This window comes from Chelonia mydas, chromosome 9 (assembly GCF_015237465.2).
Source record: "Chelonia mydas isolate rCheMyd1 chromosome 9, rCheMyd1.pri.v2, whole genome shotgun sequence".
Classification (NCBI taxonomy): Eukaryota; Metazoa; Chordata; order Testudines; family Cheloniidae; genus Chelonia; species Chelonia mydas.
Window position 1 is genome coordinate 74759002 of NC_057855.1, and position 72089 is coordinate 74831090.

At 41.8% G+C, this 72089-nt stretch overlaps 1 long non-coding RNA gene across 1 annotated transcript; it reads left to right on the forward strand.

Moving 5' to 3' along the window:
* The first annotated feature begins 12520 nt into the window (after positions 1-12520).
* LOC122461696 lies at positions 12521-57318 on the forward strand. Its single transcript, XR_006283800.1, has 4 exons — positions 12521-12722; positions 38835-38954; positions 55167-55227; positions 57259-57318. It is a non-coding gene; the product is annotated as an uncharacterized LOC122461696 (long non-coding RNA).
* The last annotated feature ends 14771 nt before the right edge of the window (positions 57319-72089 follow it).

A 72089-nucleotide genomic window follows, 5' to 3' on the forward strand; every position in this document is an offset into this window, starting at 1 on the left:
TGGGCATAACACAGAGAGATAAAGAACGGATGTTGTTTGAATGCCAGCAAACATACACTGAAATGCTTCATTCTACAATGATTCCCAACTACATGCTACTGGCCTGGAGTGGTAAAGTGTCCTACCATGGTGGATGGAATAAAGCTGCCCTCCCCAGAAACCTTTTGCAAAGGCTTTGGGAGTACATCCAGGAGATCCACGAATGCCAGGGCAAATTAATCATTAAACACGCTTGCTTTTAAACCATGTATACTATTTAAAAAGGTACACTCACCAGAGGTCCCTTCTCCGCCTGGCAGGTTCGGGAGGCAGCCTTGGGTGGGTTCGGGGGGTACTGGCTCCAGGTCCAGGGTGAGAAACAGTTCCTGGCTGTTGGGAAAATCGGTTTCTCCGCTTGCTTGCTGTGAGCTATCTACAACCTCATCATCATCATCTTCCTCATCCCCAAAACCTGCTTCCATGTTGCCTCCCTCTCCATTGACGGAGTCAAAGCACACGGTTGGGGTAATGGTGGCTGAACCCCCTAAAATGGCATACAGCTCATCATAGAGACGGCATGTTTGGGGCTCTGACCTGGAGGGGCCATTTGCCTCTCTGGTTTTCTGGTAGGCTTGCCTCAGCTCCTTAAGTTTCATGTGGCACCGCTTCGGGTCCCTGTTATGGCCTCTGTCTTCATGCCCTGGGAGATTTTGACAAAGGTTTCGGCATTTTGAAAACTGGAACGGAGTTCTGATAGCACGGATTCCTCTCCCCATACAGCGATCAGATCCCATACCTCCTGTTCGGTCCATGCTGGAGCTCTTTTGCGATTCTGGGACTCCATCATGGTCACCTCTGCTGACGAGCTCTGCACGGTCACCTCTGCTGATGAGCTCTGCACTCACCTGCAGCTTTCCACGCTGGCCAAACAGGAAATGAGATTCAAAAGTTCTTTTCCTGTCTACTTGGCCAGTGCATCTGAGTTGAGAGTGCTGTCCAGAGCGGTCACAATGGAGCACTCTGGGATAGCTCCCGGAGGCCAATACTGTGTAATTGCGTCCACGATACCCCAAATTCGACCTGTCAAGGCCGATTTCAGCGCTAATCCCCTTGTCGGGGGTGGAGTAAAGAAATCGATTTTAAGAGCGCTTTAAGTCGAAAAAAAGGGCTTTGTCGTGTGGACGGGTGCAGGGTTAAATCAATTTAATGCTGCTAAATTCGACCTCAACTCCTAGTGTAGACCAGGGCTGAGAATACTATACTCAGGGTAGACTGCAAGGAATAGGGCAGATAATCCCCCAAACAGCTGGTTTATTCTTTAATTAGATTCACCAAGCCAGTAACAACAAAACTTCTGTAATAGCATACTGGTTGCCAAGAAGCCAAATACAGTCCCCTTTAAGCATTCCAGCCCTTGACTCTAATCTAGACAGCCAAGTCTAATAGAGGAGCAGCTATACGTACAGATGGAGAGTGAGACTTAAGAAATAATATGTAAATAAAATGTGTATAATAACAGCAACGGGCCCAATGCAACACAGCTTTCTAAACCTTGGAACCTCCAGAAGTCGCTAGACACTAGCTGTGCATGCAGCAGGCCCCTTGTGGGCAGGGGGCGGTGGATTGTTGGCGTGCTGTGCAAGCCTATTAGGCAACGAAAAACTCTCTGCAGCAGGGGGTGACAGACAGACAGCACCTTGTGAGGGAGGAGGACTGAAGGAAATGAGCTTTCCATACCCTATAACTCACTACTAGACCTGTCTGTCTCACCTTCTGGGACCATGCAACAGGCAGGAATTTACTACATACCTAGCTCTGCAGCAGCTCCCTTCTTTGCTCTAAGACAAGAGCGGCACCTGCTTTTCTGGTGCACAGCGGGATGCGATTTACTTTTGCGTGTATAGATGTTCACTCTGACTGGAATTTTTTTTAAAAAATCACCTGGAAGTAATGGAAGGCAGTAACTTTCCCATTGGTGGTATGAATCCAGTGGACTCTCCCCCATCACTGTCATATGGGGACCTTTATCAGGGCCATCAGAGTGAATGGCCTCTCTCCTTCCCTCCATACTCCCATTTAGTTTTGGGAGGGTGAGGAGGGAATTGCTGGCCCTAATTTTTTGCTAGCTGACCTCTGGTACAGAGGTGTCAACAAAAAATATCTTAGGGCTCCATGGCCCTTTTACAATTCTTCACTTGCTGATTAAATGTTACGCAGCCAAGGCGGAGCCCCCTTTTCATGATAGGACACTGGCACTCAGCACATCCTTCACATCATTCTCTAAGCCTTATTGCCATGGCATTACACTGGGGGGAACCTGAAGCTGTTCCCATGAAAGCAGAATTATTGACTAGTCACTGAATGCCTGAATTGGTTTGCTGTAGATACAACCAACGAGAAATACCTCTTCACAAAATAGACCACCTCCATGGATGCTAGCACTCTTGCTGTTTTAGCCTTTGCCCTTTATGGACCAAATTCCTATCAGGTGTACCTCTAGTGGCCTCAGTGAAGTTACACCAGAGATGAATTTGATCCTATTTGTTTTTCTATTCTATAAATTGGGGATTTTATCTGTAATTCAATGCAGCCATGATCTACTCGTAGTTGTTTTGTGCTCTGATAAAGATAAAAAGCGTAGCTTATGCTGAAATATAATTTCTGGAAGGCTGTGTTATCACTCACTTCATTACCCTCACATTTTTAGGAGGTGATAAGGCAGATATACAGTAATGTTCATTGATTCTCTTATCATAATCTGAGTGGCCCAAGTACAGAAAGATAGGTAATCTGTATTTGTAGAGAAGCTACGTTCTCCTAAAATGACTTTTAGTGATGAAGTAGATAACTGTATGCAGTACATGAAGACTATTTCTGGCAGCAATAGAAACAAGTAGCATTGCTAAGTTACAAATGAAGCAGGTAGGTACTTATGAGAGGAGGGATGTTAAGATTTATAAATACTCTATGCTGGGTCAGATTTGATGGTTTCCCAAGATGCTTTTCTGACCCTGATTTCCTACTTACAGATCTTTGAAATGTTCATTCTGTATAGATTTAGAAGAACGTACAGCATGCCGTGAGAGTCTGTCACTGTGGAAATGCTGGCACACACCACAGTCCTGCATCTCTAATGGAGATGGCAGGCTCTGCCTAATCTCGGTTATCTGCCATCTGTAACCTTGCTGATCCACAACATTGCTCACTTTTTTGTATGCATTGTAATCCTAATGCAGCAATACTTGCATAAATTATTTTAGAATCCCTGCCTGTGTCCTGCCAGACTCTCCTTTAACAATACAAAACATCTTATTCTGGCAGAGAGAACTGGCTGTAAGAAATGTCATGGTCAATACAGGAAGTACCTGGTAGCCTTAGATTAAGCCCATTTTGAAGAAAATGCTAAATATTAAGGAGTGCATGTGTGAAAAAGGTTTGAGGGAAAACAATACGGAAGGTCTGGGATCAGACAGGGATCGGGCCCAAGCTGAGACCCATGCCCAGGGTGGAGAACAACCACCTCCAAGAAGCCCTGCAATGGGGAGAAAAAAGCAGACTGCCATATGTGGCTGGCAGGGTCACTTTGCTGGGGAATGCCCACATTGCCCACTGGGGCCCAGTGCCATGCTAGAAAGGCACCCCAGCCTCATAGTTAACTGGGGGACCAAAGAGTTATATTAACACTATTAAACTTCAAAAGGATCTTAAAGACCTTACAGTAGTACACTTCTCCCTAGTCTTATATCCAAAAAAACAGTTCAGACCTTGTTAATGTTGTTATCCTTTTTACAGTTCCAGGAACAAGATTTTCAGAACTGGATACCTAAAGTTAGACTCTTATGTCTGTATTTATCCATATAAATAAATGGCCTGACTTTCAAAACTACTGCACCCACATAGCTCCCATTGACTTCAACGGGAGGTGCAAGGGCTCAAAACTTTAGTCTTCCAAGTATAGACTTAAAAGCCTAACTTTCAGCACCCAGTTCTCAATCTCTTGGCCCCCAGTAGTGGAAATTATGCTAAATTTAATTATTTCTTCTGATTACGGATAATGTGCTTATAATGAGTATGTCTTCTTGGAACCTCATTGTACTTAAAATATATATTCTTAGAAGGCCAGAGCTTAAAAAATAATCTTGAAAGATCTTCCTAAAACTCTGGCCTTTTAAGAATACATTTCTAAGTGATACTTTTAGTGTTAACTAACTTTATTTTTTTTGAACAATAAAATTCTAAGGACTATTGTCAGCAATTAAGATGATGGCACTGTACTTGCAATTGAATAATGGAAAATCTTCAGTGCAGTACATTTTTCGAAACTGTTTTTTGTTAGGTCAGTTCCTTGTTCAAGTTGTCGCTCATTGCCAGTAAAATTTGATTAATTCTGACTCATTGCTCTCTGTTTAATACCTGCATGTCCTATTTGTGAAGAGGAATATGATATCAACACCAATGTAGGCAGCATGTACTTTTCTCATGAAGGTACAGTCTCTGCTTTTTGAATTAAGCATACTGGACCAAATTCATCCCTGGTGTTATTCCATTGAGGTCAATGTGGGACTTTCAGCCAGCCACAATTTAGTCCCAAATATATGGATTTTTTAAAAGAGTCTTCAGAGAATGTCAAATAAATGTTTGCATGTGTAAAATACTCTTTTGTGCTCTAAATACTTAGTGTAGTTAAGTGGCGACATCAGAGCTGCTGAAGTTTCATGCGCAGAACAAAAAGCTCATCACCAGTTTTTCAAAAAGGTAAGAGCAATTCACTTTGCAATATTGAGTCTTTCTAGACTTCATTCATTATTCAAAGAGTTTTTATTGATGACAAAAGCAGTAGGATGAGCAGGTTTCACCATAAACTTGGAACAGAGAACATCCCTGTGTAATGTATCAGCACTCACTTCACCCCCATGTGGGGAAGGGTGTATATGTACAAAATCTGACCTCTTTAGGGTGGGGACTATCTTTTTGTTCAGTTTGTACAACACCTAGCACAATGGCATCTTGGTCCATGATAAGGGCTCATAGGCACTACCACAATACAAATAATAAATTATTTTGCAGTTCAGTCCTGTCTCTAGAAATAACTAGCTTTTCCTCAAAATGAGGAATGCAGCCATCTGAAAATCCCAACTCCTAGGCCAAGTAACCTAGTCCCAATAGCTGAGGCATCTGTCACATTCTCTCTCCAGTCTCCTTGCAAATAGCGCATTTATGCACTAATAGTGAGTTGACACTAGGTCATCCAGCCCTCATAGTTCATTTTCTTCCTGAAATCTGTATCTTCTTTTAGAGCCCGATTCCTTTTCTCACGTACAGTTTCTTCAGTGGATTAACTCTGTTGCCTTCAGTGGAGTTGCTCCTGATTTACACCACTGTGCGAGGCCCTTAATCTTGATTTCCTTCTTCTTGTTTTAGTCATTTATTTCTTTGAAGTGTTTCAAGACTTTCCTCCAAGTTATTACAATCACATTGGCCTCCAGATGGGGAACGTCTCAGGAAAACTTCCCATCATGACTACTATTTGATTTCAGTCACCTGAAGTAGATGCTTTACATGATGTATTCATACAACTGTCAAACCCTGTTATTGTGATCTTTTCTTCTGAAAAACCCCAGGATATCTTTTTCTGCCCCCTCCCCACTCTTTAAATATATTTTTGCATTAATCAAAAAAGTTAATGGGCCAAGTTGATATCTAGTGTAACTCTATGGACTTCAAGGGTAAGTTTGACCCCCCATGTGTTGGAATTACACAAAAATTACTCAGCAGGTTTCTGTGATTATTTCACAGTTCAGAGAAGTGCTACCACGGATGGATCAGTCTCTGTCCCCCTGAAAGCTACAGCGCTATCTGCATATTGTACAATGGAGCATCAGGCCTTTATGTTCTTTATACTAAATCTAGAGACTAATTTTTTTTCCTCTGCACAAAGGTGCAGCAAATGGTCTTACCGCAAAAGATTTCTGTGGAGTGCAGAATACAGAATCTTCTCTCCAAAGCTTTTGGGCAGTAGCAAATCTGTGCTGGGTGCTAATGCAACCTATGGACTCTAGTAACGTCTAAATCCCCTGCACAAAAGTTTGTCCAATGAATGTGTATCTGCCTTTAGGATGAAATAATGGGTAGTATGTTACATACAGAACTCTAGGAACTTATTAAAACATTCATAATACATTTCATTATTTGTAGATCATAAGGCACATTATTCTTAATTTTTGTAGGGTTTTTTACACGCACATTTTAAGGCTAAGATTTTATTCATGCAAGCTGGAAAATTCAAACACCGATTTCCTGCAGTGATCTTAATCCTGCTGTCCCGTGCTCTTGTATTATAAATGATAATGACATCATGCCTTGGACTTTTAAGCAGCAGGTCCCATTGATATGAATGGCAGGTTCTGCTTAAAAATCAATAGCATTGTGTGGCCTCATTTATGGTTTTCATTACATGATCATGCAGTCTTTCCCCAGTAACACACAATCCTGTATATGTTCCTCTAAGGCTGTAGACAAAGGTTCACTTTAAAAATAAACTGTACGCAACTGAGCTGATCTACACAATCTTATGAGCTGCAATATTAAAATTCAGCATAATAATGCAACTATTTTATATGTGAACGTTTATAGTGATTGAAAATGAAAGCTCAGAATAGAAACAGCTGATCCTTCACGATAGCATTTCTACTGTGGACTTATGATGAAGACACATGTCTGTTGCTAAACAGGCAGGTTGTAGTAAGTCATTAACACACAATTCTTCATTAGTGCACTGCTTTTAGCCACCTGAGGAATAAGAGAACCAAAACACACATCCTTTCACCATCATAATGCTGCTATAATGGGGATTCTTTATTTGATATCTAGCTCTTTTCATGGTCATGGTGGCTGAAGCAAACTACTTTTAGGGGTAAATGATGCCCCTTCTGTGGCTCTGGGAGTCTCCAGATGCAGCCAAACTGGCACAGTTTTACCACATAACTAGAGGGCAGGATTTGGGGATCCCAAACATGAGGTCGGCACTATAAGACCCAGTTCTACAAGGTTCCCTGTATGTTCCCACTGCAGGTGTAATCTTGGGAGGAGCAAAGATGAGGCTAGCATATCTCTCCCATCCTGGATTCACTGTCCATTTCCTCCTGCAGAATGGAGGCTCAGTAGAGGCAGAGGCTGCATCAGTCTCAGGGCCAAATATAGGGGCCACTGAAAGGCTCCATTGCTAAACTGTAGCCTAGGATTGAGCGATTCTTATTCCTCCAGCCACGCTACTGGGTTTTGTTGCATTCTGCCTCGAGTTCTTAGAACACTAGACCCATTTCAGCTCGGAAGCATGTTCTTTAAAAGGTGGGTATTTCTGTGTTGGAAGAGGAAAGAGAGGACAATGTCAGCCATGTCTGTTATGGATGAAAAAGATAACTCCTAAGCTTAGACTGACAGAAATAGACCAAGCCCTCCATCAATGACTATAACAGTAAGTTGAGGGTTTTCAGTGACTTTTTTCACACTGGACTGGAGTAATTGTACAGTCAGAGAGCTACTTTGCTTGTTATTTTACTTTCACTTATAGTGCAACCCTAAAGAGGACACCTTTTAAATCATTTGATCAATTTTCTATATGGGGACTGCCAGGCAGAATAACCAATATGGAGAACATTAAGAAATGACGAGCATGAAAGATAAACGTTTCTGATAGCACAGAACAAGCAGCATGTGTACTGAGCTGAAATGGGAATGTTCAGGCACTCTCATAAAGGAGCCATTAGCATTTTGTGACTGTATAATAGATGTATATTTAAAAAAAATAACCTTTAACTCTCTTTACTGCCGTTAGAAATGTATTTAGTTTATTCACTATAACCAAATGGATTTTGTTGAACACAAAGAGCAGATAAAGAGAATCCAGAAACAAAATTTTGCTGAATTTTAATGAACCTAAAAGGAAGTAAGATGACTTGGACAACCGTTACTAGCAAAAATATTACATAAATACCAGATCTTTGTAATTCCCCTTAATTGATTGGATCAAATAAAATATACAATGAAAAGTGATCTGTAACTTTAAACACAAGAGGCCTAGTTCTCATTTACATTAAGGCCCTTTTGCACTGCTCAGGTTAGGCTACAGGGGCTTTAACATAACGGGGAATCAGAACTTAAAGGAATCAGTTATTTACTTCTTCATGCTTCTTGCATTTATGTACAGTTAGTTTCAAAGAATCTGCCATGTGCCATCTTTTTTATTGTCTGGGTTTTCATTCTCTGTTGTGAAGGGTAAGTGTATACTGCCTTAGGTGGTTTTTTGTTTGGTCGTTTTTACATTGGCATATGTGTCTAAGTCACTTGATAAGATAAATATCTACTGAATTCAACAGAATACATTATCTGTCCACTCCTGTGAAAGATGACCTTAAACAAAGTGAAATAAGATAACAAGTAATCTACTTACCTAGAATCAATATTAAGAAATTATTTTTAAAATGCAGAAAAGATCCAAAGAAATTATTACCCTACAGCTAGAGAACTTGCAAAGCACAGGTTGGTCCATATCTCAGAATACTGTATGCAGTGTATGTCTTCCAGCTGAAAATATAATATTTTAGGAATTGGGCTCACATATCTGTGGGTAAAATCTGGCTCTGTATTTCTAAATTGAACCTAACTTTCTTCTAATCACATAAATTATCCACATACAGGTAATTCCCCCCCCCCCCTTCTTAATTTTCTTTTATTGCTCAACCTTAAATTTTTGTAACTTTTGCAAATTGGAGCTGTTAGGCCAGATCCTCAGCTGGAGCAAACTGGCAGAGCTCCACAGACTTCACCTGATGTAAATCAGTATAAGTCCATTGAAGATCTGGCCCCTGGTTTTTAGTATTTGTATTTCCATATAATTTATAAACAATGGAAGTCTTCACTTCTAACCCCTTGTAGTCTAAAGTTCTCATCTCTGTGTACTCTTCTTTGCTTTCTATATTCTACATTCCTTAAATTATAACTCCTCACCTTATCTATTAATCTTTGCAGCATTCCAATCTTAAATACACTATACTGTTTTCACTGGGAATCTCTATTGTTGACTAAGTCTCTTCTGCCACATTCTGAAAGATTTTTTCCTCACAAAATCCATTAGTCTGTAATTCTTTGATTTGTCTATTGACTCTGTTTTAATGGCATCATAACAGCTATTTTCTCATCAAGATTCTCTCCCAAATCTAATGACCTTAAATTGTTTAAGATACATTTAATTTCCTTCACTTAACATTCATAGATTTCTAGTATGATATCTGAACCTGATGATTTAACTTCATTAAGTGCATCTAATCCATTCTGCACATGGTTTCTTTTCCCAGATTCTTGCCTGTCACATCAGGAAAAGTTCTGGTACCAGATCTCCATTGTCATCTTCTATGAAGATGAAACAAAGCTATTTGCCTACTTTACTCTCTATTTTCCATTATAAACCTGATTTCATTTTAAGTGATCTAATTCTTTCTTTTCCTCAGCCAATTGCATATATAATTGAAAAACCCTTGTTATCATTAACACGTTTCTTGTAACTTCATAACAAATCAATGTGGTCTGCAAGCCAGGAGGATTAAAGAAGGAAGTGTGGATGCTGCTCATACAAAGCCCAATTCTTGCAAAGCGCTAAGTACTTCCGGGGGGTACTGAGCATCCTTAATTTCTATTAGAATAAATGCTCAGCATTTTGGAAGTGTTCAGCATTTTGTAGGATTGGAACCATACTGTACATCTCCTTTCTGCTTGGTAGGTACTTTACAGCTATTTATTGATTGTAGATGGCCTCACGCTGGCAATTATTCAAGACCATTTGCATTAAAAGTGTAGCTGATCTTAGGAGAAGGGAAGGTGGGAAGATGAGAAAGTACAAAGGGGCATGATTCTTTGAAAATCTGCTGGCTGAAATTACTGGGTTTTACATCTAATTGTTGGTGGGGTTGGTGCTAATAAAAATCTTAAACCATCTATCCCCAGGATGAAGGCTTCCATAATGCTTATCCTGTTCTTTCACTCTGGTGAACAGGGGTTTCCAGAAGTACTATTTCAGAATATTGCATGAATCCTTATTGCAGGGATAATGGACAGGCTGTAGATATCCTGCCAGATTTAAATAAGGGAAGCCCAATAGGTGTAGCACACAGTACTTAAGATGTCAAACAGCCTTTGAGAAAGTTCCCCATCAGCAATTAATTAATAAACAGGAAGATATTAATAGCTAAGATTAAGGTGCAGATATTTAAAGGGTCCTTACATATGAATGGAGGCACTGTAATTGGGTGCCCTGCCTCCTTAAGGGCCAGAGGCCGGGCCTGGAGCTGGCTGTCTTGGTAGAATTAGCCCTGCCTGCCATACCTGGGATGGGGTGTGGGGTTTAAGAAGTAGAACCAGCTGTGTATGGAGGAGCTGATGCTTCTACAAAGAGAAGCAGGCAGCTGCGGGAGCTCAGGGAGAGAGACTGCAGAGTCAAGTAGACTCCAGCAGGAACCCTGAGTTTTCAGGGAAAAGGCTCCCAGCAGGGAATAGTCTTCCCAGTAGGAAGACTGGGAGCCTGGACTGGATGGGGCTCTGAGAACTCTTATCTGAAGTATTTTGTTGTGTTAATAACTCCAGCCCCAAGGAGGGGCACAGATGAACTTGGGAAGAGTTTGTTCTGCTGATTTGATTGAGAGCCATAGGCCACAAGAGGTGTTCAGGAGGTGGCTGGCCCTTTTACAGGCACCTGTACTTGAAGTTTGATTTACAGGGGAAACATTGTTCAGTGGGGTGAGGAAGGAGGCAAACACAATCCAGGAAAAGTGGCTTCTCTCATGTGTGGAGGTATTTGGAATTTTTCCCCAGAAAGGTATTTAGAGGTATTTGCTGCTTCATATAATTTTGTGAGATGGCTTCTGTGCGATAAGAGAACATAAGAAGCCTAACTAGCTGAGGTACTTGTAGTAGATGGGTAATTAGGAACTGTAACTCTGAGCTTTCTTTTCACTAAACGGTGTTCTATGAATGAACGCTGAATTTATAGAAATGAATTTTAAAATTCCCCATGCTTAATTATAAAGCTCTGCTTTCAGAACTGAAAATGTGGTATTGGTAATGAGACATGGAGCCTTTCCCTTGCAAGTCCGTTAAAATCTAGCCTAGGTGACCAGTGATCCAGAGGGACTGGACCCGGGCAGTATACTCAGATGTCTACAGTTTCTCCTTCAACAAGGGGAACAACAAGAGGGGCCTGTTGGAGACAAACTATGGGAGTCCCCAGATACTTAGGGCTCCTTCCCCAAAACAGTCAACATCATCTAAAACAATGTTCAGGGAGCAAGCTAGGGCCTTTGTGTCCCATCTATGCTGCTGCCTCCCCATATGGGCCAAAGGGGCCTTGGTAGCCTCATGGCATCCTCCTTCACCCAGTTCTGTAACTTGGATTTTGTTCATTTGTTGCATCAGTAGCGGTTGTGGGTTCCCTTCTGTCCTGCTCCTCACCCCATGGCAGTGCTGTAACCCCTCAGCCACACTCCTGCAGTGTGTGCTGCTCACCCTCCTTCCCATCTCACCTTCCTTGTTTGGATCTCCATCCCCCTCAAATTTACTCTGCCTCTGCCCACACCCTGCCTGACTCCAACAATCTTCCCCTCTTCCAGCCCAGGCTCTCCTAAATGTACTTAGCTTTTGTATTGTGAAGTAAATATAAATAAATATAAAACATTATATATAAACCAATACATGAAAAGGGGAGATCTAGAATTACCCTGCCCAACGCCTATTTTCACCCTGTTTGCTTTGTCTGAATGGTGGATCCCTTCCCTCACCCTTGGTCTGTTTTTTGTCATTTTAGATTGTAAACTCTCTGGGACAAACTCCTATGTGTTAGGCCAGTGCCTCACACAATGGGCTCCCAGTTTTAATGAGGCTTTTGGCTATCACTACAACATAAATAACAACTGTGACAATCATCATGTGGGTCATCACCAGGACTTGAACCCAGGATCTCCTAAGTGTGGTGTTTGGGAGATAGAAGACCAAAGGTTGAGTGACTTAAATCATCCTAGAAGTGCAATACTTCCCCGTCAATACACTTTATACACTGATCTAAAAAATGGAAATTATTTTAAAAAGGTCAGGAAATAGTTCAGAACTGTGCACTTACTGAATGTGGCTGATATGATACAAGTGACTTGCCATACAATATGCTGCATATGATTTCTGCTGAAGAACAGTCATAGGGTATAATGTATATAATGAAATACCTAGGGCCTGATCCAAAGCCCTTTGAAGTCAATGGAAAGGCTCCAGCTGACTTCAGTGAGCTTTGAATCTGGCCCAAAAAGCACTGTTTGATTTGCCACATGAAATTACATGTTGTGTTGAAGGTTAACATTATAAAGATTATTGGACTACAAAGAAGCAGCATATACTGCGGGGTTGAACTAGCAATCTAATCTGTCCTAGCTATGTAATCAGTCTGTCTAGGTTTCTACAGCCTGCCCATCACTATGGCATCTGAATGTTTTACAGCAAACTGGTGAGCAGGCATCATTGTGCAGAGTTACTGATGTCCTCTTCCCTACAGCAACAAGAAAACCTGGGGGAAGCTCCTCAGAATCCAGATCCTGCCTGAACCCCCAGGAGCCTGTATCTTCCTTGGGATAACTGTTCCGCAATCACCAGAGATTGGAACCTATGGGGCAGAAACCAATCACAGATCACTCTTCCACTGGAGGAGAGAGGTGAGTTGACTGCTCATGACTTATTCCTCGACAATAGAGCAGCCTTCCCCTCTACTACAGCTGAGGTCACCCTTCTGATTCTTTGAGCTTAAAGGGACAGACCAGGTCTGATTTCTTCAGATAGATTATAGGTTCCTAATCCATGGTCTCTGAACCACTGCTCTTTTCTGTGGACCACCACTCCATGCAAATGACTGATTATTCCTTCTGTTTCCAGTTGCTAAATTGCTTTAAAAGAAAGCAAACCTATTCAACTTCCCTACCACCATTTTTATGGATAACATTGTTGTAATGCAACAGAGACGCTATGCAATTCTGAATGGGATGGGGGGTGAAAAATTGGGGAACCCTGATCTAGGCAAATTGGGAACTGAAATTAACACACAAAATTTTGAGAAGAAATGTCTTCATACATTTTCTGTTTCCATATTTGAATATTAAGTTACTGTTCTAAAAATATCGAATGTGCTAGACCTGCATCTTTCTCGTGAGAATGGATGTGGAGGAAATACATAGATTATTTTTAGTTTTGTTTTGCTTCAGAGATGTTGGAAGAACAAAGCAGGACTTTGAAATATATATAAATATAAAATAAAGGTAAAAAGAAAACATAATGAGTGGCTCTCTTGCGCTATTGCATAATAGGGCCAAATAGAAATAAATCTTATTTGTATACTATATCATTGCTCTGTTTGTTTAGCAATTGTTGAATCCAAATTTCATTTTAGCTGGTTGTAAAGCAATCACAGGTGCAGAATAGTTGCTTTTTGTTTTCATGGCAGATTCAAACAAACAGCAGGGAGAGCAATATCTCTCTAGTCTTTAAAATATCAATAGAGTGAAATTAAATTAAACTGAACACGTTTTTAATACATAAAAGTGGACAGCAAAAATTTCTTCCAAGCCAAACTGAAGTTTTCAGACTTGTAGAAATACTGATTGGTTATAACCAGCTATTTGTAGTTTATTATATTCTTGAAATGTGTGTAGCAATTGGCCAATGTTATAGATACTGCAGAAGGCTGGATTAATGATTTTTCCGATATTAGGAAATTTAGAAATTTTTATCAATTGTTTTGTCATTAAGTGTTCAGCTAAATACAGTCAACATTTCGTATTTACAGGGAATACTTTTTCTAAAATGGATAAACTGAAGCTGCATATAATCTTTATATCATGGATGGGATCCTCACACAGAGGGAACTTGGGTACAGGACAAAAATGGCCTTATGACAAAAACAATCAGTAGCAACATTTCCTTATTCTGATATGACATTGAGTTGTTCTGTGAGGTCCAGTGCAACAACCTTGGAAGTCAGTGGAAAGATTCCCATTGACTTCCAGTAGAATTGGATTAGGCCTTGAAAAGGGGGAAGGACTGACATTTTACTTCCACATTGCACAGCCAGATTTCCAAAACCCAAACACTGATTTCTATGGGTAGTTTTGATTTAAGAATATTAAAAGATGGTTTGAGTACTTTTCAGTTCTTAAAATCCAGGCCTCCTCCTCCCATGTGTGCAGAAACTGGTCAGAAGCTGAGTGAATTGGAAATTGGTATGTGTGCACCTGGCTGTGATTTTCAGAAAACAGCTTACATAAGGGCAACATGCTTTATGGGAAAATGATGGAGTAAATTTGTGGCACCTTGATTCTTTGTGTGTTTGCAGTTTACTTTCCTGTAAAAAGGAGACTAACCAGGGTGAGACACAAGGGCAATTATAAGAATGTGTCTCAGATGCAAGCTCAAAATACATGCCAGGTTCCTTCTTCCAACAGTGACATGAGCCACCAATTTGAAATGGTCCACACCCCATGCCTTTAGCACCACATGCTAAGGCCTCTAGCACTGGAGCTGTAAGAGTAACTGCTTCTCTATATGGTGCATCCACTAGAGGGGGAACATGACACACTGCATGTTACATGATCTTTTACATCACAGAAGTGCTGCCCATTTACACCAGTAGAGAATTTGGCTCAACGTTTTATCAGTCATGGGAGTTCTTCCTAAGTTATTAACCTGAGACGCTTTAGACTTACCTTGTCATTGCAGTGTTCTGCTTTATCTGTTGTGCTAACTAATAAACAGTGAAGAAAATAATTTTAAAACTTAAATTCCAGTGATACCAATATGGTGTTAACATTTTTCCCCATAGGCTACACAGAAACCAACCAAGCAGATGGCTAACATTGCTATCTTTTACAGTACCTCTCAAGCAGTTTTCCACAATAGCTTCATTCTGACGTACACAGCTGGCTTTACAAAATAATTCAGCATGATGTGTGGTTATCATGAGAAATGCAATCCGAGCGTCAGAGTTTTCCCAAATTAAAGGCCATACTCTGATGATGCGTCACAGGTAGCTTCATCTCTCTAGTCCCCATGCACTGGAAACTTAGAGGTATTGCATATATTTGCATAATAATTAGTACAGAACAAAGAAAAGCTAGCATTGCATCCTCCTCCCCCTTCCATCCAACCCAACAAAATACTTTCCACTGACCCCCAAGTCTGCTGATTCCCAAACATGGCTCACTACCATCTGTGCTCTTACAAAGGGAAGAGGGGGGCTCAGTATTGGCACACACTGCTGGGCTCTAGCTGGCTCTTTTATTCAGATCTCATACTTTGGGATTTGGCCACATCAGATGCTACTTATAGGAAGTCCCAGCTGTAGTTATAATGCCTATAATATAGTACATGAGAGAAAGCATGACCACACTTAAGGTTCAAATTCCAGATCCCCATGATTGTGACAAACGTGAAGATGAATAAATTGATGGTAGAAAATGAATGATCAGCTCCAACATATATTGACAATGAACCTAGGTAGTAAGCTAAAGCAAGTCTTTGAATTTAAAGACGCTCTTCATCTCTTGATAGTGAAAGCACTCTGTGTCATGTTACTAGTCTTCTGATGAAAATGCAAGCATTGATTTAACAACAGCAAAGAAAAAACTGATATGCTAAGTTTCTGAAATGGGCTCTTTCTTAAGGTGCACATGCTGTTCAAATTCATCAAGGCTGGGATAATGGGTTTGTTGGAATTTCACTTGAACTCACTTCCTTCATTGCTTTATTAGCCCCTGACATGCATTTGTACCAAAATTATACTGCTGTATAGTTACAAGCCATGCAGCCACTTACCGATTTGGCAACAACAGCATTGATGATCAGCCTTCTCCAGGCCATATGGGTAACCAAGAACTAATTTCTTGACTTGTGATTACACAAGCAGAGAGGTATTATTTACGTATGAATTAACATGCATTCCTTCTGGAATAGCACAACAGATGGAGAGCTCAGGAAAACTACGAAATCTTTACTTATGCACTTTCTGAGACACAGCTGCCCCTCCTGATGCAGTTTCTACCACCAGGAAAATTTGTGCCATATTTATTCTTCTGGGCACTATGCAGTACCTGAGCATAATTGCTTCGGCCTAGACAACCTTTGAAAAAATAGCCCAAAGTGCCTGAAATGATATGATAAGTGAAACTCCAGCTGCTGATTGAATAGATGTGGCATGTGACTAATATGATGCAAATGAATTGGTTGAGGAGTGAAGGGATAGTAAATGTCACATTGTCACAAAAATGAATTAAAGTAATTGTCCACATCCGTGTTCCACATTTCACCATTTTTTAAAGTTCTAATAGGTTTTCTTGATGACTATTAATAGTATTACTCTCTAGCTGTCCATGCTGCTCTGCAGAAATAAAAGAAGTCACTCTTCTGTGGTTTTTATCATCTAAGTCAAACTAACGCATCAAATGATGATAGGCAAAGATGGAGGATTACAACAAACACATACTTGGTAATTCCTTTGTGTGTGTGTGTGTGTATGCAGATTGATCTGATTTTAACTTTTCTTTCCAATAACCCAGGGCAAGAGATGGGGAGCAGATGACAGTGGAGGGGAGCACAGGTCGGAGGTACAAGGGTAGCCCAAAGACGTGAAATTTGAAGATGCATTTGAAGGAGGAGAGCAAGGGCTCTTGGTGCTCTGAAGGAAGAAGGCAGTCCCAGAAATAAGGGAGCAGTATGAAAAAAGAAACACATGGAGGCGCAAAACAAAGCAAGAAAGGGTGAACTCCTGGCCCCACTGAAGTCAATGGCACAACTGCCACTGATTTCACCCAAGGTGAGGGAAATGGGCAGAGCTTTGGGTGCTAGATGCAGAGTAGCTGAAATTTGGGCTGAGACCTAGTCGGGGGCAGAGTGGTGGAGTGTCCTGAAGATGATAGTAAAGAGTCTGAAGCTGATGCAGAACATGACAAGGAGCTAGTGAGGACTCTTGAAGAAAGGGGTGAAAGGGAAGGATTGGCAGCAGGGCGAGACTCTTGGCAGCAATATGTTAAATGGTTAGCAGACTGGAGATGCAAGGAAAACTTGAGAGGAAAAATTATAGCCACAAACAGCTTTGTTTTGCAAAGCTACCTTACCAAATCAACAGGACTGGCTAGAGCTAAAACCTCAGTACCCACATGATTTATGACCTTTAATCTGTGGAATGACCTCTCCCTGTGCCTGATTGCATTTGGTGCCCTTTATGATGGACATTGACTAATTGACTATAATTAGAAAAACCTTCACAGGAAACAGATTGTTTTCTCCACTGAAAATCAATGTCTTGTGTGTGGCTTGCTTGCATTGCAGGGCTTTTCTTTGGACTGATTTCTGAATGTTTTGGAGGGCAAGTCTTTGACTGATTTGAGTGGTCATTGAGATCTCTTAGATGTTTATTGCTTCTCTCTCAGATTTTCTTTAAAATAGTGGCTACTAGGAGGCCTGGTGTTGCTTTGTGAGGGCACGTTTCCTATTGTCTTTGTGGGCATTATTGCCTACAACCTCTCCTTCACATATGAAAGGCACAATGGGGAGATTTCTTTCAGTGGTGCACAACCATAGGAGTGGCGACACCACCAAATCTTTGTTTCTGGGAGGTGGAGCTTATGGGTTGGAGTTGAGCTGTAGAAATCTGCTACTGATAATAATACTACCTCATAGGGGAGCAGCAGCATCTAGTGGCACTAGACTGGGATCCGGAGTCCTGGGTTCTATTCCCAGCTCCATTATTGACCACAGACTATCCATCTTGGGTACAAGTCACTTTCCCTTTCTACTCTGTCTGTTTAGATTGTAAGCTGTGGTACAAGAAATGTCTTGCTGTGTGTTTATACAATGTCTCACACAATGGGCCTTGGTTTCAGTTAGGGCCTGTAGGCACTATTTGGATACAAATAACCAATAATAACTGAATCCTTCCCCTTCCACTGAAAGCTTTATAAAATAGACACGTTTCATTATTTAGCCAAGAGTTCTACTGCCTTTCCTGCTTGAATGTGTCTAATGACAAGCAGACAACGGCTTTTCTCCGGGCCACAAAAAAACACACCAGGAAGAAGCACAGACCAGACACTAACATTACTTAATCAAAAATTAACATAGGCTGCTTGTTTTAGAAATCATGCAAAGAAGACTAGAAGTGGTGGTAAAATCATTTCAAATGATCAAAAGGCTGGGGAAAAAACCCAACATGCTGCACCTTCAGCATATTACATAATTTGTGAACTAACATACCCATAGCATAAATCCTGAAGGGATTTCAATGCACAATTTCAATGCACAAATGAAAACTAAGTCCCCGCCCCCCCACAAGTGAGTTTCGCTCCAAATCACTGATTTCTACAACCCCTCTGTATAATTAAAGCATTTTATGCCTTGTAATTGCCACATTAACTAAATGTTGCTGTTTATTATTAAATAATGAACCTCATTAGCATGTTCTGGTGAACTGAAATGCACGTGGTTGGGTTTTGCATCTGTGAGTTCTGCCCTTGGATTGTGTTGGCAGGCAGGCAGCCAGTAGCTACATAGCCTTTGAGGGCTTGGTTCTGCAAGGGGCTGAGCACTCTGGCCCTGATCCGCCAAAGCATTTAAACACAAGCTTCCCTTTAAACAGGGGAGTAGTCCCATTGGAGTCATTAAAGTTAAGCACATACATGAGTACTTTGATCAGGGCCAGAGTGCTTGGCAACAGCTTGCAGGATTGAGCCCTGAATGAGTCAGCCAGTTGTAGTGGAAGTGTGAGGGAAAAAAAGGTAGCATAAGTATGAGATAAACAGAGCAAAGCAGCATACGCAGACCTGAAGCCCTTGATCATTCTACACAACAGATGAAGATAAGGGGGAAGAATGACTCATCTGAACTATTACTGGAACCTATAATGTCCTCGGTAACTTAATAATGAATAGCGCTGACACATTTTGTTCCTCTACTGAAGTTTCCTTTTTTGATGCCCGTCCTTTTCATTTGATTCTGACAGCAAAGTGAGAATATAATTCCACTGTTATTTCTCCATCCTTGTCTTAATCATTGAGTTTAATCAAACTTGGAACACGAATCTGGTCCTGCCTATATTCACTGTCCCTACTGCCTCTCCCTAAAAACTTGGCAAAACTCCCTCCTCCTTTTACCTACTACGTCCAGCCCTTTCCCAGCCTCCCTTACCCCCTCCTCCCCCCCCCCCCCCCCCCGAAAGTTGAGGAGGGCCTTTTGCTCATAAGGTGATACCTGACTGTAGAAGGAATGCCGGGCTCACTGTTATGCATTGTGAGAAGCTGATGGCAAGGTGCTCCCATGCTATGGGAATGTCTTGAGTGCTATAGAAACACGTATAAATAAGTGAGGCTTTCACAGTGATGCTGCACAAAGATAGCACAGAGCTAGGACTGTGCCAAAGACATTTCACAGTCATTACATGAGTGGCTTGTCTCCACTTAAAAGGTTGCAGTGGCACAGCTGGGCCGATGCAGCGGCACTGCTGTAGTGCTTCAATGAAGACGCTACCTATGCCAATGGGAGGGCCTCTCCTGTTGGCAGAGATAATCCACCTCTCCGAGAGGCAGTAGTTAGGTCGACAGGAGAAGCCCTCCTGTTGACAAAGTGCTGTCTACACTAGGAGTTAGGTCGGTATAACGGCATTGCTCTTGCACACCAAGCCCCATATGAACAAGCCCAAGGCACTGAGATACTTTACGTTGTCTATTTTGCCTCACATAGAAAGTTTATAGGGACAGGGTACTGAAAAAGTTCAGTGAGGTAAAGGGAAGTGATAAGAGAAGAAGCCATTTCCTGAGAGTGGATTGATGACAGAAGATTCTTACTGTCCTTTCATCTGGAATGGCAGGTTTTATATCTATGAAGCCTTTAGTTGGGCCTACATTTTCAACCCTCCCCCATATAAAAAACTCATGCAACTACAGCACTGAAAAATGGAGGGGCAAACAAACAAGTACAGGAAGTAGATCTAAATAATTGTATCTTTCAGCCATCCTGCATTTAGTTAATTAAAACCTAAGCCTGAGAGCAGCATGAACTGAGACAAAAGAGTTTCTTCCATTGTTTTGTAAATTTTCCCCCAGATTGTACTGAGGGGACTGGAGTGTTTTACTGGTCTGGTCAGAGCACTTTGAGTTTGGAATGTTCTGTGAGATTTTTCAGGGCTAGCCTGCCCTGTAACATCTGTGATGTTTAGGTCATTTCTGACACCCATTATGGTACTCTGTGCCTGTACTAATCAATGATGACTTCTAATGTATTTCCAGGAGGAACATTTTTTCAATCTGTACAAAGCTAAATTGATTACAAGTGTGCAGTCAGCTAAGTATGTTTGCTGTTCTACTGATACATCATAGAACAATAGTTATGGAAGTTACACAGTCAGTACACAGCCTCACTTTTAAACGTTCTAAACTATGTTGAGTAACAGGATTTTAAAATTTCAAACATATTAAAATATTCACAATAGAAAACCTCAGCACATAAAAGCAGCTAACTTAGATGTTCCACCAGCTTTTGGGTGAAAACAGAAGGTGGAAAAAGTGAAATCATGCTTAAAAACTTGGGTTTTTTGCCACTCTGTCACACATCCTCCTTTTGAACCAAACAGTTCTATTTGCTCTTCAGAGCAGACTACCATAGTTAAAGGATATTTCAACCATCAGCAGTTTATTACACAGTCAGAAAAACTCACTCTCAGTATAATTTTGATGTCCAGGATCCTCACTGGGGAACAACTTTTTCCTCCAAACTTTGATATAGAAGTTCCTGGATTCTATTTGGGGGGAAAAAGCCTTATCAGAGTTTTTGGCATCACATGCTCTTTTTTTGTGCTCTGAAGCCACAACACTGTCATTAGTTGATAATATTGACTAGCACTTTCTGATTATCTAAAATTACAGTGTCAGAATGCCATTTAGTATGACAACACCTATCCTCATGTGTGGCACTGAACATGACTCTGGGGACAGGACACTGGAGGGAAGAGGTGAGGTGGACTGGGCAGGGGAGAAGTGGAGGGTAGGGTTTGCAGTAAGGCTGTGGTGAAGAGACCATGAGAGAGGAAGTAGGACGGGGGTTGGAGAAAATCACCAGTTAGCACCGAGCAGAGGGTATCCAGTCAAAACTATAGAAATGTAGTCTGCACACGCTATTTGTGAACATTGAAACAAAATACCTAGATCAGGGATTACTAGAATATGCACAAACCACATGCACTTTATTAAAAGTAGGAAAACATGACGGAACAAACATCCTTTTTAGGATGACAATAAGTTAATAGACTGAAAAAGATTTGGGGATTGTGGTAGGTAATCTGAACTTGAGCTCCCAATGTGTCTCTATGGCTAAAAGAGCTAATGCAATCCTAGAGATCTTATAATAGTCTGTGGCCCTTCTTGTCAAGGCTCTCTCTCTCCCAGGCCTCTGTGCCTGGACAGCTTCACAGTCCTATCCCTGCTTGGGCATGGTTTCTCCCCAGTCTCTGTATCTGTAGAGTCTCCCAGCCTTCCATTCCTTCTGGTCCCAGCCAGAGACTGCTTTGTCCAGCTGGTACAACTTCCTCAGCCAGGAACAGCAGCCTTCCTCCCCTGGCTCCAGCCAGAAATTGAGCTGTTCACTCCCTGCAATTACTTTTATATGAGCCTGCTAGGCTCTAATTGGCTGTCTCCCCCTGCAGCCTCTATAGGCAGCTTGGAGGACCTCACTCAGTTACTGCCTTTTTCTGGGGCAGGGTGTGGTAGGCCCACAGGGCCTTCTGGGGAGGCTCAAAGGGTCTGGTACACCCCATCACAGTGAGGAATTAATTCCAGTTATGGGACGAGGAGACAGAAGATGTTAACTGAAAAAGCTAAAAGTTCCAGGGATTTACAAATGGAACAGGTGAGAGCTGCAGGCTAAATATCTTGGCTAGCAACTGCCTCCCAGGGGTGACATAGGCATGGGAACTACGGGGGTGCAGCAGCCTCAGGTTTTGTGCGGGGTCCCGGCTGCCGGCCCCGTTCCCAGGGGCCCCGCTGTTGGTCCTGGTCCTGGCTGCTGGCCCCACACCCAGGGCTCTGCTTCTGGCCCTGGTCTGGGGCTCTGCACCCACCCCCAGCTGTGGCCCCCCGCCCCCTGAAGCCACAACCCTGCGCCCAGCCCCAGCTCTAGGGGGCGGTGAGGGGCATGGACAGGGATAGGGGCCTGCAGCTCAGCACCCCCACTCTAACAACTGTTCCAGCGCCACTGACAGGTGATATATGGGACCCACTGAAGTCAAGGAAAAACTTCCACTGAGTTCAACGGGGCCAGGATTTCACCCTAGGGGACATGGAATTCAATGGAGCTTGACAATGTACATGAACTGAGTAGCTGCCTCATGTGCTCAGAGCCACATAAAGGAAATGACAAAGAACAATAAGTGGATAAATCTACATTTGACTAGATAATCGAAGATTTTGGGGATGGTCTGATTGATTATGCTATAAAACTGTCTGCTTTTGCCTTTTTTGCACTCCAGGTACTTCAACCAGGAGCCCGAAAAGCAAGGCGATCTATCTAGCTTATAAAAGGGTTTTATACTGCTGCCAATCACCATAGTATCTGAGCACCTTCCACATAAAACCAATAGCAATAGCAAAGCCTAGGGTAGATTTCATGATTCTGACTTTGTTAGGGGTGGAGTGCAGAGGGGAAATCTCTCTCTTGTTGCAGGTCTACTAGTGGAAAATTAGGCCAATGAATATTTGAAATGACTGTGCTACTGAAAGGAAAGCAATCAGGCTTTTGCTAACCTGACTTATTAGAGTGCTTTTAAACACCAAAGCACCTGCATTTTATTCTTCATGTACATAAAAAAAAATCTAATCAAAATAAGAATATAGAAGGCAGAAGGCTACAGGGACATTGTTCTCTATTGAGAGAGGCACTAATTAGCTCCATCAGATGCTTTTTTGTATTGCATAACAATGTACACACCAAACAGTTCTGTAAATCATAAAAAAAAACCCATATTTTCCTTTCCTGGCACATGTATAAGGATTACAATTCTTTGCAACATAGAATTGCTATTTATTTTCATGTATAATTTGACTTTGATGGTTTCGCATGTAGAAATACAGATCAATACTTTGAAGGCAACTGCATTCCCTTAAATGAGATGAAAAAGAAACTTGCTCTCCATGAACAATAAAACAATCCTAAGAGAAGCTCTGTGTAAACTTGAAAGCTTGTGTCTTTCACTGACAGACGTTAATCCAACAAAAGGTATTACCTTGCCCACCTTGTCTCTCTAAATTCCTGAGAGATGCAGACCTTCTACTTTGCAGCCGTGACCCCCATTATAGTCAGTAGGTATAGCGGGTGCTCAGCACGTTGCAGAATTTGGCCCTGATGCTTGCTGGGGTCTTTTTCCTCTTTGCAGTTGTTAAAAATGTCACACTAAAGGAAGTAATGTTGGAAATTCTGTGTCTGCCCCTTCTCTATTTCCGGTGAGCAATAAGTACTGAAAGTGAGAAATGTGAGTTTTTAGCTAAAGGTATTTTTCTTATGGTACAGCAAGGACCTATCTGATTTTAAAAGATTTTCTTTGTATCTGCACTTCATGGTTCTTTGTCCTGTTGCATTTTCTGTTCTACACATTAGGTTATCAGACTTGGTCAGTCTTGTTGTACATTACAGAGTAATAATACTAAGATAGCTCTGTCTAATATATTAAACAATAGAACATGTCAGAAAACTGACAATTTTATTGGGGGGAGGGGCAGAGTAGGGTTCAGAAAAACCATTCTGAAGATTGAGAGAGAATAGTAAACAAGAGGGCTTCACTCATTCCTTTTAAAGTGGCATCAGAGAGTACTCAACTGTGGTACTCCACAAGGCTCAATCCTGTCTTCCCCTCCTATTCAAAATATATGTTTCACCTCTGAGGGAGATCACAAGACCCAATAGATGCCTGTGCCAACAGTACGCAGATGACAAAATTCCATCTCCCAAGATATTAGAATGAGCTCAGATTTACCACGATGAGAGAGAAATGTAAGACTTCTCTTTTGACAATGCTGGAAACATAACCCAACAACCATTCCCAGGAGAGAGGCAAGAGGCAGAAGAGAAGAAGACACAAAAGACATTATTCACTTGATCTGGTTAGGAATTCTCTGCTGGAATCGTTTTTCTATAGAGAATGCAGTTTCTGCAAAATCAAAGTTTTCCATGGGAAAATCAAAATCAAATATTTAGTTTTAGGTCCATTTGATCCAAATTGGAATGCTTAGTTGTTTTTTAAAAAAATTTTCAGTTTAGCATCAGTTCAGCAAAACATTAAACTGCATTTGCCTCTCAGTGCATTGCTTTACTGGAGTTGGTGTATGGACCTCCAGTCTCTTCTACAGGCTGTGTTCCCTGGAGGTCTACCTATGCAATAATGTAATATAGCTTTCCCTCTGACTGAGCTGCATGGTGCATCATGGGAGTCACTTGACTTGGTACATTATGGGAGATGTAGTTTGGCCAGAGAACTTGTCCTATAGGGGAGAATGGGGACATCAGTTTCCTGAACTACAACTCCCATAAGGCAATGCAATGCTATGAGATAGACCAAAACAAAGCATTTTGATTCTTGGGAAGGTCAAAATGTTTTGATAGAAAATGTCAAAATGAAACATTTCAACGTTTTTGAATTGAAACTTTTTCAAACTTTCCATTCTGTGAAAAATTTTGAAATGCCAACTTTTCACCCCAATTTAGGATGAAAATGAATGTGGAAGTATTGGGATTTCCTGTGGACTGGGAATTCCTAATTTCACTCCACACTATTATCTACACACTCCAAACATGTAATCTGAGGAAGAGATTTTGAGGCTGAATTTTCCTCTAAATAATATTGTTAGTCAGATTGTGAACTCTTTGTCCTGGGGCTCTGTCTTTTGGTTCTGAGTTTGTACAGCAACTTGCACAATGGGGTCCTGGTTCATGCCTGCAATATAAATAATAATGCAGAGAGATGGATGCACTAGACATACTTAAATTACTCATGGAGCACTGTACATTTACATTGTACTTGACTTTCAGTAGGTACAGATCAATCCCTTTATCAGTCCGATCTTTCCTGCTAATATTGGAAAATACAGTTCTACATTCTGTTCTATGACCTGTGGTATGCAGGAAGTCGGATTAGATCACAGCTGTCCTTTCTACTCTTAAATGCGATGAAAAGGAACCTACTATTTTCATGTGCATGTAGTTCATCCAATCAGTGAACTTATTTATTTAAGTGTAAGTGTGGGTGGCTTATTGATCTAAGCTCAGGTTTAAATTTAGACTCCTTAGAAATTGGGTTCAAACCCTGACATGGCTGATGTAGTCCTTCATTCTTCTGAAGTAGATAAAAGTCCCCCCATACAGTGTACAGTGTGGAGGTCTTTTGGATGTGACCTTAACAATGAAGGTCTGCATCCGTTTTCAGGCAAAATTACTCTCTCTCTCCACTGTAGTTGGGCTTGAAAGGAATAGATTTATCAGTAAATGCTGGTAAATGTCAATTTCAGACTAAACCGACTAAAAATATTTCCATTGATAATAATGGAAATTTACAGATAGGCAAAGTAAGAAAAATACTGCCTGAGAATTTATTAGAGTCAGAATCCAGTGATTTAGACTTTCGAATTAGGTATGTTACAAATGCATTAGCAAATGAATAGTGAAAATAGGTCTGATTTGTTGATTTAAGGATATTTCCTTTGTATATTTTGACATTGAGTTAGATGTTGATAGATGCCTCATACCAGGCTTCTGATACAAGGGTTTATGTCTCAGGCTCTCTTCCTACTACAGACATGTTGGCAGTTTGTGTTTTAATGGTTATAAATATTTAACTTTTTGAATCTCAGCGTCTACTGTCATTAAATATTTGTCTGACCACCACCTCCAATAACTTTCTGCAACTCTGGGAACTTAAATCAATAAAAATCTTTAAAAATGCTTAAAATTATCCATTGAGATTATCTGTTAAAATTATTAAAAATCCCATTCTGCCAAGCCTAATTCTAGGTCAGTGTGCTGTGAGTAAAGAGAGGTAGCAAATGGTTTTCCCATCCTATAAAAACTTTCATGGTTTAAAAAAATCTTCCCATTGTTCATTGGGACAAATCTGAGACCTTTCAAAGTGTTTCATGGAAAAAACAGAAGAGAGAGAGAGAGGGACCAACTCCTGCATCTGAGAAAAGCCATAACTTGATGGTCAGGACACTCACCTGATTATGGGAAACACAAGTTTAAGTCCCTGCTTTGCTGATTCAGACTAGTGACTTGAACATGGGTCTCCTACATCCCAGGTGAGGGCCCTAACACACGGGATATTGGGTATCCTGGGGTGGGCCTCTCTTTGTGGTTTTGACCAGAAATTTCCCCCTCAGCCTGAGAAAGTTTCCCAATGAAAGTTTAATTGAAATGGACACGTTCCCATGAAAAGTTTTGGATTTGATGAATCAGCATTTTCCAATAAAAAAACATTTTGTGAGAAAATTCCTGACAGATCTAACTATGAGCTGGTTAGCTGCCACAGTCCCTGCAAACAGGACCACATGTGTTTCCATGGAACTCTGTGGGACTCAAACTAGAGCAAGAGTGAGCCCATTGGGGGGGTGGGTATTTGGGATCAAAGATAATACATAAAGCAAAACGCATAATAAAATCAGGAGGGTAATATGGCCCTAGTGTGTCATCTCATACTCCAATGATGATATGTTTTATGATAAATAATACATTAAAGCAGCAATTATACAAGCATGCTGTTTTATGAGACAACAGTTAAGTGTGTAATCAGATAAATGCCTAGGGTCCTGATGGGGCAAAGTGCTGTGCAGCCTCAACCCTCACCTGAGAGTGGTCACGGTGCTCAGAACCTCACAGCACCCTTCAAGATTGGGCTCTAAAAGTATAAATGCTTTAATGAAATATGCCTGGGTCATGTTCTCTAGGAAACTTTAAAGCCTGTCTTTGGGAATTTTTAACTAAAAGTTCTGCATGTTAAGTACTTAAATGATTTGTTCTAATGAGGAAATAGGAGCATTAGATAATAATTATATTGTAACAAACTGAAAATACATCAGGAATAGAAATCTTTCTCTGTACTCATATGTGGACTGGGGAATTATACAAAATATTTTGCACTAAAAATGTTTCTTTCAAGGCCAATCTCACCACAGAGAGTGGACAACAGAATATTTTGACCTGCAGCATCCATTGTATTAAGTTAATGAGATGGGATAACCGCAGGGACATGTATGACCAGGAGAGAAATATAGTACTTATGTCCAAGTGAATGAAAGAGAGTGTTTGATAAAACTCAGTTGTGACTGTCTTGGGAAATCAATTGTGGCAATGTAAACTACGAAAATCAGTGAGAAATAATGTAGAAATTGAGATTATTTTTGTGCATGTAATCATAGTTTAACTAACACATAGAGAAACTAATACAAATGCATCACTCCAAATGTATTGCATGACAAACTCCTTGAGTTCAATTCTGTTTTACCAGTTTACTTGATAAAATAATATGTATTAATCCATTATTCCCATGACCGCCTCTCCCAGAAATTCAGAAAAAGGTGAGTTCCTCTCCTTATTTTACTGTACAAGGCATATGTTTCTTTGATAAATCTAAAAAATGCACACGGAAGCAGAAAGAACAATCCTTGTATTACTTATGTATTCCAAAAACTTTTATTCTCTAGTCTAGTCATACCCATCTTCACTATCTCTGTTATTGTGCTGTGGTTTTATTTTGTCATTCTATGACATTCCCTGTCTCTTTCTATCATTCTATATTACAGAATAATGTATTTTAAACGTATTATATTGTAGCAATGCTTCAAAAATAGACAATAGCAATATGAGCTCCCGAAAGAGATCTTTATTGCAGAGCTGGTTTTATTCTACTTGAAAGTTTCAAAACTATTTGTGCATGCACGTGTCTCTACTTATTTATCATGGTTCTGCTCACAAACTGGGTGTATGCACCTGCAAATGACCGGGTACGTGTATGTGAGGAATGAGGAACTATAAGTGGTATTTATTATGAATAGGATGCAAGCCGGTGTGTGTGTGTGTTTATGACTTGCTATAAGGTTAGATCAAAAGGGGATGTTAAAGGCACTAAGAAGGACAGGTAAAACTGTACCACAGACATGAGTCCTTGAGGAAGTGATGGGGAAGCTGTTCGTTGGGGAAGACCCCATACCACTACCTAGTTCTTACATAGTGCTTTTCATCATTATATCTCAATGTGCTTTACAGATGAGGGAACTGAGGCAGAGAGTCTTGCCCAAGGTCACCCAGCAGATCAGTGGAGGATCCAGGAATGGAACATGGGTCTCCTAAGTCCCAGCTGAATGCTCTATCTACTAGGCTAGCTGTCCAAACCTACCTAACTCTTGCCAGGCTAAGAATGCTTTACTTGTCTCAAGGCTAAGCCTAAAATTAAAAAAGAGACAATTAAACACTAGTAGACCCCAGTTGAGGGTTGAGTGGCCGGAAGCTGCTCAGGGTATCTGTGTGAGCTGACCAGCTGGCAAGGAGACATAGCCCCAGCTGCTGCTTCTGCCTCTCTCTGTCTGTCTGCTTTTTCATGGCCCAGAGATGGAGGTGACTGGGCTAGATGAAATGTACCAAAGTTTGCAAGGAAAGATTAAGGTTTAGGTAAAGGGAAATGTGCATAGAGACTTTTAGAGTATTAACCTTTTGCTCTGCATGCTTTGTACCTTTGGTGAATGGATAAATGATGACTGGTTTTGAAGAAGCTGGTTTTGAGTTGCTTTAACCATCTTGCTCTGGCCAGAGATCCCTGGAGTGAAAAGGTTAAAATGTTCCAAACACAGTTGGGCCTATCACATTAATATGGGTGGGAAATGGTGCCCAGAGGCCCTGGTCCAGAGTGATTGAACCACATGGTTCTGCCCAGAGTGAGATGCAGGAGGCCAGGCCTGTCACCTAAGGGGCCCACCCAAGAGATACTAAAGAGATACAAAGCACAGTTTGCCCCGTAATGCTGACAACATCTAACTAGCCTTTTGTGTGTAATCATAGCAGCACTAAATAATTAGGCATTTGAGTACATGCAGCTTTGAAACATTTTGTATACAGATACAGGGTAATTTCAGTCTTGACTATGCATCATTGCTTTTTGTGTCTAATACATACACTTTTTATACAATGTGTCTGTACAGAACTTTGGTCAGGGAGAATGTTCTTATAAGAAAGAAAAGAAGTTCATGAACATCACAGATTGAAAAAAGAAATGCAATACTGAAAGCTGCCAGTAGATGGCACCATCTTTTCTATAAGGATTATGTTTGGGGAAGGGACTTTTCTTGGCAATAAACTGAGAGAGAAATGGCTAAGAGATTATAGCAGATGTTAGCTGTATCACCTTTTGGTGCCAGTTAATGTTGTGTCTGGAAGAAAAAGATTCGTTTGATTAATGATTTTTCCTGGTAGTAAATAATGTCTAAAATACTCTTGTACCTTCATGAGAAAGAGCACCTCCTTCACTCAGTGCTTTGCAAAGTTGACTATGGTGCTGTGAGTCCTTTCGTGAGCTGCACAACTTAAAAGAAAAGTATTGTTGGGGACACTGGGGCATGGCCACTAGGTAACTCGAGGGGATGGAAGACCACGAGTGTCGATGAAGCCCCCTCGCACTAGGCCCAAGTGTCCTTGCCCCCCCCTCCCCCGCCCCGCCTGGAGACATTCGCAGCAGTTATGCTGAGGATCTGCAACAATACGTTGCAGAGTCAGGCTGCCTGAAACTAAGCAAGGCCAAACAGGGCAGATATGGAAGAACAATGCTGAATAAAGCAGCTTTATGTATAGTTTAACAAATGATACAGAGAACAAGGGAACTAGCTGGGAACTGGATTGGTTGGCTATATGGATACTTAGGGCAGCTTGCTATCGGATAAGTATGCTGAAAAAAGGATGTAGAAGCCTGTGTAACTTCCTGCTCTGTGTGCAGGATTTGAGATTCTATTCTCCCTGTACCTTTTTGCAGCTGCAAATAAACTTTTCTGCTTCTCCACCCCGTTGTGATTATTGGGTGTAGCACACCGGGTAGCAAACCAACTCTAGCTGTTGTTTAGCCTCTCGGCACTGGGTGCAGGCAACAGTATCATCATCAACATTTAAAGTGACAAGTTCCTGTTGCTGTGGAGTTTGATGCCTTTGGCCAATGTCTCATAAACGCCTGGCTTTTTCTACTAGCAGGTTTCAGAGTAGCAGCCGTGTTAGTCTGTATTCGCAAAATATAAATGGAGTACTTGTGGCACCTTTAGTCTCTAAGGTGCCACAAGTTCTCCTTTTCTTTCTACTAGCAGGATTCATCTAATGTCCCACTGGAGTAGAATGTATAGTGCACCATCTCATTTGTCATGGCATTACAACTGTAAATTTAAAAGGAGTTAGATACCTTTTGTATCAATTCTTAATTAATTGCCTTAGCTGAGCACTGTACAGTGGAATAACTTTTATTTCATTTTCTGTGCACTTACTGATACTTTGAGGGAAAGCTTTGCCAAAAGGAAACATACCTCAGCAATGACTGCATCTGTATCTCCTATTGTCCATTAAATGACGAGATACTGACAGGCAGTGCTGGTTTTTATTTTACTAACTTGATTCTTTTTATGGGTGCTTGCATTCAATCAATCATAATAAATGCCTATTCCATGATTTTTCTGTCATTGTTGCAGATCTTCAGGGTGATGACTCTTTAAAGAAAGCCAACATGAGCCTTATTGTAAATTGGAAACTAGAGAAAGGCGTCTCTGACATGAATTTTTTATAATTTCTGTTAAACATTATGAGTGATATAATTGAAATCTGTTTTTGTATTGCACTGAAAGCCCATCATAAGCACTTATATTGCTAAATTAACCAGTGTGCTGTATTTACTGAAGTAATTAAAAATCCAGTGGGTCAGAAAATGGAGATGCTGGATAGGGGCATTTGCATTATGTAGTGCTTGATCACTGAAATCACTGTTAAAACTCACTTTGACTTCAATGGTGCCAAATCAGGCCCTAGAGGCTTATAAGATCATAGAAGACTGAGCAAGTGAGGCAGACAAGAGTCCAGCCTAAATATTGGTACTATTTTAAAGTCTTGGAAGAGGAATTTGTCATGAACACCCCATAGAGAGGAGGAATTAATGATAGATCTCACACAAACTGGAGTTAGGTGGGAGCCACTGAAGAAATTAAAATAGTTTATGCTTCTTTACAGTGCTGTACTAAGGTCTGATCCTGCACCATTCCAATCAATGGGAGTTTTCCCATTGATTTAAGTGGGAGCAGGAATCAAAGGCAGAATAGTCTCTTTGATTCATTTACCCTTCTGAACAATGAGTAAATTATATCACAATATGATGTCTGGAAATTTATGCTGGGCAAATTCAGACTAGACATAAGGTGTAAATTTTCAACAGTGAAAGTAATTAACCATTGGAACAACTTACCAATGGTCATAGTAGATTCTCCATCATGGACAATTTTTTAAATCAAGATTGGATGTTTTTCTAAAAAATCTGCTCTAGAAATTATTTTGGGGAAGATCTCTGGCCTGTGTTGTACAGGAAGTCTGACTATATGATCACAATGTTCCCTTCTGGCTTTAGAACCTATGAATACACCAGACCCCCACTAGAACGCAGGATTTGGGATCCATGCGTGGGACCACGTTAACGCAGGAACTGTGTTAAAATGAATTCCAATTAAAGTAATTAAATTTGGGATCCATGGCTGCGACTGCGTTATATGCGAATTCGCGCTATATAGATGAGCGTTCTAGCGAGGGTCCGGTGTACTTTAAGGGTGTTGAGAATCTGAGCCTATGTCTGAAGGCTACTGCTATATGAATTGAAAGGTATAGTGGATATTTATGGCTGGATCTGATGCCCATCAGTCAGTTGTAGTCTTTTCATTCACTTCAATGCAATTTGGACCAGATTGTTAGAAAATATATCATTTTAATTTAATTCTGAAAGAATAAGTCTCTGCATAATTTATAGTGTAATATGATTTGAATGAGTTTGAGCAACAATCTTGTCTGATTCTTAGGAAAAACATACCTGGCTGAATAGCTGAAATAGGCAACATTTTATTGCATTGACTAAAGATGAAGTGTTGAATTCATAAAGAGCATACACTATTCTGTGATTGCTCTATGGTGATTTTTCCTGTACTGCACTAACTTGTGCACTTAGGTCCTGACCTTGCAAACTTTATTTATGTGAATAATGCTTACTTGTGCAAGTAGGCTCACTGGCTTCAGTGTGGGTAAAGGTTGTGGAACTGGGCACAGGAGTGGTAAGCTTTTCAGAAGAGGGGCTTGTTACCTGTTTGGCACAGTTCACCGAAAGGGCTGAATACCTATAGTGATAAACAATAACAAAGTATTAACAAGATCCCATTAACAAAGCAATTTGAGTGCTACAGAAAATGACCTTACAGTTTAATTTTACAAGTGGGTGCCTAAAGTTAGGCACCCAAATATATGCTAATTTAGGTGCCTAAAACAGATATTTAGGTGCTTAACTGTAGACGCAAATGCCTAAGTTTAGGCAACCAAGCTAGATAATGCATTTTTCAATGTGTATTTTCTAAAAACCTTTGAATGCTATCTGTGAAATAAATAATCCCTTGAATATAAAATCCCTATTTAACATTGTAAATTGTTCTACAGGCAATCCTTCCTCTTCATGAAAACAAGGGATTCAACTCATTACAAAAGATGTTCTTAAAAAATTACCTCTGTATCACAGTAGAACAGCTATGGAGGAATAACTCAGACACAAACATGTTTACCTGTTAATAAAGTCAAAATGGATAACAAGAAAAGGGTGTCTGATGGTCCATTCACAATGCAGCAAAGGCATAAAAAAGGTTAAGTATTAATTCTGTGGGGACATAGGCAGAGATACATGCAGAGAAGGTAAATAATAGTTGACTCCTACCTTGTGTCAGTATTCTGTAGGTTAGTGGAAAATCAACACAGCTGGGCATGACCTCTTAAAGGCAGAATCTGGAAATGATAACAAGGAGAATAAGAATAATACTTTGCACTCAACTGCTTCTTTTCCCAAGAATCTCAAAGTGTTTTACAAACATTAATTTATCCACACAACATTCTGGTATTGTTGTTATTATCCTCCTATAAAATGGGTAGATCGAGGCACAGAGAATTTGAGGCCAATATTTTTTATAGTGTCACTAATTTGGGTTACCTTAGTTTTTTGAGTGCCCAATGTGAGACATCTAAGGGGTGATTGCTCAGAATTACTGGGCATCCACAGCTCCCATGCAGCAACAACTGCTCAGCATGTCTGAAAATCGGGTCCAAGGTGTCTAAAGTTGGTTATCCCCAAAAAGAGGCACCTCAAATGAGTAGATACTTTTGCAAATTGTGTCCTGAATGACTTGGTGAATATTCCACAGTAGGTCAGGGGCAGAACTGCAAACAGAGTCTAGGAATCTTGACTCTGTCCCTGGTTCAACTGTCTAGACCAAACTCCCAAAATAGAAAACAAGTTTGTCTGCAAAAGGAATAGGGCAGTAGCATGTGTACACAGAAGAGGCTATTTGGCTGGAATTTATACATTTATTATTTATAGAGTAGCAGCAGCACATAAGGCAGGGAGATTTCTTAATTTTTTAAAAAGTAAATACCATACTAAAAATGGAAAGAATACTATTCATCCAGGGCGTGGTGATGGAGAGGCTCAGACCTAATATTTTGAATTCTTATTAGCATACAATTATATCTTACTTTTATCAACACAAAACATCTGTGAATTTCAACAGATGTGGAGATTCACTGAAAGAGGATCTTTCTGTGGCTTCAGAACATTAAATGTGTCAGTTTTTAACAACTCTTTTAGAGTCCCTCTTGGGTTTCCGTCTCATGAATCTGCTACTGAAGAAAGGGAAGGGTAGCACTGGTAGGATGACCCAAAGCCCATTGAAGTCAATGGAAGGACTCCCACTGACTTCAGTAGCATTTAGATTGGGGCCTATATCTTAGTATAGAACTGGCATGTGGGTAGTTATTATAGAAATGAGGCCCCCTGATTCCCAAGTATGGTACAGTCCATTTGCTCCTTCCTCCTACGTGGTTCTGTGTCCCACCTTAGGCCCAATAGGTCCAGGGTTGTCTGTGCTCCTTGGGCTAATGGCACTATCAGCCCATAGCGTGCTGGTAGCTGGATCTTACTGGATTCTCAGTGTGCAGTGTCTGCACCTAGTGGTGAGATGAATAAATTAATATGACATTACAAATTAAAATCAATCAAGGACCAAGCAAGATTAAAAAGGAACAAATGCTTTATTAGGGAAAGAACAGAGTTAACTTATAAAGGTTAAGGAATGCAACTGGGTGAAGAGAAAAGGCAGGGAAACCAAGAGGAAGTGATGAATGAATATGTTAAACCGCACAATTATCAGACCTTCCTACACATAAAAACAGCCCATCAAATAATTACAGGTAGTCAAAATCTCCCACAGAATATAAAAAGCAAATGGGTGCAAGGCCAGAGTCTGCCCACAGGACCCGGGTGGTCAGTGTATACACTGGTCTTGTGTTGGAGCTTTATCGGGCTGCTTGTACAGTAAAACAAACACGTGGCAGGTCTACTTGTAGCTTACGTGGGGTGTTGTGCCATACACCCCTTCATGTCTGGATGAGCCTGTGCACCCATTGATCAGATCTTTCCTCACCCCAGGGCCTTTTACTAGCTAGCTAGGTATGGAGGGCAACCAGTGCTCACTGTTGTGATGTCCTACTGTGACGTAGGCAGATCTGTCATGGGAAGGAGCAGATCTTCAGTCACTCCAACCCTGGCCTTCCCTTGGTTTCTAGAAGAAGGGAGGCAGGGGTGATAAAGTAACTTAAAGGACTTGCCCGTACTCCAGAGTCCTGAGGAGGGGGAGGGGCCTCAACTGGAAGAAGCGCGGCCTCTACCAGAAGAGGCAGGGCCTTTAAATCCCCAGGCACTTTAAATCAGGATTTAAAGGCTCGGGGCTAGGGCTGTGGTATGAGCAGCTGGGAGCCCTGGGCCCTTTAAATCACCCCCTGAGCTCCCAGCTGCAGAGGTGGCTGGGAGCCCTGAGGCTCAGGGGCGATTTAAAGGGCGATTTAAAGGGTCCGGGGCTCTAGCTGCTGCTACCGCAGTGGAGCCCCGGGCCCTTTAAATTGCCGATGGAGCCCCGGATGTCCAGCAGCAGGGCCTGGGGCTCTGGCTGCCGCTAACCTCCAGGGCCCTTTAAATCTTCCCCGGAGCCCGCTCCGGCAGGCTCCGGGGTCTATTTAAAGAGCCCGGGGCTCCCGTTGCCTCTACCACCCTGGGCCCTTTAAATAGTTCCCAGAGCCCTGGGGTAGCGGCAGCGGGGCTACAGCGGCATTTAAAGGGCCCGGGGTGGTAGCGGTGGTGGGAGCCCTGGGCCCTTTAAATCGCCACTCGAACCCTGCTGCCGCTACCCCAGGGCTCCGGCAGCGGGGCTCCATCAGCAATTTAAAAGGCCCGGGGCTCCAGCCACTGCTGGGATCCCCAGGCCCTTTAAATTGCAGCCTGGGGAAGCTGGTCCACCCCGGTACGGTGCACCAGCTCTTGCCAGCAGGGGTGGCAGGTTTGTAGAAATTTTGGTGGTGCCCAGAACCTGCCCCAGATTGGCAGTGCAGGAGGGATTGGGGTGCAGGAGGGGTGCAGGGCGCAGGCTCTGGGAGGGAGTTTGGGGATGGGAGGGGTGCAGGGGTGAGAGCTGTGGGGTGAGGCTGGGGATGGGTTTGGGGTGTGGCTGGGGATGAGAGGTTTGGGGTGTGGGAGGGGGCTCAGGGCGGAGGCAGAGGTTTAGGGTGCGGGGGGGGATGAGGGCTCTGGCTGGGGTTGGAGATGAGGGGTTTGAGGTGTTGGAGAGGCTCAGGGCTAGGACAGAGGGTTGGGTTGTGGGGGGATGAGGGCTCTGGCTGGGGGTCTGGGGTCTGGGGTGGGGCAGGACTGGGGATGAGTTTGGGGTGCAGGCAGACTGCCCTGGGACTGGAGCCAGAGAGGAGGACTCCCCCCAGCCCTCTCCCCACCGGCAGCAGCGAGCTCTGGGGTAGGGGCCCCCTCTCCTCTCTGGCAGCACACTCACCTCCACCACTGTCACTGCACGTGCTCCTAGGGCCCCTCTCAGGTCCAGGAGTCTCCCTCGCCGCCCCTGTGGTGGGTGCCTTGGGGGGGGCTGCCCCTCACTGTAGCCTCACTGGGGGTGGGGGATGGGGCTGCCCCTTGCCCAGTGTGGGGCAGGAGCCGTGACTGTGTGCAGGGGGGGGGCGGCTGTACTGGTGGAGGGTCCTGCCGGAAAATGAAAGGGTCTGAGGGGGAAGGGTAGGAAAAAGGGTGCACTAGGACCCTCTGGCAGCATTTGATGCAGGGAGGCAGCATGGATCTGCAGGGGAGAGACAGGGATGCTCTGCTCCAGGACCCAGGGAGGCGCGCGGGGGCAGCAAGGGGGGCCAGGGGACACTCGGGGAAGGCGTGGGGGAGAGCAGCACGTGGGACCAGGGGGAGACCCTGCCCCCGGGCCCTCAATATTGCCGGAGCCATGAGCCCATATAACTCGCCTCTGCTGCTTGCCGGTACAGCATATTGGAGCCTACCGGCTTACTTTCACCTCTGAAGGGAGGCCTAAAAGTCGAAGCTGGCAGACAATCCTTCTCTCCCTCTGTGTATGGAGTCTGGGGGCTCCTTCTCTCCCTCTGTATGCTTGTTGATTGCTTGGACAGAGGGCCTGGATTCTCTCTGCTGATGCTTTCACCGGCCAAACTGTGTCAAAGACAGTTAGTTGAGGGCGAAGGGAGCACCTAGATGCTTGCGGTCAGCTGGGCCCTCTGGCTGAGATGCAAAATGGAGTTTTCTCCTGTACTCTGCATAGAGCACTCAGGAGCTGTTGCATTCTCTTGCTAGCAGCCCATGCCTACCATCTGACTGTCTTCCTTCAAATACTGTCTTTCCATGTTCCATGCATATATATGAGCAGTCTCAGACATGTGCTTGCTGTTGGAGCCTGCATTTGGTTGCCTTGAAATGTTAGTCAGGTTTCTGGCCTGGTAACATCTCCTCTTCTCATCAGTCCCAGCACTCACTGCTGGCTGGAGTTTCAAGCACAGGATCAAGAGGCAGTTTCATATGATGCTATCATTAAAAGAGAGACTACATGAAGACATACGAGCAATTACCAGAGTTAAAGTTGAACTTTTAATATTAACTCTACATGTCTTGATCTTTCAGTGTTTGATTTTTCAGCCTTAATGTCGCTTAATGCTATTGTGTGGTGTTGTTTTTTAATATATGTACGTATGCAACACCCTCTTGAGATCTTATATTTCCTATGGTTATAAAACACTAGTTAGATGCATAGATACGCATAGTGAAATTACAAATATTGTTGTATTTGGAATCCTATCCATGTTACAGATGTTTCATATTTGATTGGCTATCTCGCATCAAATGAAAATTTGACAGGTATGAATGATCTGAGGGAGGTGGAATCTAGACAATATTAGAGTAGTGCGGGCTGATTGTAATCAAACATTGGGAGACCAGATCCCAGGAATCAGAATGGAGAGAGAGTCCAAGGGGCTTGAATTCATTACTCACTGCCATTTTCACTCTGTTGAGATCTGTGGGTTAAAGGGTGAAGTGAGTGTGTGCAGAAAACTTTGTAAGAAACATAGGTGATCTAGCTTTGTAGCTAAAATAGCTACTTACTAGTCAGAGACTGCTATAAGCACCTACATGTCTGGGCAGTGGTCCTGATGTGCCATAAAGAGCAAGGGTAGTGTGTGTTAGGGATATGGAAAAAGGGAGCGCATAATAACAAGGGAGTCTAGCCAAATCCATAATGAGTGTGTTATATTGTTACCTTCCAATCTAAGGTTACTGGCTTTCAAAAGAAACTTGTACAGGAACTCTTTAAGGCCAACATTAGGCTGTCAGTTTTTGGCATGTAGATATTCTTATCAGCTCATGGATCAAAGTCATTTTTTCTGAAGAATGAGTTCTGTCAGTCACCTTGGGGGCGTGAGTAGATGTTATCCAAGTGCTGCCTGCCCAGAAGTTAGCTGCACTCAAAGGAAAATAAATTAATCGTTCTCTTATTTTGTTTTCTCTTCCATTCTGGTACCTGAACAGCACAGCTCTTCCCTGAGAAATATCGCTTTAGTCTGATTTTGCATCATAAAATACAAAAGGCAAAAGTCACAAAGAGCAAAAATTGTCTTGGACTATGTCCAATCCTTTTCAAAGGACTCTCCTGTGAAAATCCCAGATGAAAAGCATAGCTTTAAAAACTTAGCATGCGTGAAGGTCAGCAAAAATATGGCCACTTTACTTAGCCTGTATAAATGCTTTATGTAAAATGTCCTTTGTGGCCAAAAACACTGTCATACAGAATATAAATGTATCAAATGTTAAACAGAACTGCTGAACCGGGCATTAAGGATTCAGGAATCAGATTGTAAGCTTCATCCAAGGGAACCATTGTCATTACTTTTTAACATGGTTGTATGTTTACCAAGAGACACGAGAGAATATTGGTATCTTCATTTGACTAAAAAGCTGATTTAAAATGTAGCTGAATACTGTTTTCAAACAGATTTACCTTCCAAAGCCAGCAATTAAAAATGCTTTGTTTCTCGATTTTGGCAAAGGTTGTACAACAGCAACTAAAATATTAAATGCTTTGTGTTCATTTTAGGATTCTTTCCTGCTCGCTGAGAAGTAAACAGAATGGAGTTAATTTGCACAGCAGCCAACAATAACATAGAAAATATGAAAAAGTCTGCATAACACACTCTGGTGTACACAGCAGATTCAGGTACTGTATCTTGGAATGAGAGTACTAACCTACTGGTGGGGAGGCTGAACATGCTAATCATGAACCCAATGACACCTTTTTCCAGGTGGCAGTGACATTTTAATTCAGTGGATGTCCCTGGAAGTGGTTAAATTGTAATTCAGTAAATTTTACATTCTACTATCTTTGAAATTTAAAATGGGGCACCTAGCCTGGTGAGTATTTCACTATTCACATGCCTTTGGGAACTGTCTGATTTAAATTATGAGTTATATTGTGGTTCAGGGCACAGCTATCTCCCAGCACTCATGAGCACCTGTATGCTAGCTGGCAGCACTCCCTGCCCCTCACAAAATAGCATGACAGGGCATAAGCAGTGTCTTTAGGAGAATTTTTTTTTTTAAATCTTTTCATTTCCCAAAAAGTTTTGGTATTTTGAATCTCCCTGATTTGGGACAGACACAAATGTCAACTAGTCTACATTTCCCATGGGTTGCAAATTTCAATTTTTTGGTCAGCTCTATCTATATTGCAGCCCCTGCCAGAACTTGTACCACAGTTTGCTTGGTGGATAGAGATGTCAGGGTTTAATCATGAATGTAGCACCCCTGGAGACTGAAGGTGCTCTTCTGCCATTGCAGTGGGCAAGAAGCTCCATGATTCCGTCTCTTCTTTGTGCCTGTCTTTCACTAATTTACTTTTGCATGTAAAGCTGTTATGGACCAAATCTCTAGGAGTTTGCCTGAATAAGAATCATGGGGTTTAGACCTCCATAGTAATAAAGAAGGTGGAACTATTTCATTTAATAATGACAGGTGTCAGAGTAACAGCCGTGTTAGTCTGTATTCGCAAAAAGAAAAGGAGTACTTGTGGGACCTTAGAGACTAACCAATTTAAATATAAATTGGTTAGTCTCTAAGGTGCCACAAGTACTCCTTTTCTTTTATTTCATTTAACTGCATGATTCTTCTTCCTAGACTGGGTGAGGCACACTCGGGTGTGGAAGGTGGGAGCGGGGTTCATGAGTGACAGTTGAACTCTTTCTTGTGCAGCTGTTTTGCAGCTGTTGCCCCCATAGCTTGCTCCACCCCGTTCCACAAAGGAGTTTGTCAAATGGATCCACGTAGGGCTGTATCCACTGCTTCCAATCTTCTCCTGCTCTACCCTTCCTGCATCCGAATGCCCTGGTGCACAGGAAACCCCCACAGAGGTGGAAGTAGCATGGACATAGTCTGCAGCTCCAGGGCAAGAATCCTGCATCTTTACAGTGTATGGACTCAGTGTGAGATTATGAACTCTGTGAATCTGTATCAAGGGGCAGGCTCCAATTTTGAATGTACAGGTTTTTTTTGCTTTCTCTATTGCCTGTTCGCCTCCACATTGTGCTGAAGTCCCAACACATAGAGATACAGGGCTGACAGTGGAGGGTAGCTGGCTTTAAGTACCCATTTATTGGGAATCTATCTAGACAAAAGACTAGCTCCTGCCCAGAAGAACTGGTTTAGCCGGGGGAAAGTCACCTTGGCAACCAAGTCACCTAGCTGGGAATTGTGTTCATGTGGGGCAGTTGGCAAGGATGTCACCTGACACAGGGGGGAAAGTTATTTAGCTCATGGCTGGGGCAATTTCCTCCTCTCCATGAGGGAGAAAGAAAAGGAGTACTTGTGGCACCTTAGAGACTAACAATTTATTTGAGCATAAGCTTTCGGGAGAAGCAACCCAGCCTGTGGCAGCCCTTGAGCCATGCATTGAAGCAGAAGGTTTCTGGACAACTTAAGGGTCTCTGACCCCAGCCCAAGAAAAGCCTGGAGCAGGGAGGATACTGAGGCAGGGATATGCGGGTAGTGTTTATTGTTTTATATGATTTGTACTCTCCTGTCCTTTACATGATTAAATGAAAGAGTGTAAGTGTGCGTGTGTGTGTGTGTGTGGGCGCTGCTTCACAACTTCCGCATGCTCCCTAGGGAATTAAGCTGTAAACCAGAAGCTTCGTGCCTTTTGCGTATGTGCGGGGGGAGGGTATGTTTAAGTACAAGGGAGTCTGAAGGGTTGTTACAGAGCCCATGGGCCAGGCAGCTGGACAGTGGGTTCCAGTTCTTAGAAGGGGCAGCCAGCTAGAAGGTCTGTGCCCTAACAGTGCACTAGGAACCACAGGCTTAGGGCAGCGGCTGGACTCTGTTCAGACTTCAAGGGCTGAACCCACCTGGGAGATCCAGGGACACAGAGGCTTGGCTTCCCCTCACAGCAATCCTAGTGAGTGGCCAGGAGTGGGCACTTCTTAGGATCTGCAACACAGAGACAAAACACTACTTTTGTCCCTCCTGAAACCTAAGAAAACTTTAATCTCCAGCCACATAAGTTGAAATGTCAAGGCCTCATCTGCCTTTTAATGGAGGCTTGTTACCTGAGGTGGTACCTCGGTCCCCTCTGTACGTTTGTACTGAATCTTGTCTCATTATTCACACCAGTTCAAGATGGCTGTGAAACTGCTACCAATCTGGTTTAATAACATTTTATATCGTCTTTGCATTAGTGTGAATGATGATACAAGGTGCAAAGCAAGCTGGTCTTCCCCAGATATTGATGCAGTGATCAATTAGCCTGGCATTGTTTGTTTGTCCACACCCATCATTGCAGTTCTGACCTCCAGTGCTATACTAATGTGAAGGATTTGGCCTTGCTCATGTGTAATATTTCTGCATTGTTTCTAGCCTGTTTAGCGGCATCTTGTATTGTGTAAAGTGCTTCCATTCTGCTGTATTAAATACAGTGCTCTCATTAGAATATGAACAGTGCCAGAACTCATTTTTGACTAATTTACAAATCAACAGGCTCTTCTGAAAAATACATAGCCTGTAATTTTGTTTAGCGAATCAGATGCATTACTGGCTGCCAATCTGAGATCAGTTCAACCAGCATCAATGCTAAGGATCTGTTTTAGCCATGGATCTGCTTCACGGGAGATGCAGAAATGTAGCTACTCGCTCGTCTATTCAAATGAAAATGTTGCTTTCAGTGGTGCTACACGTCTAATAAGATTTGCGTCCTAGAACGGAACATGTCACAGCAGCCACTGCAGAAATAATTGAAAGAGCCTGTTCACCAAAATAAATAAATAAAAAAGAATTCGATAAATCAAGACTTTCAGAATGTCTTTCTAGAATTCTTTCTGCTGTTGAGAGGTGTCACTCTCTGATTTAGCTGAAGGAGGAAAAGATTTAAATGACTGTGTTTAAAAGAGAAGTAGATGCAACTTGACATGAACCACAGAGTCCCAACACAGTTATGGAGAGCTGAAAGACTAGATTCATTTTCCTGCTGATTTACTTGCTAATGTCCTGATTCTGCTACCATTGTTCACATTAAATAGAGCCTTATCATGCAAACAGTCCCACAAAAATACCATAGATTTCATGCCTACCAGGGCACCTCTTGTGATAAGTAAGTGTGATAAATAAATCTGTCCCCAAATTCTTATTAGAATAAAATGAATTTGTTGAATATATGTTTAAAAACCATCAAAATCCATAATAAAAAAAAGGAAGGGCATGTATGCACATGCACACACATCTCTGATTAATTGTAAATATCCTAGTGCCATCTGCTCGGGTTAGGTGAGTCAGCCGCCACCCCTGTGATATGTCAGATCTGTGCAGGCATCTTTCTTGATCTGCTTGACCTACGAATGGTTTACGGCTGGTCTGTTCAGTGGACCATAAAAGGCTCTCGATAATTTTTATGATGCCATTTTAAATGATACATTGGATTTCAACTTAGGTACTCTGCCTATCTCAGGTACTTTTAAAGTGCTCATCAGCAAGGTACCTAAAAGTTATTAATTAATCCTCAGTGCCAGTGTTTGCTGTGTAGCACTATGTGCACTTACTGTAATTTAATCCTTAATGCGATTTATATACTGAAGATCAAGTATCTTATAGTTACCTTGTTTGATTTTTTTCCTAGCCAAAGCATTATTTATTTGAGCAGACAATGAAATCTATTATCCTGGACAATAGCGTCTCTCTCTGTCCCATTCTGTATCTTTCTGGGCTCCACTACTTTTAAAGAAAATGAAATGTTTCACATTGCATTAGTATAGTTTCATGTGAAAATGACTATGCTAAAATCATTGATTAATGCAGTTCACGGAATAGAACATTTCCTGGGGAGATTACTGCCTTCTGGGGACTTATGCAAATAGCTGAATAAAAGAAGGCAAGATATGTTGTTAGGAATTAGTTTATGTTTGCTTCTGAGTCATTACATAAGCCACATGTATATTGAGTGTGGTTTATGAGGAGTTATTTATAATTCTTAATGAGCCAACTCAAGAAAGGTCAGGTATAGTAAACAGTATTACTGGATTCACACACAAACATAATTCATTATTAACATCTGCTGTATGGTAGTATGAAATCATAACAGGTACTTTACCTTCATTAATACATTCAAAACTAATATCCCCTAAAATGCCCCTTTGATATATTTTTCCTGTTGTTATAGCCACATCCGGATACTGGGTATTACATAGAATTATAGTGGTGCTTTGGAAGGCTACTGCTGCGGTTTTCAAAGCAGCCTAAAGGCTTGAAAGTCAATGGGATACAGCACCTAAATCTCATAGACTGCTTTGAAAACGGCAGCCTATAGAGATTGAGGGCCTTGGAAGAGAGGGGGATATTTTCAACACTTCTGGATTGTGATCTACTCTAACAGATTGAAAGTACTGAAGGAGCAGTGTTGTTAGAGCACTGAAGAATTTGCAGTCATGATTTCAAAACATAAATTCCAATAATCCACAACGGTGCAGCAACCATTTATCATTATAAAATCATTAAGATGCAAATTCAGTAGAAGTCATAACAGAAGTATCAGTCCATGTCCGAAAAACAAAGCAGGCCCATTTCACCTGTGTATTCCTCAGGGTTATTACTCACCATTTAGACAGTTATTTATATGCTATTTCCATCTTGTGCATGTATTAATATACGTTTTGTTATGTTTATATTTTATATCAAAACAATACAAATAACGTTTAAAAGAAAAAAAAATCTTTAAAACAGCTTATCAGAGTGCAGCATCCCAGGGACTGCCATGCAAAAGACATTGGTTCCGAAGTGACCTTTTAGACTTCCCTTCTTGGACACATTGTAGTTAATGCTAATCTCTGAAGAGTGAAATTGCTCTCTGGCTATGCTGCTATAAAGCTGCATACTGCAAACTGATCCAGAAATGCCATTGGTAGTGGTTAACCCAAAGTGATAAGCATTGCTTAGGAGACCTTATTAGAAAGCCAGGGAATGGCTACAAGCGGTAAGTGGTTCTTGTCTAATAAATAGACTGTCCCAATTCCCATCTTCTCCTGTTTTGCTGCAACTGGGGCTTTGATATAGTTATCCTTTCACTTTTCATATACCATCTCATCACATACAGCCAGGAGTATTTGAAGTTGGAATTATTGTGACACCCAGAAAGATGAGTACAGAAAATTGTCAACGTAGTTTGGAATTCTTGAAACTTGCGTATTTTCTCACTTCATTGCAAATTCCGAATTCGTCTCATTTTAATGGACTTTTAGAGCTAATGTTACCAGATATTTAGAAAACTGCAGTGCAAGATTTGCTATCCAGTTTCAAAGACCATGAGTAGGTTCAGTCTCAGTTTGATAGCATTAATCCATCAATGGTGCAGAAGCATAAATACTGTAGTGCCAACCCTCTTCTGTTCTGCATTCGTTTCGACCTTTTCCACTCTTTGGACTGAATTTTTTTTAAACCCTGGGCCATGAATCTTTGAGGCTGAACACTGAAGTTTTAATATTGCTGGTGTTTGTGTTTTCTCTTTATAGTGTTATGGCAGGCAATCCAAGTGGTGCTGTTACATATAATGTTACAAGTTCTTTTTGTGTTTATGCGAACCAGTGAGCTGTCTTTGGAAGACATTGCTGTGTTGTTGTTTTTTATTATGCAAGGTTCTACCTGATAGCTTTCTTTGACAGGGTAACAAGCCTTGTGGATAGTAGGGCAGCGATAGATGTGGTATATCTTGACTTTAGTAAAGCTTTTGATAGTGTCTTGCATGACCTTCTCATAAACAAGCTAGAGAAATGCAACCTAGATGGAGCTACTATAAGGTGGGTGCAAAACTGGTTGGAAAACTGTTCCCAGTGGTTCACAGTCATGCTGGAAGTACATAACGAGTGGGGTCCCTCAGGGATCAGTTCTGGGTCTGGTTCTGTTCAATATCTTCATCGATGATTTAGGTATTGACATAGAGAGTACACTTATAAATTTTGTGGATGATATCTAGCTGGGAGAGGTTGAAAGTGCTTTGGAGGGTAGGATTAAAATTCAAAATGATCTGGGCAAACTGGAGAAATGGTCTGAAGCAAATAGGATGAAATTCAATCAGGACAAATGCAAAGTACTCCATTTAGGAAGGAACAATCAATTGCACACATACAAAATGGAAAATGACTGCCTAGGAAGAAGTACTGTGGAAAGGGGGTCATAGTGGACCGTAAGTTAATATGGGTCAACAGTGTAAGTGTAACACTGTTGCAAAAAAGCGAACATCATTCTGGGATGTATTAGCAGGAGTGTTGTAAGCAAGACACGAGAAGTAATTGTTCCACTCTACTCCGTGCTGATTAGGCCTCACCTGGAGTAGAGTGTCCAGTTCTGGGCGCCACATTTCAGGAAGGATGTGGACAAATTGGAGAGAATCCAGAGAAGAGCAACAAAAATGATTAAAGGTCTAGAAAACATGACCTCTGAGGGAAGATTGAAAAATATTGGGTTTGTTTAGTCAGGAAAAGAGAAGACGGGGGGGGGGGGGGGGGGCATGATAACAGTTTTCAAGTACGTAAAAGGTTACAAGGAGGAGGGAGAATTTTTTTTTTCTTAACCTCTGAGGATAGGACAAGAAGCAATGGGCTTAAATTGCAGCAAGGGAGGTTTAGGTTGGACATTAGGAAAAAATTCCTAACTATCAGGGTGGTTAAGCACTGGAGTAGATTGCCTAGGGAGGTTGTGGAATATCCATCACTGGAGATTTTTAAGAGCAGGTTAGACAAACCGGTGTCAGTGATGGTCTAGATCAGTGTTTCCGAAACTTGGGACGCCGCTTGTGCAGGGAAAGCCCCTGGCGGGCCGGGTCGGTTAGTTTACCGGCCTCGTCCGCAGGTTCGGCCGATCGCGGCTCCCACTGGCCGCAGTTCACTGCTCCAGGCCAATGGGGGCTGCGGGAAGCGTCAGCTGGTACATCCCTCGGCCTGCGCCTCTTCCCACAGCCCCCATTGGCCTGCAGCGGCGAACCGCGGCCAGTGGGAGCCGCGATCGGCCGAACCTGTGGACACAGCCAGTAAACAAACCGGCCCAGCCCGCCAGGGGCTTTCCCTGAACAAGCGGCATCCCAAGTTTGGGAAACACTGGTCTAGATAATGCTTAGTCCTGCCATGAGTGCAGGGGACTGGATTAGATGACCTCTCAAGGTTCCTTCCAGTTCTATGATTCTATTCAGAGGGAGCTATGAAAGCAGCTGGACAGTTTGTTGTTTGCCTTGGGCTCTGATTAGAGTCAATTCTTGAAGCAGAGTTACCCCTGGCATTGGAATTAGACTGAAATTCCTGATAGAAGGTGTTGCCTGCATGTGGTTTGACTTCTGTTTTAGGACTGGTGTGTATGTATAAATAAAACAAATTACACTTAGTGTATACTCAGATTCCACATCACTGATTACTTCTCCACTGGGAAGCTCCACTGGGAAGGCCCCAGACAATTGCTGCTGCTGGGCAGAGAGATAATGCAGGTGTTAGAATGGGACACTGGTGTCAGAATGTGGGTCAGCCATAGCTATATACTTTTCAGTATTGCTAATAGTTTCACCATGTGTTGTTTTCTTTAGGAATTTCAACAAGCTGTGGATAATTAAAGGCAAAATCTGGCAGCCCTTACAGAGGCAAAACTCCCACTGACACGAATAGAAGTTTTGTCTTAGTACAGACTATACGATTGGACCATAGGTAAGGAGTAGTTTAGCTGGGGCAATGCTAAAGAAACTCATGCTAATATTTCTTACCAGTGGGTAACCAGATGGATAAGAATTTTATTACGACAGGATGTGATGCTAGCTGTACAATAACAATATATTATCATTCATGTTGTAACATGGAGATATTTTCAATACAGTGTACCTGGTTCTATGAATTATGTCAATTCATTATAAAGTTTGAGCCATGCAAGAATGTATAGACCATCAGCTGTATGGAGATCTAATCTTGTTATAAAGGCATTTATGTGGCAGCTTTCCCACTCAGTGGGTATTGCACCAGAGGAACAGATTGAGGTCACTCACTTTAATGGTATAGATGGGATGACAAAAGAAAAGAGAAAGAAGCTGAGGAAATCACTAAAGTCCAAGCTGAGCTGAGATCAAATAACTGTTAAGAGCTTGAATGACCCTGTTCCCCATGGCATTGGTAGTATAAAACAGACAGCCAAAGGGAAAGTAAATAGGTAACTACCATCTGTAAGCGCTGTGATGGGGCAAGGCCAGATGGCTGTAGAAAAGTAGTGGGAGATAGATATATTAGCTCCATGCTAAACAAATCCCTGGTACCAGGTTAAGTGAAATGGAAGCTGCTCCAGGTCAGTTAAGACACCTGGGGCCAATTAAGATCTTTCCAGAAGGCAGGGAGAATGCTAGGTTGATTGGGACACCTGAAGCCAATCAGGGGCTGGCTGAAACTAGTTAAAAGCCTCCCAGTCACTCAGGTGGGTGTGCATGTCAGGAGCTGTGGGAGGAAGTTGTGCTGTTGGAGAGGCTGAGTAGTACACACCATATCAGGCACAAGGAAGGAGGCCCTGAGGTAAGGGTGAAGTGGAGCTTGAGGAAGTGAGGGCTGCTGTGGGGGAAGTAACCCAGGGAATTGTACATGTCACGTTTCTAAAAGGTCAGCTACCATAGCTGATACTATTAGGGTCCCTGGGCTGGAGCCTGGAGTAGAGGGTGGGCCCAGGCTCCCCCTCCCACCCACCTTTGCCCCCTGATTAATCACTGAGACTGGGAGACAACAGAGACTGTGCAAGGAAGTATAACTTCTCCTCACCTCCCTTGCTGGCTTATGATGAAAATGGCTCAGTAGACTGTGACCCTTGTCTCTAGAGAAAGAAGGGTTACGTGGAGGGTCACAGTGAGCCTCTGAGGCTAGCGAAATCCGCCAGGGAACGCGGGACCCACGGAGGCAAGGACAGAGCCTTGTTACAGCACAATCAATTTCTTTGCAATTTAACCTGTACTGGGGGCTGGTTTTCTCAAACACTATTTCTGGCACTGCTTTCTGCTCACCAGGCCAACTGGGCTGCTGAAATGAAGTGAAGCTGTGAAGTGTGACCTGCTTTAACACTGCCCTCAGAGAGCTGCTTTTTAGTTTCAGAGACACATTGTGCAGCCTTTTGAGAATGTAGTTTGGTATGGAGATAAAGTACTTATTTTACATCCACTGGGTTGTAGCAGCAGAACTGAAGAGCTAAGGCAGTATTTTTAGGTAGCTGTGCACCATTTTATCAACATTTAATTGATTTTAGAATTCTTTCAGGATGGCAGAAGAATGGAAAAAACAAAGTATGTTTTCAATTTTACACCAGCATTGGAAATCACATGGGTCCTGATTCAGCAAATTCAATGGGATGCCCTGAGGCATGTGCTTTTAGTACCTTACTTAAGTGAGGCCATAATAAGGAAGACTTGCTCTGTATGGATAACCAAGGGAAGCTGTCAGATGTACATTGCTGCGGTCTGTGAGTGGCAGCATAGTACGTTGCATTATCACTCTGCTGGAACAGATGATTGATATGATCAGTGGCAGGAGAAACATCATTAACAGTCAGTGGAATGTACCAATCAAACTGATGTACTTCCCCAAACCCATGCAAACTATTAAAGCCTACAGTTGGTAGTAAAGCTCCTTTGAGAGCTGGAATAATGGCTGTCCCCCAATGATTGTTCTTAAAAGTTCATTCCAAAATAATCAGTCACACTATGAAATGTAATGATGACAGCCTTCATGGCCAGAAGTGAGTGAAGAGCAGAAGAAGTGTCAATAAGAGTTCAGATCTCTCTAAATATAGGAGCATTTGGAGAGTTGTGAGTAGGCTAGGTATTTTGACTGTCCAGTCTCCCACAGACTTGTGACTGTCACCCACTTGTAAGCTGCCCAGATGTCCCGATTTTATAGGGACAGTACTGATATTTGGGGCTTTTTCTTATATAGATGCCTATTATCCCCCACCCTCTGTCCTGATTTTTCACACTTTCTGTCTGGTCAACCTACCCACTTGAATGAATGTTTTGAAGGATAACATCACAGTATTTGCCAAGGAAAAGATGGAGACACTTAAAGAGCTCTTTAAGGAATTTTTCAGCAATCCATGTCTCCGAAGTTTCTGTGAAGCATTATATCTGGCTAATTCACTACTGTGATATTAATTGACATGACAGAAATACCCAGATAATTAGCCATCATAAAAACAACCCCACATATCTCGCTGCAGGTTTTTCAGAACAGGTTAGATAAATGCCTGTCAGGGATGTTTCAGTTAACTTGTTAACCTGCCTCAATGCAGGAAGATGGACTGGATGACCTCTTGAGGTCCATTGCAGCCCTACATTTCTGTTCTTTTAGGTGTAATGGTAATGGAGACTGACAGATTTTTCTAAAACAGCACAAACTAGAGGCCAATTATAGAAATGTGTGATACCGGGGGAGCTGAGTGGTATTCATTCTGTATGCATAAAAGGCTGGTTCAAGGTTCTGCGATGCAGAGAGGGAAGAGAAGGAGAAACCGAGAATCACAGTAACTGTGCTTGGGAAACATAGAGGCTGCTACCACCCTGCAAGCAACTTATTTCAAAGTAGGTTGGACAGGATGTGGGGAAGGAGAAGGCAGGGATTTGACTCAGGAGCCCCTCTGTGCCAGGTGGCAGAGTTTACTGGCTGTGCCGCAGGAAGTGTATGCTCCATACCTTAGAAGGCTGTGGCAAATTACTCTCCCTACAGCACGGTCTGCTTGGAATGGTGTGACTCCTCACTTCTGCAAATGCAGGGTAATGGCTAATGCAACAATATAGCCCAAAAGCACAGCAGCACCCACCTACGCAAAATTTATTGAACATGAGTTCTAATGTTCACTTGGATACAAGTAGTGGTAGAGAAAGGTCTTAGCGGATGGCCATCTGTCTACTTTCCGAATATTATGTTGGGGGATTCCCTCTGAATAAGCAGCAGCTGCCACTCCAATGTAGTGTGATTTAAACAAACTGGTAACTACCACATGCTGGCATTTTAAAACATAAATATAAATTATTCATCCCCAGTCATATTAGATTAAGCATGTCAGAGAAGGGAATGAGTTTTGTGACAAACAGCTCAGTGAAATTTCCCCCTCAGCAAATGGTCCTAGAATTGACTTCCAAATGTGGGGAGAGGGAAGCATGGAGAAGTAGGTGTGGGTGGGGACACTTTTCCATCAGTTATATTTACTTAATGTATTTGTAGTTCTTCTCACTGCTTCCAGACTTGACGGAATAATGTCTGAACTTCTCAGGTGCACCGAAGAGCCGATAAGTGAAGCCTTATGCCAACTTTTTGTCCAGGCGTGGACTACTGGGAAGGTACCAGTACAGTGGAAGGAAGGGTTCATTGTCCCACTTTATAAGGGACAAGGCCTGAGTGCGGTAGCTCTAGGCCAATAATTCTGTGCTCTCTGTTGCTGGAAAAGTCTTCACACATGTCCTACTTACCCAGCTCCTGCCTTGCCTTGTGAGCAAGATGGCTTTGATGCTGAGCGATATACAATAGACACTATACTTACTCTCCATATTTTATCTGAGATCCATCATGAATTTAACCAGCCTTTGACAGCAGGATACATAGATCAAGGCAGCCTTTGATTCTATCGATAATGCTGCATTACAGAAGTCCGTATGAGGCACTGGTGTTTCCTCCTGAAGCTAATTCAATATCAACATAATTACTCAAGGACACAGGTGCATTGGGGGACCCAGAAGTCTGACTGGGTGATCTGGGGTGAAGCAGGGATGTGTCCTGTCCGCAGTCCTGCTCTGCTGTGCAGTGGGTTGGCTCTTTGAACATCTCTCTGCAAATATCAGTATAACTGTTGTTCAAGCTCTTTTATTGACTGGATTATGCAGATGATGTCTAGCACTTTTGTCAGGATGCAAACAATCTCAAAGGTGTACTAGAAACTCAGCTGCCCTTGGTTTAAGTGGCAAAAATCTGGAGTGTCAGTGCAAAAGTTGTGCTACAAGACATCTGTGCTTCTGGACCCACTGTGGAAGTAGTGGATGATTTAATCTATTTAGGCAGTAAATTGTCAATGAACAGTGCAGCCTAAGGAGATGTTTAGCAGCCTCAGACATGAAGGACCTGCATAGGGGCTGTAGCCAAGAGAGTATGAAACTACATACAAAAGTAGGGATTTAATCAAACCCATGTGCTTCCAATCCTCTTATATGGATTTAAAACATGGACATTGCTTAAACAAGACATCAGGAGGCTGGAGGCATTTTATATGCATTGCCAATGGCAACTACTGGGTGTAAGATAGTTTGACTTTATCAGTAATAGGGACATATCACTGTGATTGAAGTCATTATTGGCCATCACCAGCTGGCCCTTTTTGGTCATGGTGCCTACCTTGAAGACAAAGTTCCTCCCCACACTGAGCTCTGAAGATTAGGCAATGACCCTTCCTGACCTCAAGCCCAGTCATGGATTTGTGGCGGCTACACAGTCACCGATAATCAACCTGGCTGCACCAGATCAGTAATAACCTTGGGGCTCTCTTAGATGTCTGGAATAAAGCCTTACAGTTTGGCCATGGACTTTTGGCACTATGGCCCTACACTCTCTAAGCATGTTGTTGGTAGTGCTGGTCAGGGTCGTCACTGTGGCCAGATCCTGCCTTTTTTATTTACACTGAGCAGTGTGTTCTCTTACTCTGGTATCAATCCTTCCAGCAGCCAAGGCTAGCATAGACTCCTCCCTTGGTGCTAAGGGGGGGGGGGTGTTTTCTAGAATCCAGGAAAGGGGAAATAGTTTCTGTTCAGACAAGGGCTGGGCTTTTCTAAACAGTTTATGGGGTTTGGATAGCCAATTTTATTTAAAATGGGAATGGGATGCCTCAGTGCCTCTGGGAAGCTCTGAAAATCTCAGCCCAAAGCCTGTGAGGAGAGCCATAGACCATGGGGATCCCAAAACGATGCAGATCTACCCACACTGGCTTCCCTCCAACATGAAATAGAGGAATTATTTGTGTGCCTCTGTGAGGGGGACTGAGAGGCAAAGCCTCTTCAGACTACCTGCATTGGACTGCTCTCTGGACACTACTGCAGAGCTACATATTTTCATGTAAAACAAAAGGTTTCAAATGTTGCCCACAAGCTAAATGGAGTCTCTCTGCAGATTATTCCTGAGGTTTAAGTTTTTTATGTTTGTTTCACTTCAGGAATACTGGGATTTTCCAGACCACCTACTAGTGGGCAAATCCTGCCTCTCCCTTACCTAGTGCAGATGAAAAAGTTCTCAGATGCTGTAGGGAGGGGTTGGTTTTGGGGACCTGGCTCGGAGTGAGGGCATGGAAGTCAGGGTGTTCCCCTGGAGTGGCGTGGGGAGATTGGTAGAGATAGGGATAAGACAGGATTGGAAGAAGACTGGGAGATGCATGATGGCAATTGTGTGGGGAGTGGGATAGGCATGGCAGTATGGCCCATCCTAGATTTTCCAATGCCCCAGCTGTGACTGGACCTCCCACATTTACCTACCTTTGTTGACCTCCTTAGTCACTGGTTTGTGCTCTCTGGTGACTTCCAGCAGGTGGAGCCAGAACACCAGAGTACATTATCCTTCACAGACTAATGGTGAGGAGAGATGGAACCATGAGCAGGGACTGATGATCCGGGATGGTGCTCTGAGTGGCTGAAGCTATGTGTAGAGAGTATGGGTTCCTGTGCAGCCAAATAATTCATATAGGTCTCAGGCCATGAGTGCACAGAGTTGATTGGGAGGGGCCAATCATGGTATGGATAAGATAGGAAGGAGTATGCACGGACAGGATTGGAAGGAAATGGTGGCGGGCAGGGGGAATAAGGACAGGATTTCAAGGAGGCTGGAGCAAGAGCCAAACATCCTTTCCATTATTGTCATTCTGTGGCCAATATATTATCTTCAATCACTTGTCTAGTTAATGTATTGAAATGTGAAAAATCTCATTGTTTTGACAGTTAAGGCACTGTAAAATGTTATTACCATAATTGTAGAACCAAACTTTAGGCTATTACATGCCAATCACCACACAACAGCGCTCTTTAACTGACAGCCTAAAAAATGAACATTAAACACTGGACGTTTGATAGGGGATGTGTGTGTAATTACAGACACAATGCTATCCTCTAATGCACTGTGGATCCTTTTCAGTCACATTCTAACTCACAGTACAACGCCCTAAAAGTCATTTGTATGTTTCTGATGTTTGGTATTTAAGTGGGGATGGAGATACCATCTAACAGTTTGTTTCTCTGGATGTTTTGCAACCCACTTCCACTATCCACTAACACATTTCAGAACTGACTGTCTTTCAATAATTTCAAAATTATTTTTTATGAGTAAAACTTGGCAAATACTGCAAGCAAATAGTGAACATGGGTATGAATACAAAGTGCAAACTTTCTTTGCGGGTATTCTTGTCCCCTTTTATTCACTAGTCACAAACATTCAGTAGAACAAAATTTCCAAAAAAAGGAAAAGTGCAATATTTAAATGAATATGATTTTTAACAAATATTCAAATATGTTGTCACGACAGAAGGGTTTGCTTAGCAATTCTGAAATCTTTTGGGCTTTGAGAAGAATCAAATCAGGGAGTAGAATCAATATCGTGATGTAGAAAAATCAATCTCACCAGCCGAATAGTGAATATTTGAAGCAAAGTCATGGGGAATATTTTGGGAGTCACCAATAAGCTGAAATATGTTTGCATAAGACAGGTGTTGAATAATTTTGAACATAAGTAAAAAATGAAGGCTGCTTGCAGACAGTTCACAAAGAGATAAAGAAACTAAATCAATCCTACAAATCATTTGTTAGGAATAGTCCAGCCATGAGTATCAGGGCAACATAGTGGAACCTTTACTCCTGATAAACAGCATTTACTCATATTAGTAAGTGCTCACTACTGAGTGAAACTTACCTCTGTAGGGAGGGCCAGAAGACAACCTATGCATCACTTAATTGCCACTTAAGTCCTCAAATAGTCTTCAACGGTTTGTAAAAGTTCCATAATCAAGCCCTATATTGGTATCATATATACAAGTTATTACTCTATCAATATTTCATAGATGATGTGGGGCAAGTTGACTTTATAATAACTCAATGGTTAAGATGAAATATTAAGTCTGGTTTAGAAAAGGTTTGTCATCTTTTGCCTTCTCTAAGATTTATTTCTGTTCTTCAAACACAGAAAAGCCCCACCACAAGCTATTAGCTATATCATTGCTTAAGTTCTTTCTTCTAGAAGTAGGAGATCGATGTCCAGGGTCCATGCTTGGTTGTCATGACAACATGATTGCACAGGACCAAAAAAAAAAAAAAAACTTTCTGAAACCTCTGTACCTCAGAATGAATTTAAATAATTACCTCTTCAGCCTTCCCCTGTCTCCAGGGACAACTGCGGAAGACCACTAATGATGCATGCTCTGACGTCAAATCCTAACACCAACGAACCCACCATAAGAATTCTACGTCAGTGTTGTTAATGGCATAATCTGTCCACATCCCTTAATGCTATTAGTGTCAAGCAGTGAATGGCAGTGAATAGAGGAAAGGTTCGCTCTACATCAGGGTCTAAAGTGCTAATGAATGTTAACAGCTCATAAAAAAGCCTGTGCTTCTACATATTAATAATGCATCTGAATCACTGTTGAGTGATTGTGCAATAGGTATAATAATTGTAATATAGTTAAGCGGAAATAAATAGAGGCTAGTGTGAAAGTTCACTTCATTTGCATGGCAGTAATGTTGCCTTTTATCTTAGCATATGATGTGACTAAACACTGGCTGACAGAAAAGATGTAGGGGTGAAATGACATGTCATTTATAAAAATTAGTGTGCTGGATATTTGGAAGCTAATATTTTAAATGGCTTTCCTTTAAAAGGTGTTAAAAAGAAAATGCTGGAACTTGCAGGCTGTTTCACCTGATCGACTGCAGATGTTCTGTAAGTTAAGTATTTCTCTTGTCATTTGCACAGACCGTATCCACCTATGTATGTGAGAAAATGGTTAATCAAGTGTTGGGGAGGGAGTAATATTTCAGTCTTCTCCGTTGTGTTGGTTTTTGTGTAATTCAGGCCCTAGTTTTAAGAGGGTTCCCATTAAAAGAAGTTACAATGTTCACCACTGTGTTGGTTTTCTACAATGTATTTGAGCATTTGTAATGAGGTCATTCATCCATGTAGTGTGTGTTTGTGTAATGAGTTTACACAATGTTTTGAAATCAATGGAAGTACACTTCTTTGTCAGCTGAGGATCTGGGATCCAATCATAACTTCACTGAAGTCAACAGAGATTGCACTGACTTCAGTGAAACCAATACTGCACCTCCATCCACAACGTTTTGCACTGCTGTTTAAAGTGGTTGTTGTATATGTTCACTACAACACAGTATCATCAAGTGTTTGATCCAATGCCCAGTGAAGGGAATGAGAGTCCATCCAGTTTCTTCAACAGTGTTGGACTAGACTCCAGGCAAACAGAAGGAAACAGAGAAAAAAGACAATTTTTTTAAAAAAAAATCATTCTTACATTTATTTTTAATACAGAACCAAGAAGGTTCACAGGCCCAAATTGAGCCCTGAAGTAATGACTGCTCCCTGGTGAAATCAGTAGAAGTTGCTCTTAACTCCACCAAAGCTGAATTTGATCCACATTCTTTGATAAATATATCTTTCATATCCAGAATGCCTATGTGCAAAGGTGTTATATATGTAGCTCTCCCAGTGCAGGTACATCTAGGAGAAGCCTAGGTTCTTAGATTTTAAGGCCAGAAGGGGCCAGTTTGCTCATCTGGTCTGACTCCTCTATAACACAAACCATAGAATTTCACCAAATTATTCCTTCACCAACCCCATAACTTCTGATTGAGCTAGACTATCTGGAGACTTCTTAACTGTCAACTGTAAAATACCAAGAACATGGAACAAATAGATAATGTTTACATATTTCATATTGACATCATATTTTATATATTGTAAGCAAGTCTTTTTGCTGAATAACTGCATATTAGAATATGTCCTCTTCAACCTAAGATTAGCTTGCCAAATTCTCATGGGCATCACAGAAGAAGAGGGTCATTCTGTGGATTATTTAGCACTTATATGAAAATTTTAGCACCATTTTCAGAATAATATAAACTAAAAGTAAAAATCTACTCTCATATGTTAGCAGGTGAGATACTCTGGATTTATCCTGGGGTAACTGAGAGCAGAATATATATATATATATATATATATATATATATATATATATATATGGCAGCAGTTTTTATCAGGTCTCTAACTGAAACAAAGATCTTGGCTTAAAAATGTCTGATATTTATGTACTGTATATGGGGGAAACGTAATGTAAATGTTCGTTCTTGTTTAAAATAATTGTACAGATTTTCAAACCAGTGCTTAGTATTTGGTTAATTTGTTATTTTGTTAATATATATACACCCGTTTATACATATAGCCTTATATAGCTCCTACCACGGTAGTATCTGGATGCACTCGACATAATTTAGACCAACATGCACATATTCTCTCGAATAGGGAATGTATCTCTTTATGTCTTTTCTGGCTGTCAAGACAACTGCCTTAGAGTAGGCAAAACCAGCTGGCAGACTACCAAAGGAAATTCCAATTCTTGCTATAAATGTATGACTAGAAGAAGGTGGCCAGCTTTCGGCTTTGGTAGATTTCCAGTCAGCTCTTGACCCAGCTATGGTGAGCTCCTCCCTTAGGACAGAGAGCCAAAGAGTTTGTGTTGAGCGCAGGGGCCATGGAAGTGCATAACAGAATGGGCGTTGTGCAATGTTTGCTCAGTTTTCAATTTGCTTTAAAAGAAAAAAAATGTTCAGGGAAAACTGTTGCTTGTGTTTGCACAGAGGGCTTCGACAGCATAAGAACCTGTACAATAGCTGGAATGTGGAAATTCTTGAGGTTTGTTGGATTCCACAGCAATAGCAGTTATTTCCTATTATGCCGCAGGTTGACACATTAGATATTCTGCAGCTATCGGCTCCCTTTAGCGTCTATGGTTCCTGCCTGGTCTGATCACCATGTACTGAATGGTAATTAGGTTCCAGAGGATGCCCTAATAATTTAACTTTCTAATGTGAAATGGATTCTTCCACAGACGAATGAATGTCAAGGAAGAATTTTAAAGGGATCACAACCTGATGTCACTGCACATGTCCTGTCTTTCTGCTGTGCTATCTTCAGACACGAAGGAAGGAGCCAGACAGCCTGCTCCTTTTCATGCCTACTCCTCCCCCCAGACCAAAAACAAGCAAAGGAAAAAAAATTCACTTAAGTTCTTTGGGGAAGGGGGAAGAGAGAAGCCCCACAAGTCTCTCCAGCAGGGAGGAAACCCTTCCCAGCACTGGTGAGTGGAGGAAGATATGTTACAGCCAAAAACAGTGGGCACTGCGGAAGGAGCTTCCCTCATATGGGCGGAGCCATCCTTCTCTCTTACATTCACATGCAATGTGCACACCCCCAGAAGAGCAATGTTCGTGAGCTTTTATTCTATATGTAGAATGATCTGCGTACATAGATTTGCAATGCTTTCTAATTCATTGCTATAACTGGATAAAGCAGATGCCAGTTTCCCCCACTTTCCTCTGTACTTAGTCATCATAACCTGGCTGATTTCTCTGTGTCATGATGTCCTAGCAGGAGAGATCAGAAGGAGGAGAGAGAGTATCAGCCTTCACAATCATGTCAGGCAGGATGTTCTGTGAATGAAGGGCAATGTGGAAGATGGCACAGAGATGGTTGTAAGAAGTTAACAAATAGGTTGATGAGGTTGGTATTTTTGATAGGGCTTCCCAAACCTCTCTCTTCTTACTAACTTTTTATGCAGCTTAGATTCTCCTGCCCCTCTGCTGTGAGGATGGACTCCTAGGCCACAGACTTATTATCCTGTCACAAGAAACAGATAGCCTTGTTCTACTGGCTGTGCTCCAGGGACATGGTCTCACAAGGCAAGACTCTTCTTGGGGAAGTGGCTGGTGTCATTCTCCCGCCAGCAGGCCCTTGGCAGTGCATCTAGCATGGGAGGGTCTCTTCAGCAGGTTCAGAATCAGCATAAACTGGCTTTTTTCCACCCTACCACTGCTATGTCATGGGCAGAGTTGGAGATGGAGGAGGGACTGGGGCGTACGTGTACATGCACGCACACGTGAGTGGGGTAATTCTGTCCCCTTGCTGTCAGTGCCCACAGGGACCATGGCAATCAGTGCAAAACTTAAGCCAGCTTCCAGTAGTCCCCCAGCTGGAAGGTACAAGATCCCACACCCTGAGTTTCTGTGTCAGGCTCAGCACTAGCACAGGGCTGAATCATCATGTTTCTGTCTCCCACAACCAAATTCAGAGTTAAGTTGGTTCTGCAGGCTGCTCCACAGCAAGTGTGTGGGTTCTCCTCAAATCCTTGCACCAGCCTGGTGGATAACATAAGCAATAACTGTACCTAAAGCTGTGCAAACAAAGGAGCTTTCAATTTACTGGCAGTTTTGAAAAAAAAATATTTTGGGTCAACTTGAAAACTATGTTTTGAGAATTTTCAAGGAATTGAAAAGTGGGGGAGGGGAGAAATCATTTCAGGTTGAATAAAGTTTCATTTCAAGTGTGTGTGGTGTTTTTACCTTTTTTTAAAATAAAACTGAAGGAAAATCCAAAATGAAAAGCCCTTTTGATCTGAGGGGGGAAAACCCTCAAAAAAATTTGCTTAAGAAGTTTCAAAACAAAAATTTTGGGTTTTTTTTGGTATTTATTTTCTTACCAAAATGAATATCCACAATGTTTGTCACCTCAGAATTTACATTTTTTTGTAAAAAGTTTAGGCTGAAAAATTTTGCCCAGCTCTAATTGTATCTACTGTGCCATTTTCTTTCAAAAGAAATCCCATCTTTCTGCCACTGGGAATGTGCACAATAACTCAATGTAGGCATCTGGGCTTCTATGTCCCAGTGGGATCCTCTAGCCAAGTGAAGATAGGGTTTGCCTCACCTGTGTAGCTTGTGGGGAGCCTGGTCTGGTAGGTATTTTCCAAGCAAACCTAACTCCACACAAAATGGTGGGCCAGAGGCAAACTCCCTTACAACCTTTAGCTCTGTGGTTAGGTCACTCACCTGAGTATTGGAGACCCTGGCTCAAATCTCCTCTCTGCCTGATGTGGAGAAGGGATTTCCTTGCTCCCAGATGAGTGCCTATCACAGGGTTCACTCACCACTAGGGCACCTTCTCATGGCTACTCTGGGGATTAGCTGCATCCACACCCCCTTCTGTCACTTGTTCGTGCATCCTGCCATCTCACTCTCTCTGTGCGACTCATAGTGATCTCTCTTCATGGCTTGGCCCTCTGTTCCAGTTCCCCTTCCAGAGGTTATCTAAGTCTCTCTATCAAAAAAAAAGGGGGGGGGGGCAGTTTTCTCACTCACTTTCCTAACTGTGCCACTTCCCTAGTAGTTGGTAAGAGAATGCAGGCCTGCCCTCTACTCCAGGTTCCAGCTCAGGAACTCTCTATAATCAGTGGTCAAGGTCCGTAATATCCTATGTTACTGCCATTTCTCTGAGCTCTTTTCTATTCTGCCTCTCTCAGGCTTTTTCATTCCACCACTCTTCCTTCAGAGCCCAGATTCCCTGAGGTTTCTCCTCTCCCCATGGGTTTCTGTCCTTTCCGCTCTAACATCTAAAGAATAACTGCAGGCTCCTTTGCTGCAACCCTTCTCTACTGCTAATTTCCTAGGTTTATACCACCCCCATCTGTTCCTTCTCAGAGGGGCTCCATCATCAATCCAGGGTTACTTAGGACACCTAATTCCCCTCAAGTGTGGTTTGTCTGCTTAATTGGTCCCTTCTCAGCCTCGTTAACCCTTACTAGGGTAGTGTGAGGTGAACATCCCATTACAGTGTCCTAACAATTAGGGTCTGGGAGTGTCTGATGTGGGCCTCTCAATTTCTCCTGTTGAAGCTGTTCCTCTGTGTATAAGTAGGTTAATATGCATTGGGCCAGAGAGATAACAATGTCTCTGTAGTCAGGGCACTCACTTGAGAGTTAGGATCATGTCTCTTTATCAGGTAAAGTGGGGAATTGAACCAGGGTCTCCCACATCCTGGGTGAGTTCACTAACCACTTGGCTCAAAGTTATAAAGAGGATTATGTGTGATGCCTCCTGCCCCAGGCCATTTTGTGTGGAATTCAGCATGGTGATGCTGCCATTCTTGCAAGAAATGGTTTCAGTGTCTGACTCCAGGAGAGTCTTCCTGACTGAAGATCCCAAGTAGAGCTAGGCACCAATTCTGTGAGACGGACAGGGCTTAGGACACACCCCTCTTCTTGGCTCTATTATTGGCTAGTTTAGGCAGCTTTCCACCTAGCACGTGACTTTTCTGAATCCCATTCTTAGGTACCTATCTCTTCCCCCTGCATTGAATAGGGAGCCTCCGTGCCTAATCCAGGGTTTGTGGATTCCACTGAGTGATTAAAAATTAGGCAAGACAGCTCTGGCTTTGGGGTCAGGAAGGAATTTTTCCCATAGGTCAGTTTGGCAGTAACTTGGGTTTTTTGTTTTTTCCAGGATTATCTGGTTATAGCTCATGTCATCATTTCCCTGCCATTGCAGGCACTGGCACATCCCAGTCCTTCCTGCTCTCTGGCTGTAGTCTAGTCTTCTGTGGGCTGTAATACTTAGCTCTCATTTCGGTTATTGGGTTTAGTGTGCAGGTTCTAGGGGGCGGTGGAGGTTTGGGATAGACAGGGAGTCAGCCTAGATGATCTGGTGGCCCTTTGTGGCATTAAACTCTATGACTCTAGACTATTGCAGGCTCCGTGTGGACCCTGCTGACATGCAATAATGGTTCATTAATGCACTTCCATCTAGTTCTTTTTGAAACGGGAATAGATGAAAAGGCATTAATGAAATGTTAATGCACATCAGCAGGGTCCACATGGAGAGCTGGTGCGCAGCAGGCCAGTGCAGGGTAGATTCACATCCTAGCTTGCTGCAAACTAAATATTCATGGGGACAAGCTCGTAGGTGCTTGTCTCATTCATTGTATAGAGAGCAGAGGCGCTTACCTCACGCTTTGTGGATTCCAGTGATTTTCAAAGTGTCCAAAAGTTCGGTGTTGCAATGTTCAGCCTGGAAGTCTAAGTCCCTTTGTGGATCCAGGCCCAACTGTCCCAAATGAGGAAGTACAACTGTTATGCAAACACCACAGGACCATTGCAAGAAATGAATTTTCTTTCAGTGCTTCTCTGATGCTAAATCAAACACAGTCTCAGCAGCTGGCTAGCAAAGACAAAGGCCATTTCCCCTACTCTCTACCAGTTGTGGGGGGATAGGAAGTGGGAAGGAGAAGTGGGGTTTGGAGCATACTACCTGAGCAAACTAGAAGTTCCAAGCATATGTAGGTGACAAAAGAACTGATGCTAATTAAAGGCTAATTATGTTCAGGGAGCAATTGCTACCAGCTGTTTAGAACCACATAAAAGTAAAGGTTGAGGGGAGAAGGCTTCTTCTTTTGGGCTCAGTGGATGGAGATAGAAAAAGAAAAGAGAGTAGGAGGAAGCGGTCACTAATGACAGTGTGAAACTTAGATGAAGGCTTTCTATATTTGTGCTAGTTACATCTTTGTATAACCTAGGAAATACGTATGTAGAAAGGGGCAGTATCTATTAAGGTGACAGGAGTCTGGTGTATCTGTCTTTCATTTTAAAAATCCTATTAAATATGAAATTAGGTCCCTTTGAAACTGTTTTGTGATGTGTTTGATTTATGTGCAGTTCTATCTTTCCTCTGCTGTGGCCTTGGCTTTGTCACCCACCAGCTACTAGAAACAATATTCCCTTTTCATTGGGTCACTCATTCACACAGGTTCATACATTTTCCAGAAATCTTTATCTTCTCCTTGAGAAGTACCCTTTCTTTCAAGCTAAAAAAGTACTTTGACAATTTAGAGTGGCAATTGGTGATTCTAATATTTGCTTCCTTATTAACTATTGTGAGCACTAGAACAAGTAGGCAGAAGTCCTGCACCTGAGACAGATATCATCCAAGCTGGCAAGGACAAGTGCAGAGACAGTGTGACAAACCGCTGGGGTTCCCAGAATTGTGGGTTACTGTGTTACCCCCCTCAGTCTCAGCAAGTGGGAGCTTTGCTGCTGCTAAGCTAAGGGTCAGCTCCCTGGTGTACCAGTTTATCTGTTTTGCCAACACACTCTTCAGGACTCTGCCAGTCCAAATCTTGCCTAGCAGGCAGCAATCAGTGAACCCCAGTCCTTGAGTTCAGAGACCTCTTTCTACAGTGTACAGTTCCTTCTTACTATAACATTCACAAAACCTTATCAAGTTGGTTCGCTGCTCCTTTAAGGAGACAGTCCACTGGAGTCCATATATTCTATTTTATTGCAAGCCCTGAGTTTTTTTTATGGTAATAAAAACATGTTTTACTTTTAACAAAAGGAACATATGTTTAAGTGATACCACATCTAAGGAATAAGGATAGAAATGGTTACAAACAAACAAAAGTAAGAATATGCTTCTAAGACTTAAATCTTATTTAATAAACTAAAGTCCTTGATTCAAAGAAGTTTTCTCACCATTTTTTCTTCTAGTGTGGCTGACAATACCTTTAACCAGGACCCAACACACAGAGCTCAAGGTGTTGGCTTCTTTGACTTAGCTGAAGGATAACCTAGGGTTTCACTTTCCCTCTCTCCAGTAAACCTTTGAAATGTATTCTTCTGAAATGTATCCCCAGATAAAATTCCTTACCCCTGCTGGATGTAGACTCCATGCTGGTTACTCCCCCACTAGTGATTTTTACAATGCGAATGATATTTTCCTGCAACTCCAATACAAATGAATAGCCCGTTGAATCTGACCACACCTGGTTTGAGATGTTGGCCTCTTTCCTTTGTCTGGAGAAAATCTCTTTATCATCCCCCCTAACATGCCCAGTTTAAGCACATTGTAGTCACATATTTCCAGCACATCTGTAAAGTTCTTTGCAGGTTAACCATACATGCATCACACAACAGTATTAATGATCTGTGAGTTATTAGTTTTCCAGCAATATATCATATGCCACCTTGTGGGTAAATATTCTGGCAACAGTATGCCATCTGGCATTGGGGTGCTTTTCGAGTCACAGAGGGATACAGTTCTTTTGTTACCTTAATGGAACGAGACTCAGTTCATTTCTGTTATTATTATTATTAATTATTTACATAATTCACATTTGCCCCTATATTAGGTTAAAATGTGCACTACAGTTTTCAGTAAAAACTAAACTAATACATATGCTGCAAAATCTATTTTTTTCTGACTCCTCTGCAAACCCAACGCAAGGCATAGTGGTCATACAAGTGTCAGCTGCTTTCCTTTTTGAAAGGTGTTGATCCATAGTTGCTTTCCCCGTGCAGGTGGGTGTGGGGTGGGGTCAAAAAAAAATCAGTCCTGAGGTGCAAACTCACTCAATCTCTGTCTGTTTGTTCATACTACATTTCTTCAGCGCAGACGTGGCATAAGCTGATATCTCAACTGTGAAAAGTCATTTTTGTAAGAACACTAGTGTCTGAATGGAAGGAGTTTGTTGGGAGGTCACATTAATCTCTTTACATTTTTAATAATATGTCTGGTAGAGTCAGACCTGAGTAAACAGAAGTGACGTCACAGGCTGCCACATCTATTCAATTCAGATCACTAGTACTTGCTGCTTCTATTTTTAGCCCCATACCTGAACACATCAAAGCAACAATAGAACCATTGCAGACTCTCTGCTGTAAAGCTGCCCATGCATGATGTGGCTTTGCAGTGTTTAGAGAGATGCAGAGACTGAAACTACTTCTGGCAAAAATAACTGACCTCCACTAATGACTAGAAGCTCAGATCAGCTTTGGATTCAATATTTAGCGGAGTTAGCAGCAACTCATGGACAAAAACTGTAAGGAAAACTTCAGAAAAACTCCCCAATCACAATTGTTTTAGTTGTTTGGTTTTTACACTGTCTGAACAGTTGCATTCTATGTCTTAATTTCCCTAATTCAGTTATACCAGATGCATGAAAAATCTAAAGTATTTTTCTCCTGTAAATAATAAATCTCAAATAGAATTTCACAAGCACTAAAAATGGAACAAAGTGATATTTTATATGCACATTTTAAAATATTTTTCCTTTTAATGATTTGTGTGATATACATAGGGAAACTCATAGTTAAGCCATAAATGTCTCCGTATTCTGTTAACACCTCAAAGCAGTCATGCTTTGGTCATGTGCTTATTGTCATGCTTTCTGCAGTACTCCTTCCTAGGCAGTCATTTTCCACTTTGTATGTGTGCAACTGCTTGTTCCTTCCTAAATGGAGTACTTTGCATTTGTCTTTATTGAATTTCATCCTATTTACTTCAGACCATTTCTCCAGTTTGTCTGAATTTTAATCCTATCCTCCAAAGCAACCCCTTGCAACCCCTCTCAGCTTGATATCATCTGCAAACTTTATAAGTGTACTCTCTATGCCATTATCTAAATCACTGATGAAGATATTGAACAGAACAGAATGGACACAGAACTGATCACCCGTAGGACCCCACTTGGTATGCCCTTCCAGCTTGACTGTAAACCACTGATAACTCTCTGGAAATGGTTTTCCAACCAGTTATGCACCACCTTATAGTAGTTCCATCTAGGTTGTATTTCCCTAGTTTGTTTATGAGAAGGTCATACAAGACAGCATCAAAAAGCTTACTAATGTCAAGATATACTACATCTACCGCTTCCCTCCTATACACAAGGCTTGTTACCCTGTCAAAGAAAGCTATTAGGTTGGTTTGACATGATTGGTTTTTGACAAATCTACGCTGACTGTTACTTATCACCTTATTATCTTCTAGGTGTTTGCAAATTGATTGCTTAATTATTGGCTCCATTTTCTTTCGGGATACTGAAGTTAAGCTGACTGATCTGTAACTCCCCAGGTTGTCCTTATTCTTCTTTTCATAGATTGGCCCTATATTTTCCCTTTTCCAGTTCCCTGGAATCTCACCCATCTTCTATGACTTTTCAAAGATAATCTCTAATGGCTCAGATATCTCCTCAGTCAGCTCCTTGTGTATTGTAGGCTGTATTTCATTAGGCCCTCGTGACTTGAAGACATCTAACTTGTCTAAGTAATTTTAACTTGTTCTTTCCCTATTTTAGCCTCTGATCCTATCTCATTTTCACTGGCATTCATTAAATTAGGTGTCCAGTTGCTTCTAGGTGCATCATGAAATGTACTTTGATCAGTTATTAGGACACCTTAAATTTAGTTTTACATATTTATGATTAAAGCTAACAGTATTTATTTATTTATTTATTTAAATGTATATAGCTAACTATATGCACGAGCATATAGGAATTGGGTATCCCTTTCAGTACTTTGGGGAGTATCCAAGTCCTGTCAAAAAGCCTACAAGCTCTGTGTACTTTTCCATGTTTCCTGGTGTGAATTTTAAGGCTTAATATAAACTCTTTGGGACAGGTACAGTCATTTTGTTCTGTGTTTGTACAATGCCTAGCATAATGGGTTTCTGGTCCATGACTGGAGTTCCTGTGCTTTACTGCAATACTACTAATAAATAGTAATAACAAGTCACTTATACAGTGCAGATCTGCCCTTATATTGTGAAATTATATTATTATAAATATCTATAATCTGTTGTTATAAATTATATTAAATTATTCACCAACAAACAATCATAAGGCCCTCACCTGATGCCCTCCCCAAATGACTGAAGGAAAAAGGTAGAACTTGAAATAAGTCTAGGAGGTTAACAAATCTGGTCTCTGGGACACAGAGATTAAGTGAATTCCAGAGCCAAGAGGCATTCTTCCCAGAGAGCACCCTGCCAGCAACTGCCTCCTGTTTAAATTCAGAGAATTGTTTCAATCCAGCTTGAGCACCTCTGCTGATAACCATGAAGGGAGTATAATAGAAAATATACTGCCAGATTTTCAAACTGTTTAATAGCATGGACCACATTTCAACAGAGATTGTCTCATGCTCAACCTCCCTTCCCATGCATAATCAAGTAACATCCCTGGGACAACTACAGCATTTGCTTATGTGGAAGTTGAATAACAGAAAAGCATTTAAGATGTCTCTACCTGTCTTTTAATGCAATTTAGCAGCTGGAAAACAGAGGGGGGCAGCATTGTGTGACCAGTCAACTCTCTATAAACCAACTGCAAGAGCTCTGCGGACCACAGCTTGACAACTGATGCTTTATATGCTTAACAGAGATATTTAGACAATGTATGAGTCAGGGACTGTTATTTAGTGTATGTTTGTACAGTGCCAGCATGATGGGGCCCTAGCCTCATTGGCTTTGGTACTTCCCCAATGAAAATGTTTAATAATAATACTAAACCATTTCATGGGTCAAGTCTAGAAGAACCAAAACAAGTCTAAAAAAACCCTACTGTGTATTAAGAACCCCATCTTTAACAAAAGTCCACTCCTCAAATACCTTACAGTGAGAGATGTAAAAGGCTCCATCTCTTTATCTTATCAAAAAGAAGACTGAGGTGTGATTTGTTTGCAGTGTATAAGCACAATTATGGGGGGAGGGGGAAATTTTGGATACTAAAGGGCTCTTTCATCTACCGGAAAAAGGCATAACAAGACCCAATGACTGGAAGCTGAAGCCAGACAAATTCAGATTAGCAATAAGATGCATGTTTCTAACAGGGAGGGTGATTAACCATTGGAACAAACTATCAAGGGGACTGGTGGATTCTCCATTGCTTGGTGTCTTCAGGACTGGATGCCTTTCTGGAAGATACGCTGTAGCCAATCACAAGATATGCTTTCATCAAGCACTAGTTATTTGGCTAAATCCAGGGATAACTGGGTGAAATTTTATGTCCTGTGATACACAGGAGGTCAGACTAGATGATCTAATGGTCCCTTAAACTCTATGAATCATACAATGTATTAGTAAAATATTTCCACTCTCTGCGATATCAGGGTAGTTGATGCTCATGAAAGGTGGTGTGCTCCAATCAAGAGACCTACATTCTTTTTCTGGCTCTGCACACACCTGCTATGTGATCCTGATGAAGTCTCTTCACCCTCTTTTCCTCTCTTTCCCCTCCCACTTTTTGCCTGTCTTGTCTCTTTAGACTGTAAGCTCCTCAAGGCAAGGACTGTCTCTTACTGTGTATTTGTGTAGCACCAAGCACTGAATTCTACTGGAGCCTCTGTGTGTTGCTGTAACACAAATAAATAATATGGTAACCTTCTGGCCAACATGTTGCTCCATTCAACTCTCACACTCAGCAGTGATATCATCTATTCCAGCCAAAGGATGGCTGTGTCTCATTATCCAGAAAGAAGTTTGAAAATCTTAATCTTTTGGGGATTATGTCACCTGGTGGAAGTACAGTTAGCATGGAGTTGTTCTTTCACTTTGGCATGTGTGTGATAAACATGAAGACTGAGAAGAGGTTTAATGGGGGATGGCAGGTGACAAGTGCTGATATAGTGGAATGAGTCATCTGTGGTCAGGATGGAGTGTGAAGACATAACTGTAAATATTGTAGAAGAGACTAAGGAACTGGAACAGAATTACTAAAATAGTACCAATTCCATGCTTTCCCTTCCTCTGGGAACCTTAGAAGAAAAAGAGTTCTCCATCTTCATCCCTGCTTCTCTTGTCCTAGGAATCCTCTAGAAAGTGTTTCAATCATTTAAAAATATATATATATTAACATTTTAAAGTGTTTTTCTTTTAATTTGGCTTTCTGAATGGAGCTCTCTGAATGGGTGTGTGAGGTGCCTGAAGAAGTTGTGCTGCGAGAGTTTTTAGAGTGCCTTGATTGAAAAGAAAAGTCGGTGCTGAAGAAGAGTTAGTCACATAAGCTCTTAGTCCAAAATGTTAATGATAATGACACGCTCATGTATTATCTTCCATCATTAAAAGTGCAGACTATATATAACTATCTGCTTGAAGCAATTCTCCTATCACTGAAACAGCCCCCTATGAGCCCCATATGTAATATGTATAGGGATGTTCTACTACTTGACTAAGTCCTTGGGATATAAAATACTATACTTCAGAAATGGCGAAGAGCATTTGAGGCTTAGTATGATTACCTGGATGGCGTAACGGGAAGAAAAGACACAGAATCTATATTAAGTAGAGCTGAGTAGGGCAAACCAAATCAAAGGAGATACTCAGGATACCCAGATTAATTTCTGAGTCTGCTACAGACTTCCTGTCTGAGCTTGGCAAGACCCTTAGTCTGTGCTTCAGTTCCTCACCAGTAAATTGGGGATAATAGAACTGCCCTACCTCACAGAGATGTTGTGAGGATAAGTGCATTACCGTTTGTGGGGCGCTCAGATACTGTGGTAGTGGGGGCCATATAAATATCCAAATAGTTCATTGATTCTTTCATAGTTCACACAATAACAGAACAAATCTGGATTATTTTGGCTAAAATATACAGTCCTGAATGCAATGATTACACTGAAACTGTCGCTGGCTGTATACGAAAACAAGCCACCAGCAGCAGCAGCAGTTTAGTCATCATCAATTTTAAGTTTCTGGATCTTGTACTTATGACATTTAATTTCTTTCTGTAGACCATCTATTTATTCATTTTGATTATCAATCTCTTCCTCATGGTATTTCCTCAAAGAGGCCAGCTGTCCCCCTCCTTCTACCTGAAGTATTGGTCCTCCTCAGCTGCCTGCTTCTTCCTAAAGGCCCCTCCAGTTTCACAAATTGAACAACCTCCTTCCTTCCCCGTCCCCTTCCGTGGATTTCCCACCTGGTTAGATCTGGAGCCGAAGCTCCATTCCCATTCCTAATGCAGTATGAAAGCCCCACATTGGCCAGCTTGCAACGCCACCATCACTTCCCTGCCCTTGGAGACGAAACAACCTGAGCTATGCAACACTGAACCTAGAGTGAGGAGGTGCCACGCCAACCCATACTGCACTCAAGGAAATGAGCCGCTTGACTCCATGCCAATATCAATATCTAAGACAGGTAGACGGGCTGCGTAGACCGTATGATGCAATCTATTAGTTGGGAGTTTGGAGCTCCTCTGAGCTGATGGGTGCATTTTTTGATTAAATAAAAAGTTTTGCCCCATTTGAAGAATCAAATGTGTACGTAGGCTTGGAAGGATTAGATTTTTATCAGTAAATGACAGTGGGTCAGTAAAGGTCGATATCACCATACACACACAAACTGACAAAAAAATTCTATCTATAAAAATGAATTTACAGATAGGCAGAGTAAAAAAAAATGCTGCTTGAGAATTTATTGGAGTTTGATTTAAGGATATTTACTTTGTGTTTTTTGACATGTGATGTTCACAATTTGTGTTTTAATGGTTATAAACCTTTAACTCTGTGAATCTCAACATGCACTATCATTAAATAATTATTTTCTGATTCCCCCCCCCCCCCGCATAATTTCCTGCAATTGTGAAAACTTAAATGGATAAAAAAATAGATAAAATTGCTTAAAATAAACATGGATATTATCTGTTGAAATTATAAAAAAATGAAAATGGAATTCTGCCAATTCTGTGGATATGGATCTGATTCTCCTCATACTTATTTTATCCTGGTATAACTCAGTTGATTTCAGTGGAGTAGATCCTAATTTATATCCATGTAACTCAAGACAAGCATCAACTCCAGTATCATTCCACCATATTGCAGCTTCAAATGAGCAGGTAAAGCAGTTGATATTACCAAACCCATTCCCTGCTTGAGATGAGTAAATGTTATTTTATTCATGTCAAACATTCCAATAACCCATTTTGACATTCTTCCACATTTCTAGGTTATACATTTTCAAGAATTATCCAGAAACCTGACATTCTGCCTTGTCATCCATCTAGCTCTTTTCTCATCACTTTATCCTCTTTCAGAACTTCAGTAAGTATTGTGTCAGAGGTGTCCCATGTCACATCCATCGTCGGCATTTTACTTTCCAGGTCAAAGCCTTTGGACTCAGATTTTCAGATTTATTGTCCAGTGGGATGATGATTTCCTGAAGTCCTCAAAATCTCTGTTTAATGACTTGTTGACTGATGTGATAAATAAGATCACAGATTTCCAGAAAGTTTCCCCCTCTCCTACCATGATAAGACTAGAGCATGGATTCTGTGTGGTCACTGAGGACATATGAAATCCTCTGAATCTTGACTGCTTTCTGCCCCTAAGCCCAAATCTGTCCCACTTAATTTTGCTTTAACTTTTGATGTACTTCTCCAGCCTCAAACTAGATGAGAAACCAAAACAAGGGACCAGAATGTTCTTTATTTCGGCCTAGAGCATGGGGCAAGATGGATGCCTCTGAGGTGTTGAACTTTCTCAGCTCCCACAGAAATCAATGGGAGTTGAAGGTGCTTAGCAAACTGGCTCATGCTTCATCTTCCTGGCATGACAAATTTGTTGTCTAAGTCTGTAATAGTCTCAGTCAGCATGTCTGTGGCTTGCTTTTTTCTTTTTTTTTACTATCCTGGTTCCTAATGACATGTGACTCAAAGCAGATAGCTGCTGTCTGAGGCAGTTGTGATGCACATAAAGGAAGTTGCTTGAGCCCGCTGAGACTGTACACTCCTCATTTACCCATCGTTTCCTCTATGATTTTGTTCATAAATGTCCCATAATTTCATTGTGCAGTTTAATTGGGATTTTTTTTCAGAAGTTAATTGCTGGTTCCATGGAGCAGGATCTTAGAAATTGTTTCATACAAAGAAAATGTTTGGGAAAATATTTACCCATTTGTCTCCTGTACTGTAAATTTCAAAGAAATCACACCAGAGCTGATGCTGTAAGTGAAGAAGAGGATGAAATGTCTGGATACAAGAGGCTACTTTCTCCTGTTTACTCTATATGTGGGAACAGTGTGTCCCTGTCACGGATAATTCACTTCAATGCAGGTTACAGTGTATTGCTGCGCTCCATATACCACCAACCAGAATTAAATCTTCTTATTGCTAAGATGATCAGTCACCTTTACAGCAAGTGTGCTGGGTGCTTTACAGAAATGGTCTCTGCCCTGAAAAGTTTACTTTATAACTCCCTTTCTGTGAGATTGTAAGAGATTTGTAACTGTCCACCAGCTGGTTGCTGCTCTGACTTTCTCCTTTTCTCCTTCCAGCCAGCGAAGGCTCCATTCATCTCTCCAGTGTCCAAACCTGGGTTAACCTGAGGGAGTTGCTTACATGTGTTGTAAAAAGTGTCCTCTCCCAGAGGTTGAACTCAGATCTCCATACAGTAATTGCTACAAGGCAGCCCTCTCTAGCCCCGTTACAAAGTCGGAGGGCCATATCATCCTTTCTGACTTCACCGAAGTCATGTTAATGATGACTTTAATCCATAAACCCTCCAAAAACTAAGGGCTAGATTCCGTCCTGCACTGGGATCTGATTGGGTTGCTGGCAAGGAGCCATTAGAACTCTCTGATTCTGAAGCCACAGCTGCTCCAGTATCAGCCCCCAATTCAACCTATGGGCTCACTGTGTATGGTCTCTAAGAGACCATATGCCAACTGAGAACTGGCAAAGCAGAGCTGTGCTCCATCCAATCCCTGGCATGCTTCCTGTAAGCCCCACATGTCCTATTCATTGGGGAGTGGCGTGAGGGGGCAGCTGGAGCAGGAACTGGCTTTCACCAGCTGAATGATCCCCTGTGGTGGGAATTGTCAGCTGCTCAGTGATGGGCAGATCCACCTCCTTTGCATTTCCTGAGTGGCACAGAGGAGCTGGCTAGCAGAAGATTGTCTGGCCCTAAGTGACTGGGC